Source organism: Dermatophagoides farinae, unplaced genomic scaffold (assembly GCF_024713945.1).
Source record: "Dermatophagoides farinae isolate YC_2012a unplaced genomic scaffold, ASM2471394v1 contig2, whole genome shotgun sequence".
Lineage (NCBI taxonomy): Eukaryota > Metazoa > Arthropoda > Arachnida > Sarcoptiformes > Pyroglyphidae > Dermatophagoides > Dermatophagoides farinae.
Genome location: NW_027461517.1, coordinates 346,554 through 418,642, shown reverse-complemented (window position 1 = coordinate 418,642; position 72,089 = coordinate 346,554). Strand labels below are relative to the sequence as shown.

General features: G+C 33.9%; 3 protein-coding genes and 1 pseudogene across 3 annotated transcripts; 3 read left to right on the top strand and 1 right to left on the bottom strand.

Annotated features, from left to right (window-relative positions):
* Nucleotides 1–9,877: 9,877 nt before the first annotated feature.
* On the top strand, nt 9,878–10,603 carry LOC142597964 (NAD(P)H-hydrate epimerase-like). Its single transcript, XM_075734963.1, has 2 exons — nt 9,878–9,976; nt 10,058–10,603. The coding sequence occupies exons 1-2, from the start codon at nt 9,878–9,880 to the stop codon at nt 10,601–10,603; spliced, it is 645 nt and encodes a 214-aa protein (XP_075591078.1).
* Nucleotides 10,604–41,603: 31,000 nt separating this feature from the next.
* Nucleotides 41,604–42,758, top strand: LOC142597963 (uncharacterized). Its single transcript, XM_075734962.1, has one exon. The coding sequence runs from the start codon at nt 41,604–41,606 to the stop codon at nt 42,756–42,758; it is 1,155 nt and encodes a 384-aa protein (XP_075591077.1).
* A 10,170-nt stretch (nt 42,759–52,928) lies between these two features.
* LOC142597962 (uncharacterized) lies at nt 52,929–54,075 on the top strand (annotated as a pseudogene).
* A 4,464-nt stretch (nt 54,076–58,539) lies between these two features.
* On the bottom strand, nt 58,540–70,930 carry LOC142597961 (V-type proton ATPase catalytic subunit A-like). The gene is made up of 2 exons (XM_075734961.1): nt 70,838–70,930; nt 58,540–60,339 (listed from the first exon to the last, which is right to left on the bottom strand). The coding sequence occupies exons 1-2, from the start codon at nt 70,928–70,930 to the stop codon at nt 58,540–58,542; spliced, it is 1,893 nt and encodes a 630-aa protein (XP_075591076.1).
* Between the last annotated feature and the right edge of the window lie 1,159 nt (nt 70,931–72,089).

Sequence of the window (72,089 nt, the reverse complement as noted above, 5' to 3'; positions counted from 1 at the left end):
AATGTCATTTACATATTGATCAAGCTATACCTAGTTCATATAGTTATTGATTTGTCGTCATACTTCAATGATAATTGTGCTATTCATTTAATAAGCCGTACCAAAGCAGTTTGCTAAAATATTTTAAGCGTTAGCATTAATTTACTTAGAATAATAACTAGAATTCGTGTCCGGTAGCGGAGGTGGAGGGGGCTGCATTGGATTTCGGTCCGCAATATAAGCGTTGGGTGCATCGTAATAGTTCGGCATTTGTTCATCTATAACGTATGGAGACTCCATTCGCATCATATTTCGCGGCATGGCACGAGCAGGGTGACGATCGTTTTTGTAGCTATCACTGTAAGGAGGGTTTACGTCTGGACTGACGTATGGGTTCGAAAACTGGTTGTATGCCTTGAAGCTTCGAGGTTTTGGAGCGTACTGAGGACGCATGATGTTCATGCCTCCTAGCATGTAGTTGCTTGGTGGGTGAGTAATGTCTGGAGGTCCGCGATACGGATACGCTGGAGGAATCATTTCTTTTGGCACTTTATTGTTCCACTTGTTGAAGCGTGGATCGTACTTAACAGAGAGTCTTGCAATTTCGATTGTTTCCTGGTTGTTACTGTGGAGATGAAAATGGAAAAGATCATTTACGTGTGGTAAAAAAGTAAAATCCCATTGAGATATACAAGCCGGGATTTTTAAAAAATTACAATATTCAAAATTAGCTTGTTTAGCTTTAAAGGGCTTATTAGAGAAAACATACAAAGTCAATTCGTTTAAAAAATTGGGTATTTTATCATATGTTTTACCAAATATCATGGGTTTCCATTCTTCGAAAATGTCTGAGTCGTTTATGCTCAGGTCTATATCTTTCTTCTCTCCACGTGTAATCTTGCAAAAAGGAGCGAGCTTTGCAACTTGAACTATGGGAATCTGCTCGAGTTCGTTTTCGTTGTCTGAACCTGATTTGTCGATTGGTGGTTTTATTACTGTTTTCTTCGCTGCGACTCGCTCTTGATTGGTCCACAAAAAATATATGTAAGAAGACGGATTTAATATCGAAAGACTGGATTTTATTACCGAAAACCAAAACAAGTGGATGCGGAGCTGGAACAATTCATCTGTTGTCTTAATAAACTCCGGACATCCTGTGTAGGCGACGCCCGGCAAAACGAAAAAGATGATGTCATAAGGTGGACCCATTGACGAATCGTTAAAAGTGGACTTAGATTCAAAAAAATGCCGTGCTAACGCCGGGTTAAATCCGTAGTGCACAGTTAAACCGTGGTTTTGCAGTGTGTTCGACGTTTCTTTTTGTTCTTCAGTTAACTTGAGGTAAGGCAAGCCACATGCGATTTCGACTGCAAGCTCGTCTTTTACGTTGAGTTTTTCTTTCCAAAAGTCTATTTTTTCTAAAAACGCTTTGGAAAAAGTGAAATTTTCATCGCCTATTAACAGAAGTTTCTAAAACAGCCGTGTCGAGTCTTGCAACTACTTACCATGTTGTTTTCAATACTTCATTGAAGTTTTAATAATTGATAATGTTTTAAATTCTTACATTAAATCTGTGCGAATAACAATTCTCACGTTGAAAAAATTATTTGCCTGTTAAATTTGTTTTGCCGCAATTCAGAAAATTCCGTCGTTTATGTTGAATTTTACAAAGAAAGGTTTATCGCTAGATTAATATTATTAATCCTTTCAAATCCAATATCTTTTTATGTAAATTAATTATTTATTACTATATACGATTATGATATACAAATTTTACAGTAGACATTAAATAATTCGTTTATGTGTCAGAACAGTTGTAAATTTTTACACTATGCAGATGGAAGAGTTGAATTAAAGGAAACGAATTGAATTTGTGCAAGGGGTAAAGCGGATTGAATTAGTAGACGGAGACTTCGGATTCTGGCTCAGATTTTTTTTGTGCTGTGGAGGTAGTGCGGTTGTAATAGCTGGATATGGTAGAAATTCCGCGTTTTGTTATGTTTTCGGTGATTTTCTCTAAGTTTTGGTAAGAGTTAATTTGACATTTTGCCTGGTCTTCATGGCCGAGAGTTTTTGCGAACTTGAGGAAGATGTCTTGCAGTTTGTTTATGATCGTAGCTCCGGTGGAGGTACCAGTCTGAATCAAACTAGATACGGGCTTAAAATTGTCTGGGGTCGATTCGAACGCTGCGTTAGTGACGCCAAGGAAAATATATTTCAAGACAAAAACATAACAGATACAGCGGATGAAATACGAAGGAAGATTTTTCGAAAAGTTCGAGTACTGAGATGAAACTAAAGACTGACGCTTTTCAAACTCGTCGTAGATGTTCTTTAAAGTAGTTCTGAAAAATGGTTGGTGCTGTGGTACTTACTTGTATAAAGTGCTCATATTCCGTTTGTCTTAGTTTTAATTATAATTTTATTTGGGAATAAAAAAACAAAAATTTTTAATTAATTTACATATTTTGGAAAAAGTAGCAATAAAGCTGTGAAGCAGTTGCGTGTATAATTAACGAGTTTTTAAATTATAGAAATATTGATTGTAAGCCAATGTTTACTGGAGATTTTTTTTACAATTTTGTCATTTATATCTTTATTTCGCTGAGGAAATTCTCAGTTTGGGTCGTAACTTTATTTAGGCAGAGAGCTACAGCTCGGCTTACTAAAGCTCAGAAAAAAGCAGTTAAAAAAGAGGCTCGACGCCTAAAAAAGAAAAGCGCAAAAAAAAATGCGAAAACGACTAAAAAAATGTCAGACAGGCAAGTACTGGAATCTTTTAAGCAACTATTGAGCCCCGAAAAAAAATTTGAACATGATCAGCTAATGATCGCCGCTCATAACATCGAGTGTAAAAATCTGCGTAAACGGTTGATTGAAGTCAGAAAAAAGCATGAGTTCGTTTGCATTATTGATAACTCGTTTAGTTTGTCTTCCCCCAAACAAGATCAGCAATCTCTCGCAAAACAAATTCAGTTGATTTCAAATGAAATAATCAAAAACATAAACCATAAAACGTCACTAATCTTGGCATCAGTTCCTATGCCATCGAATCTATACACTATTTTTCAACAAATGGGATTTGCCAAACATAATTTTGTCATCACTGATGAGACGTTAAAAACTACCATACTTAAACTGCAAATTGATAAAGTGATTTATCTTTCTCCGGACGCAAAGAAATGTCTGACCGATAGTGAAATAAAGTCGCAAAAGCTTGTTGTTGTCTTAGGCGGGCTGGTTGACACTCAAGTAAGAAAAAATGCCACGTTGAATAAAGCTAACATTATAAATGTAGAAACCAGAAAACTTCCTCTCCAACAGCTTAAAAATGTATCAAACCCAATCTTAAACATTGATGTCGTTTACAAAATTATAGCGTCGGTTCGGTTCGATAATAAAAGCCTATATAAAGCTATGACACTTCACATCCCAGTTAGAAAACTTAAGGCAGCTAAAACTGCGACAAATAACCAATAAACGGCTAGTATTAAAGTAAAAATCGCAGAGTAAGCTTGAATACACTTCATTGGCCCCGATTTTAAAATGTTTAAATAAGAGTATAATTTTAGTTTGATGGACTTAGTTTTTTGATCATTCCTGCATCCACAAATGTTGGTTTTTTGGGCAAAAAGTTGAGATTAAGCTTGCTACTTGTTTTGGTCCTGAGAGGTGGACTTTGCATAAACTTGTCAACGTTCGAATTGTTCGTACCTGTTAATGGTACGTCATTAAACTTTAAATTTTTGTCAATGCTCTTTTCTACCGTTTGAATGTTTATATTGTCCGAAATTTTTTGTCTTCCTGAAAATTCAGTGGAAATTTCTTTGCGCATCGAATTGTATTTATCTGATTCGCTGGAAAAGTACAATGTGGATGAATGGTTGTTTATCTTTCCTTGTGAAATATTTTCGTCTTTATGACTCGAAAAGTTAAGCGAAGGCGTTGTATCTGCCTGAGACCCATTTACGCCGGTCACTTCAAAAGTGAGATCGTTGAATTTAACTAGCCGTAATTCTTCTATAGGTATAAATTCAGGGGGCGTTATCTCTTCTAGAATTTTTATACCTGCTATGGAAAGCATTTTTATCAATAAATCCTTGTCTTTGTTCGATTCAAAGTCAATCGTAACAGGTCTTTTATTTTTGTCCGAACTTTTATCGTTTTCAAACAGGGTCAAAGCTTTATCGGTTATGTTGGCAACACTATTGTTAGCAGCAAACACCGTTTCGGTGTCTTCTTTTATTACAGAAAACTCAGTGTGGTATTTTGCTACGTATTTTGTCGCCGATTGGTAGTTAGCTTTGGCTATGTGTGTTAGATTTATATTTGTAAAATTTTTAATCAAAGTTTTTGCTGATTCTCCGAGCTTAATAAAAACATACTCGAGCAGTTCATTACTGCTAATAATTTTACACAAAGAAATGGCTCCTGTTGAAGCAAACGTATTATAGTAGTCAAACGAAGAAAATATATATGTTTTGAGAAACAACTTCTTAGCGGATTCGAACAAAATAATACTCTCATCATTGTAAATGTAAGAATATGATTCTTCGAACAAATTTGACATATCTTTCTTAAATGTTGCATTGATCTTTTCGCCGGAAGTGCTAGATTCTAGAACGTTTTTGATTGGCATCGCTTGTTCCCCCGATATATTGCTAGGGGAACTTAGATCAGCACTTGCTTTTTTTTCAATTATTAATGCGTTGGCATCCTCAGGTTTTTTTGTGTCACTGTGGTCACCGTGTAAAAAATTAATTGTCGTAATTGGTTTGTTTATATCATCAATGTTATGTTTTATCCTATTCTCTTGTAAAACTGTTTTGTTAGAAAGATTAAGAAAATCACTCCTTATTGGATAATGCGGGAGATGCTTCATAAAGGCTTTTTGTCCATAAGAAACATTATTTAATAACTTTTGGCTTTCATATTCCACGCTGTTTTGGTTTAGTATGCGCCATTCCGCATAGTATAAAGCTGAAATAAATTTATAAAAAATACCTGCCTTTTCAAAAGAAAGTGCTATCGTGTTAGCACTGCACAACGTGTTTTGGATGTTCAAAATTCGGAAAACTGAAACAAGCTCAAAAGCTGTTTCGTCCGAAACTATGAACGAAATAAGCTTATCATTCTCATTAACTATCACTTGTGAAGTTAGCTTGCTGAGATATATGAACTTGCAAGTAATTTGACCTGGAATACAAATTGACAGTTCTTTAAATTCATGTTTCATGAATAAGTAAATATTCATTTTAATTTTTTTCATTGAGGGATCGTGCAAGATAATGTTACAATTCACTTCTTCAAAGTCATTGAATCCATAGATCTGAGTAATGAAACCAAAGAAAGTTAGCTGCAAAAACACGAAATCAAACTCCAATCCCGATTCAAATTCAAGTACATGAATATTTTTGTCTGCTGTCGAGGTTAATGTTGAATAAAAGTACATTCTCAAATTGTTACGTTCAGGATAAAAAAAAAAATTGTCCTTTATAAAGTTAAGTTCAGTGGACAAATCTTCGGCGGAAAGAATTCGAATGTACTCAGAAATAACTTTGATCACTTTAATACCACCTTTTTTTACATTATCTGTATTCATATCGCGTTTGTTCTTGATAAAAAAAATATAGTCAGCAAATGATGCCAGTTGGTTGATAAATGATTCAACGTCTATGAATAAATATTTAACGCGAACAATAGCGTTTCGAATGTTTGCCTCGTTAATGTTTTTCATGTTAAACAGTTGATTATTTATAATTTCCAATTTTTTATCTATCATTTGCTTTAGTTCATTGTTTAAAATATACTGAGTTTGTTTGAAATTCATTTGAAATTTAATGCTAAAGTTTTCTCTGTCCATTTCGTGTGATTTAAGTAATAATTCATATTGTTGCCGGGCGTTATTGTTTTCGTTATTTGTTGCTTCGGCGTTTTTGTTAGATTGGTAATTCATGATAGCAGTTTTGTCATCCAGTTCGTTGGAAAGGTAGTTTTGTTTCTTTTGCTTACCAATCGCATTTTGGTAAGAAAAATTTTTCCTGTTGTAAAGATTATTGTTTAAACTAGAAGTTGAATTTAGCTCTAGCTTGTCAATCAATATCGTTGGAGGAATAATGTGCTTTTCTTGTTCCAAATGAGCTATAATTTTTTGAAAAGATTCTAGCTGACTTTTCTGATACTTAATTATAGACCTGCTTTGTAAAAGCTCTGTTTCAATGTCTGAAAAGCATTCGAATTGAATTTGATTGGTTGTGCATTTATCTTTGTATGATTCAAGTAAATTTTCATAATTTTGTATTTCTTGCTTTAGAAATCGTAATTTGTATATGTCGTCTTTGTATTCGTTGATAAGTTGATAAGTTTCGTTTATTTCAGGATTTTCCTTATTGACATTTATATTATTTAAAGTATCGTTCAGTTGATTAATTTCGTTTTTTAAAATGTCTTTTTGATGTTCTAACTCTCTGTTAGTTTCGGTCAAAACCTTGATTTTCTGGTTGAAACGACCAATAGTTTTTTTATTTTTAATTTCTGACTGTTGCAAGACAGTAATTTCAGAATTCAATATTTCTTGCTGAATCTTTAACTTAATATTCTCATCTTTCAAGTTTTGGATCGTTTGTTGAAATTTCTTGTTCTCAGATTTTAAATCTTCTTGCAACTTTTTATATTCGTTCTGCAGTTCTTCGATGTGGTTTCTTTGTTCTTGTATAAGAAGTTCTGATTTGACCAAGAGTTCATTTTCAAAAGGTTCGAAGCCTTCATACTTATATCTTGAAAAGTTTATCTCTTCCATATCGGTTTTATTGAAAATCCATACCGAGATTTACAATTCATAATTTGCTTGACGTGAATACGCAGTAAAACGAAATAATAATTATCGCTTTATATAGCTAATAAAATGCTTCTATAGTTCAATCAGTTAAAATTGCTTTTTATATTCATTTTTTATAGTGTGAAACAAGCTAAACTTGCTTTATATAAACTTATATTATCACTGTTTGTGTGTTATAAAAGAAATTTTTTTCGGAACTAAAAAGTACTGTGCCAAATAAATAATTTTCGTATTAATGAGTATGAGATATAATTTATAAATTGTAATTTTACTTCGAGATCCGAACGATTAGTAATTTGTATTTTATGAAGCAGTAAACAAAAAATGGAATCGATTCTAGATAACAATGGTAACGTAAAAACAAAGTTTTTGTAAGTTCGTAAACAAAACACTTTTTAGAATACAAGAAATATTTTACACGCATCATGAAGCACAAAAAGTAATCGAAGATTATCCACAAGAAACAAAAACGTATCTTGATATAATAAATGCTGCAAATTACTTATTGAACACGTTTGAAGTTTATAAAAAAGATATAAAAAATTCAATTAGCAGCGACATATTACACATCATCTCTCACGAAAAAAAAAAAATTATTGAACTTTATCACGCAGAGCTAAACGATCCTTTAGACCATACTTTACCTTGGCCCCCCACTGGTGGCAAAGTTCTACAATGGTGGAAGCAAATATTAACTACTGAAGCGTTACGGTTTAATTTCAACGTGGAACTAGCTGAGTTGGATTTGATATCAAAACTTGCAAAACATATTAGAAGAAGCAAAAGTTATGATATAGATTATTCAAAAATGAATCAAGGCACTGATTTATTTTATCCACTGCCTCTTGGAAGAAAAAATGATATTGCTGCATTTGTATACAGTTCAGTTGTAGGAAAACGTATAATTCAATTTAATCTTGAAAGTGTACAAGGAACGCTTATCAATAATTTTAAAATGATATCTTACAGTCGTTTAAATCAAAAACAACTTTACGATGAATATTACGAGGAAATATCTAGTTTTTTTCATGAAAAAATTGACCTTTGTGATGATGAGGAGTTGGATAAAATCGAAGAAAAAATAAAACAAAACAAATTGTTGCCATGGTATATGCCAAATTATCCAGAACCTTATGATAAATGCGAGTTTGGCTTAAATGACTTGAATAGTTTTTTTCACAACAGTTTAATTAATGTCGAGCTTGATAATTGCGATACTATTTTAAAGAAATTCATAAATTGGTGTAAACTCCTTTTTAAATTTACCCCTAGTTAGCTAAGCAAGTTTGTGTATTCTTCTGACTTCGATGTGGCTTTATAAGTTTTTTTTTCAAACCATTCATAGGTCTTAGTCTTGCATTGATACAAGGAATTTGTAACCATCCACATGCAGCCCTCTTTATTGAGCAGAGCAAACGTGTTTAAAATCTTAGATACAGACTTTTTTGTCATGATATTCACATTAATAGAAAGAAATCTGCATAATTTTAGTTTTCTCGTGTGTGTTTAGCTATAAAGCAAAGTCGAGGAAAACTAAAAATACTAATTCTTATTTAAGTAATTTAACAAATCTTTCAACGCCAGTTTTTACAAGTAAATAAAGAATTTATTGTATTAGTCGTTTTTATTCGATGGCATTTTTGTTTGGTATCTTTAGTTGGAAGAAAACGCAAACGCGTTTAAACAAAAATTGGCTTTTTGCAAAAAGCTTGTTTTTGTCGTTTATATTCACCTACTTCATCATATTACCTCCAGATTAAGAGTACATGGAACGTAAATCCAATTTTATTCCACTACAAATTACTTTTTTAATTACATTGCTACCAAGATTACGGTTCTTCTTAGAATTTAAATTGATTTCGGGTTTAAACCCTATGAGCGAACCAATCAATAAATTGATCCCAAACACATTCAATAAAAGTCGTTTGGCGTCTTTACAAAACAATATTTTTAAAGGTCTTGATGCTTATTGTAAAAATCATGAATGCACTACATTAGCAAACTTTGAACAGAAGGTGGGAAAAAATATTCACAAATTTTTTGATTCAACTGTAGTCGGTAAATTTGAACAAACATCTAAAAATTTATGGAAGAATTTGCGAAATGAAGCATTAAAACCATTAGAAGAAAGAAAAAAAAATTTACTAGCTGCTGAAACAAAAAAAATAATTGAACATAGCGATAAAACAAAAAAAGAATCATCGGAGCAAGCTACAAAATATAAATATGAATGGAGATCTATTGAGCTGATTGAGCCAAATGTGGATTTACGTCTCAACAAGTTTATTGATTATACCACAAATCGAGATAACCTGATATGTTCGATATTTAAGAATAGATTCTGGTTTTGCAAACAGAACGAAGCTATTAAAAATTATAATTTGTCTTTATACGATGGGGAAATCGAAAACCAAGCTGGTATAATAAATACAGCACGAGTATTAAAAAAATCTAACAATCTAATTTCGGACACGTCTGAGTTATCGGCAATAATTATTTCTGGCGTACGTGATTCATGCAAGCTACAACTTGCTTGCGATATTCGTCAAAACATTATTCCTCATGATTTTGATGGAATTTATTTATCTGAAAAAGATGGAAGATATAAGAAATTTGGTAAAATAAATATGATTCTAGAACGCAACATTATTTTAAAGTTTCGTAGTCGCAAAGGTTTGATTCAAAAAAATTTTGAAACTGTAGCCATTGACACAGCAATTTATCCCGAAACGTGTGAAACCTTAGAACTATGCAGAACTAAAAAATATCCTTATATTTTCTTCGAATTCAATTTGAAATACTCTCTGAGCGATATTAATGACTTTGGAAAACCATATGCTGGTTGGAAATATGCAGTTCATTCATCAAACCCAAACGATTGCGTGGGACCTTATAATTTCGACAAGTACTCCTGCGAAACACCGGTTGTGCTCATCGCAGATCAGTTATAAACAAATTTAATTAGTTGCTGTTTAATATTACAGTCCAAAATTTTTATCAAAAATATTAAATTAATTCATTTATTAATAACGCAAATAAAATGATCAGATTTCTAATATTATGAGCAATCAAACAATCAAGTATATAGATTCAATTATAGCTCGTGAAATAGATGATTATTTGATTTCGCCCGACGAAGTTAATTATGATCTTATTCAGGTACGTCCCGAAAATTTGATTTTTTAGTTAGTTGAATCGGCAGGGTTTCAATCGTCTGTTTGTATCTGTGATTATATAAAGGATAAAACTAAGAAAATAATAGTTTTAGTAGGTGGAGGCAGCAACGGAGCAGACGGTTTAGTGATTGCAAGATATTTATCTAACAATGGTTATTTAGTAATGATGTACTGTCCGCAGTTGAATCGTTCCGAAATTCAGATGACGCTTCATCACCAAGCCATATCAGTCGGCGTAATCGAGGTGAAGTCAGTTGAAGAGGTCATTGACGACTGCGATGCAGTGATTGATTGTATAGTTGGTTTTAACATGATTGGAAACCAACTAAAAGAGCCATGGCACTCTATAATAAATATGATTAGAATTAAAAAGCTAACCCTGATCAGCATTGACATACCTTCCGGATACGAAGTTAATGTTGAGCACGAAGCTAGCGTTATTAATGCCAGTTGTGACGTGATAATATCTTTGATCGCTCCGAAGATTTGCACAAAAAACTTTACTAAAACTCATTATTTAACTGGACGCTTTGTTCCAAACTTCATGTTAAACTATAATGGTTGGGATATATCAGACTGGCCTGAAAACCAAGTATTCAAAGTGTTATAATTCTATAAGTTTAATTTTTTTTTACTCTCTTCGATGAAGCGCGCAATTTTTTTCTTTAATTCAGGACGCGCTTGCAGGTCCGTTTTTTTCAGCGGTTTTCGGTTAAAAGGGTCAAATTTTTCCGTTATCAGGTGTCTCTCAATGATGTGGCGATCCATGATTAAGTTTGAAGTGGGCAGGTAAACAGGATCTGAAATCAGCGTTTGCATTAGAGGATCGACGTACTCTTCAGGCACGTCCATTTCGTCCATGATGATTTCCGCGATGTCTCTAGTGTTTGAATTTTTGACTAGGTCGTCGTGTATTTCTTGAATTGTAGAAATCTGATCGTCTAAGCACATATTTTCTCTTTTCGCAATTCGAATAGCTTTAGATAGTAGTGAAGTAGAAAAAAAGCGCGTTTCGGCTTTGAGTTTGAGCAAAAACTGTTCTTGGTATTCTTTACTGGATCTGTAAAGAGAACAATAAATTGAAATAATGTTTTGCAGCAGCTGTCTAGGCTTGAAGTAGTATTTTTCGAAGTTGCTGACTTTCAGTGCGAGCGACTTAGGCCCTATAAGACTGCAAAGACAACTGTTGAGACAAAGTAAAACTTGCGGAAGCAGAACGCTGTTTTTTAAAATGTATTCGTAAATGAAGATTGAAAATTTGGTAAAAACCAGCAAGGTTAAGTTTGTCAAATGCATCATTTGCGTGCAGCGTTCGGAAATAACACTTAATTCTTCGTTTTCGGTTAAACCTACTTCGCGGTCTTGGTTCGCTTCGGATTGCAACTCGTTGGAGCTGATGTTGTTTAAATCAGAGCTTAAATCGGCGTTTAGCTCGATGTTGCCCACTGCGTTTGTACCAACAGTTTCCGACTCTTTTTTTTCTCGAATTTTGATTTCTGTAAGGAGAGAAATTCCTTCATCAAGCGACCAAGATAAAAACTCAGTGTAGAACAAAATGAATTGCTCAAATTTTTCGGGATACATTTTAATTATGTTTAAAAAGCAGTCATCTACTTCTTTACAATCTGATTCAATGAATATGTCCAGCAGGAAAAGCAACGAGACGCGCAAGTCGATCTTGGCAAACTTCTCGAACTCTTGGCTGTTGACAAACGTGATGACTATTGCTTCGATAACAACGCTTTTTTGCCAACTTACAAGACTAATGTTTGAAAAGCGGCGATCTGTGTAAATGAATTTTTCGAGCATTTGAGTGCCGAGCGCAAGCCTGCAGGAGGAGTTGCGGCTGACATTGATATTTATCGACATGAAAAACATGTTGATTTGGAAAAAAAGATCCTCGTATGAAAGAATAGCGAAATTGTTGCAGCGTTTTCCCAGCACAGCTTGATACTTCGCTGACTCGTTTATCAAAACGCAGTCAGTGTATATAGAAGAACATTCGCACAAGTACTCGATTGGATAATTCAGCAGTAGTTTCAAATTGCTCTTTTCAATTGTCATGAAAAACCGCAGAACGTCTATGTTGATGACTGTTGGTGATTTTGCGGTTTTGTTAAACCGCATGTAGGTTTGTAAAACTTCATTCTCGATGTAATTGAAATTTATCAGCAGAAAGTTCTGCATCAGCGGGAGGAATTGGGTGTTGTTGAGGAGATAGGTGAACACGAATATCTCATAGAACAAGCTGTTTTTTTTTTCTTTCGTGATTTCTTCATCGATTGACTCGGGATTTTTGAGAATGAAATGAATGGTAATGTACCGTTTATAGAACGGAAAAAGCAGAAGATGCATTAAAATGAAAGTAATAGCGAAAATGGCCGTTGTGAATTTGAATTTTTTGATTGAGTTTCTCATCGGGGCGGCTTCATCATAGCTGAAAGGAGTAGCGTTGGCGAGCACTGACAGGAGGCAGTCAGTAACAACCCAGTCCTTGAATTTTTGGTGATTGTATTTGGCGAACAGCTCGGAAAACTCAATTTTCTGAAAATTTTTGGGTGTGATGGGGCTGACGAGCGTCAGGCACACATAGGCAATATTGAACTGCACAGCTGGAAAAAAAATTTTGTTCTGCAGACAGTACAAAGTTTGGCTGAATGCAGAGTTGATTACGATTTTCTTCAAGCTGTGCATGTGGCTGATTTTGTTTGTGTTCTTCGAAAAAGCGATTAGGTCTGTTAGCCACTGCAGAATGAAATCTTGGATTTCGTCTGTGTCTTTGAGTAGAAGCTTAAGAAGTTTTGCCACGGTGTTTAGATAGGTGGTATACGAATCCACCACAAGCTCGAAGTTAGCTTGATCTCTAAAATTGGACTTCGATTCGTCGAGCGCTTGCTCGACTATCTCAAAACACGTTGTCTGTTTCTGGTATGTCTCGTTGGAAAGAAAGTTTTTGGCCGTTTGAATACTTATGTTGTCAATTAACGAGGGAATGAACAGCTGCGTGATAAGTTTATTTTGGAATTGCCAGTGAAAGTTTTTGCGGATACTGAATCGCATTCCTAAGTCGCTCAGCATAAAAATGGTTCGGCTAGAGTGGGTTGACAAAACTTGAATCAGAAAGTTGACTGTTTGGGTGAGTTTTCCAAAGTAAAGCTCAAGTTTTTTTTCCGGTGCAATGGTTAGCTGTTTGCTGACAATAGCCAAGAACTGCACGACGATGTCGAAAATAATTTCACTGTAGTCGTCGATCAAGTAGTAAGTGTCCAGTAACATAACAAACAAACTTTTGAACGCTTGGCTGTTCATTTCGTAAATGCTATAAAGAATGCTTGACAAGTCATTGTTTCGTAAAATATACCTGCTGAGCAAGTAGTTGATTATCCCTAAAACAATGTCATTCACAAAGTTGTTTTGGAAATAGCGCTGCTCTGGCGCAGACAAGTACTTGGAGCGCACTTTGATGACGATGTTAGAGATCATGTTTGAATAGAAACTGTTTTTCAGCAGCTGGCAAATTCCTTCGACAAAAAACTCTTTGTTCCTTGCTAACATCGCGAGCTTTTGCTCCGTAAGTTTTGCAACATTTATCTCTCGGTTTAGTTCTTCGTATTTATGGGTTTCTTTGAAAATTTTGAATGAAAACCTCCAAACCAGTGGGTTATAATTGTACAAATTTGACTCATCGTAAATTCTTTTTTTAGCATCAAATTCATCTATGCTCACGCACAATTGTTTATCCGCTTGAGTTGTTCCTTTATAGCCCAGATCCCATTGAATTCCAAAAACTTCTTCGATTATTCGTAGTTTATAATCCATTACGATTATCAGGCGAAATAATTATAAATTTTTTATTATTTAAACAAAGAATATAACTGTCGAAAGCTAACAAAGCACAACATAGTTTCAAAACAAACTTACTATAGCAGAAATAAACTTTGACTGACGATCAAACTGGTATTAATTTAAATTATGTAAAGATAAAAAACCTGTTTATTTAACATTAATAAGTTTCGTCGTTTAAACGTGAAAAAATATTGTCCACTTCCAGGTTAGACAGTGGGTTATCGAAATTTGCGTCGTTGGTTCTATTCGTTACGTCGACATTTTCATTTTTCTTTTTCTTCGTAGACGCGGTGCCAGACTCGTTTCGCTTGCGTTTATTGGGACGTGAGAGTTTATGAACATTTGACGATTGCTGGGCAAGATCAAGTTCTTCAGACAAGTCTTGCAGGTGCTTTTCAAATATTTGTATGGCTTGTTCCAGATCACGTAGATCTGACTGCCAAAGCTGTTTGGTACTTGTGTTCTTGAGAGTGTTGAGTTTGTTCAAAAGTTCTTCTGTTTCTTTGGACAGCTTAAGATAATTTTCTTCAGTCAAACTGTATATAGGCATCGAAAGCAAATAGTTATAATCTTTGCTGGTGTATTTGTTTTCTACAGCTTCTTCAGACTCGCTGTCATCGCTTGAAGATTTTTGATTTTTGTTGTTCATCTTGAATCGAGCTTCGATTTCACTTGCGGTATCGAACTTGAGGGACAGAAGCTCTCGCTCAAGCTGAGCTCGCGGTTTGCGGGACACAACTAGTTTTCCTTCTATGATCAAACTGATAAAACGTAACTTGTTTGCTGTGTACTCAAGTTTGTTGGTGTAAAGCTGTATCATGTATTGTTTTCTCAGTTCGTAGTACTTAAGCCGAACCACACAGAACTCTCTTATTATGTCAAGCTCAGTTTCATATTTTCTAACGTGGCCTTTGACATCGAACGCGGTCAGGTTAGTTAAACTGATAGACTTTTTCAATTTAAACGCTTTTTCCAAACCTATTGAGTAGATTGTCTCGACAGAAGCAGGGTCAACCTCTATTGTAAACGAAATTTTTTCGTGGGTTGAGTTGTCTCGGTAATCGTTAATTAAAAACGCTGGAGCTTTAGTATTGGTTGAAGAAGTCTTAACTTTTGGTTTGTCCGTAGCTTTGGATTTGCTAGCAACAGACTTTCCTTTCGCTTGAGTAACGTTTGCCGTTAGCATGTCTTCAATAAACTCTTTGTATGGTTGGGTCCAAACTTTGACCGGAAGTTCGCTGATGTGGAAAACATTTTCATCGGTTTCGGCTATCAACCCCACTGAGTCAAAGCCGCTTTTATCATTCCGTTCCATTCTTCCTATAAATCCACGATACCAGGGAACCATTTCTTTCAGAGGTTTCTCGTCCAAAAATGCATTTATATTTGCGATGATGTCTTTCGGATTGAAGTTAGGGATAGTAGAGCTCCAACCCGTTCCTATACCTTCTGACCCATTCACCAAAATGTTTGGAATCACTGGTACGTAAAATTTAGGCTCGATTGAAACACCTTCGTCTACACAGTATTCTAGTATAGGAAAGTCTTCTGATCTAAACAAGTAAGTACACACTTCCGTCAGCTTAGTGTAAATATAACGTGTTGCTGAAGAATCTTTTCCTCCTTCTTTTCTACTACCGAATTGACCACAAGGTTCAAGCAGATTTAAGTTGTTCGAACCTACGAATTGCTGAGCCATGTTGACAATAGTCTGTGCGATAGAGTCTTCTCCATGGTGGTAACTACTAACGTCAGCAACATAAGATGCAAATTGGGCAACTTTCATTTCGTTTCTCGTTAAATTTTTCTTAAAAGCACCAAAAAGAACTTTTCGTTGAGCTGGTTTTAATCCATCAATAACATTTGGAATTGATCTTTCTAAATCATATCGGCTAAACAGAACGAGTTCCTTGTTTATAAAATCTTTGTATCGAATGCGTTTAATCTCATGGTTTAAGAAAGTTCCTTCTTCGAAACTTTGAATCCATTTTCTTCGATCTTCTGCTCGTTTGCTGTTGAAAGCCATATCAATACTTTCGAAGTCTTCTGGATCTTCGTAAACAAATTCCAGCTGATGATCTTGTATTTTGCTGAAATAATCCTGGAATTCTTTAGTTGTTGACGTACCCAGCCCTTTATAGTATTTAAATTTATAACGAGCTAGAACTTCTGGGGTTAACGAAGCTCTCCAGTCTTCAAATTGCTGAAGCGTAAAAAAAGAAATCGTATTATTTCTTGTTGTGACTTTAATAATGGGCGTAACAAATTCTTTTAAAAATCCGTTATATTTCAACAAATTGGGCCAAAAGTGTTGCAGAAGATTAATGATAAGTCCTTTGATATGACTCCCATCATGATCTTGATCAGTCATAATCATAATACTACCATAACGAAGCGAAGACGGGTTCGTAATGGACGAACCTATTTCAAGTCCCATAATTTTTAAAATATTCTGAATTTCTTTGTTTTCGGCGAGTTGTTTAAAAGAAGCATCACGTACATTAAGTAATTTTCCGCGTAATGGAAATACTCCATACTTATCTCTGCCTACAACAGATAAACCTGCAATGCAACTGGTTTTTGCAGAATCTCCTTCCGTTAGTATTAATGTACATTCAGCGCTCAACTTAGAACCAGCATCATTTGCATCATCCAATTTTGTTATACCAAGTATTGTGTCTTTTCGTGAAGTTCGATTTCCTGTTTTCATTAATTTTTTAAGTTCAACTTGTTCTTTGGTTATAGCCCAGAGCTTAATAGTTTCTAATATTGACGATTTTAATACTGATAAAATATACTTCTCAGATAAAAACACAGATCCAGACAAATAGCTCATGTTTAAAGTCATATACTCTTTGGTTTGGCTGTCAAAAGTAGGATTTACTATTCTGCAATTCAAAAATAAAAATATATGATTTTTAATATGATGAGACTTAAGTTTAAGACCTTTCTTGTTTTTTGAATTAATCTTGTTTAATAGTGACTGTATCAGAGGTTCTAAAATAAAGTTGACATGAGTTCCACCCTTGCTTGTACAAATATTGTTTACAAAACTGACTTGCTGAAATTGACCTTCACTTAAAGTAATTTCAACTTCCCAGTATGGGTTTATTCTTTCATAAAGTCTAAACGGCGTATCATCTTTGTTTTCTTGAGAAAGATTTACAGATGAAGATTCTGAATCGAGCCGTAATTCACCACTCGGATCGTTAGATTTAGTATTAGATTTATTTTTGGAACCTGAGTATTTCTGAAAATATAATTCAACATACTCATTAAACGAATTTATATTAATCTTGGAACCATTTAAATATACATCCAAATCCAGAGTTCCAGCAAGATCGTAAACTCTTTTTTTCAACAGACTCAAAATGTCACCGTTGAACTTTTCTGGCATGTTAAGCTTTTTAAAATCAGGATGAAATTTTACCGTGACAGAATCAGTTGGTTCAAGACAAGGAGTAATAATCGAATCATCTTTTTTTGTCATGTTGTTTCGCCATTTACAATAAAACTTGCTTTTGCGTTTTGAATCTACAATAGTAACTTCGAACATAGTTGAAAATATATTAGCTAACTTGGCGCCGTACCCATTTCTACCTCCTGTATAGCGATCTTGACTGTCATTATAATTATCAGATGTCAGTAACTGACCGAAAATAAGTTCCGGAACGTAAATATTGTAATCTTGGTGAATTTCCACCGGTATGGCAGCACCATTATTATATACTTCGATGTAGTTTTTCTCAGTATTGATTGTTACGCTTATTTTAGTAATTCTATTAATTCTAGATTTAGTGGTTTTAACCTTATCAAATTTTTCTCGTGCGTACACATCAGCTGCGTTCACAATTATTTCGTCAAATATTTTGAACATACCCGGAACGTAAGTAATGGTTTTATTTACAATGCCTCTTACCGTGTCATCCCATACCCAGGAAGATAGTGATTCTTGGTTTACAGACCCAATGTAAGAATCTGGTCTTGTCAAAACGTGCTCTAACTGGGTTAGTTTCGTGTATCGTTTTTCAATGCTTTCCTCCATAATAGTAATCTTTTTTTTTCCGTTGACTTCAATAATGTAACTTTTAAATTTCTAGCATATTATTGTTTCAAATAAGAAACATCTCAAAGCCAAATTATAAGCGTTGAGTTTATTCAATAATTTCAATGTTGTAAATTAATATATTATTTTTTCAACATTAGCATTAAAATTACTTTGGATAATAAAAACAAACTATTATTAAAAGAAACGCTGCTCAAACGACATGCCAACACTAATATAAAAGAAATATATAAAAAAGAGTTTTTCATTTTTATTGAATCATAATACTAATAATATTTTTTTTTTTTGCATTGATCAAGTAAAAGTTTCAAATCGCCAATTAGATTAAACTTAGAGTAAGATCAGTTCTTTTATTTAGATACTATATATTTCCCATAAGTTAAAAATAATAATGAATAAACTAGTTAGTCAATAAAACGTTGGAGTTGATTGAAATAAAAGATGAACTTTATATGAATCGATTTATTAGTAATAATGAAAAGAAAAACATGTACAAGCTATGTGACTCTGCTACGTCGATAAATCGTAAAAGAATCTTTAAAACATCGGAATTATTTGTAAATCCTGAAAAATTGTCAAATCATTCTTTAAAATCGAATTCCTGTTTTCGAGGCATAAATCTGCTACTTAAATGTGTTTTGCAGCCAAAAACTATAAGCGTTTCTTTTGATCACGGTATTATAAACGATTCTGATGTTGCTGAAACGTTTTTAAGAATGAATTGCAAAGGTTGGAGAAAACTGAAGTTAAAATCACACAAGATTCAAAGGTACTTGCTGAAATCGTACTTAAAAAGATACTCAGAACTTTTAAACTATTCAAATATTCATAGTAATTTGAACTCGATTCCTTCTCATTTGCATTTTAAAATTAAAACATCTGGGGTTCCAAAAAACGATAATATTAGAGGCATCCAAGCGATTTGGTTGGTAGATGATGATATTCTACAAAATGACCACGCTCGATGGCTGTCTGATGGGAATGAAATAAACTATAAAAACGAAATTGACAAGTACTTTTCTTTTACAACTCCTGAATCTGTAGACGACGAATTTTTCAAGCCCTTAAACGAACCTAATGGTTGGTGTATTTCCTTTTCCAAAAATAAACAGTTTTTGGCGGTTGGCACTAACAAAGGCTCAATTTATATTTGGTCTGTTTCGGTGCCCCAAATCGATGAAACAATTGAAGAATATTTGAGTGCCTGCGCGGAAAAAAACAACGACGATTTACATATGGCACTGATGGATCATTATAAGTTTTTAACGCGTTTCACGGTTTTAGATGGACATTACAAAGGAGTTTTGGCTCTTTCCTGGGTAAACTCGGACAGCACTAAGTTACTTTTATCTGTAAGTCAAGACAATACAATACGAATCTGGAGTAATTTACTTGGTTCAGAACTGTGTCAAATATCTTGTTCATCAACCCCAATCAATGTTTTCAGTTTTGAGATTAACAATGAAAGTTTTATTCTATCCAGTTTTATAAATGGAGAAAATTGCTTGTACCAAGTATCTCCCGGATTTAACGAAATTACTAAAAAATGTCAAGAACTGACGGATAGAGTTAGTTTTCAAACAAAGTCCGTAACAGGAAAATCAATTTTCTCTGAGCCAATATCGATCAAGTTGTTATATACTTCCGTTCTTAATTTAGGCATTACCTGCTCGGCTATAAATGTGACAAAAAAGCTTATCGCTGTAGCAACAGCAAGATTCACTTTATTACTATTAGATTTAATGTCTGGCAAAGTCATTAAAGAATTGTTTATTGGGAACGCATGTAAAGGAACCTCGGACCGAATTATTTCGGTAACTTTTTATTCAGACAGTAATTTCATTGCTATCACATCAAGTGATTCGAAAATTAGATTAGTCAATATATACGATCAAAATTGCTTTATCAAGTTTAAAAATAAAAGCAAACCAAAGTTAAGGTCAACCGTTACCAAAGATAACAAGTATCTTTTAAGTGTTTGTGAAGACGGAAAAACATACTTATGGGACGTTGAATTTGCTAATTGCACTTTGATTCAGAAGTCAAATAAAAAATACTCGTTACGACATTTATTTTGGAGAAAACCTTTAGAGCAAAACAATGTTAATATATCTTCAAAAGTGACTTATCATGAACAAAAATGGAAACAACGTGTGAGTAATCAAAACATTGACTTATTAGACGAAGCTAATGATGAAAAATGCAATATTGGAAACATGATTGTGGAAGCTCAAACCAAGGAGACTTATAGAATGAGTTGCAAGCCAATATGTTCATACAGCCTTACAGAAACGTGTATCACAGCTTTTGAAGGAATAAACTACATTGATAAAATAAACCATTCTATTTATTTATTTATTTACACAACTGCAACGAACAAAATATATGTTTGTGCTGCAATAATAGCCTAGAATTTGCAAATAAAAACAATATCCAAAATTCTATATATCAAAAAAAATTAGTTTGGTATGATTAACAAAGTTATCCAAGTCAGATTCTGTGTCGAACAGATTACTACTTAAGGATAATATTGACAAAGACGGCAACACTGAATGAATGTCACTTGGAATAGACCTCAACGAGTTATGATTAAATAAAAGCACTTTTAAATTGATAAAATTACCGTCACCGATGACAAAAGAAGTTATACTATTATAAGTAAAGTTGAACGTTTCAATTTGGGCTTGGAATTGCGATAATGATAAGTTGCAAAAAATTTTAAAAACTGAATCGAGAAAAATATTATCATTAAAAATTTCTTGAAATATTGGGAACATGTATTTTGTGACAACTGTTAAATGAACCTTTTCAAGACGATTATTAGCGAAATCAATCGCTAAGGACTTATAAGCAAAATCAACTTCATTAATTGGCGTTTCTTGAATAATCGAATTTGTGCGAGTAAAAGCAAAAAACGCTTCCTTTATAGATTTTTCGTTCAACTCGACCCATGAAATATCATTAATACCCAGATTATTAAAATGTAAGCATAGTTGGTTCTTGTATCTTGAAAATCTCATTTAATAAATTTTAATTATTATTAACGATCCTCTAAAATTATTTAGTCGTCGTAACAGATTATTCGAGCCGAGCACGTGTTATAGGCCGAAGCACTTAGTTCTACAGCATCAATAAATTGTTGAATTGACATGTTTCCAGTGTCGCTAAGTCCCAGTGCAAATGCCAAACCATCTAAAATTTGTTTGTCCAGCAACAGTGCGAATATTTCTACTGTGACTACTGCGTCACCGACAAAATCACAAACAACAGGTAACATTCCATTGTAAATGTCAACGCCTTGGCTACTTTCGTAAAAATTAAAGTATATATACGGCTTATTGTCGATGACAATTGTTTCTAGAATCTTACTCAGAGGGTTTAAAATTTTACCGTCAACAAACTCGAGTAAATCGTGGAACGGAGCATTTTTGTCTCTGTACATTTCTGCGATACTCACTATTTCGACGATTGTTGACATTAAAAGCTTCATTGTAGATCGTTTTAAAGCTAGCTCAGCGGGGTAAAGTGTTGTTTTGGAGTCTAAATGATAGCGATTAATAACCGAATCGAGCAAATCGGAAGAAACTGTCAATTCGTACGGTTCTGCTACGTATCGAACAAACCCAGAAGGTCCTGAATGGCTAATGTATGGCGATTCTTTTGTTTTAACTAAAGGCCGGTAATTAACGTGAAAGCTTTTGGGAACAGGAAATTTTTGGTTCAGGCCTTTGTCCTGAAAATGAGCTACGCTATCTTTAGTGTACTTGCCGATTTTTGTCACCGGTATGCAACTGATATCCCCTAGATTTTTTAAAATATACCCGCTGTCTCTAATTCTCGGTTCGAAAAGGTTTAAATTTGAAAGCATAGACTTGTTTAGGATCGATCTTTGTTCAGTTATTTCTGGCTCTACATCAATTACCCAATTGTGCGCTTTGCTAGAACCTTCTAGCAACGTGGCTTCTATTTTAACTTGTTTCCTTTCTACTGGATCTTTATTTTTTTTTTCTTTTAAATTACTAGGGTCAGATAACTCAGCTGAATTATTACTAGACGTCAACTCACACTGTCCAATTGGTTCACCACTCAAAATAGCACGAACGATTGCCCAAAGATATTTTTGTACGTATAAGTCGTAATTTTCTATTGTAGGAGACAGATTCAATACTCCTTCTTCCCTCAGCGTATAAATAGTGGGCACAAACTTAGGGTGACGAATCACATTTGGATTGATAATATCATTTTTTGATGTGTTGCAGGTCCAAAAATCTTTTCTGGCTATGGGGCAATCGTCCGAACTGAAGCATGGCAAATAGTCAGCTCTTAATCTAGACTCCTGCACGTAGGGGCTAATGGCTTGAACGGCTGCCAAATAGTAAACGATTTTTAATAACATAGTTAATTAATATACTTTATTAGTTTCGAACTTGTGATCAATAAGATGATTGGTTACAAAAAGCAGTCACCAATAAGGGTCAGTTGCTTTCGAATATTAACTTAAACACTGGAGCTTAAGATTTGGTCGGGTTATACTTAAAAGACTAATTATTTGAAATATCAAGAACAACGAAACTATTTTTCTTAATTAGTGTAAAAATTATTACAAAATAAACTCTAATTCGTCGTCAGAGTAAATTCGATTTAGCGTGTTGTGCACAAGCAACGCATTCTTTACATCCCATATTTCGATGTTCTTTGTTGTAAAATTATTGGATGATAAAGGGTAGAAGTCACTACTCATTTGTGAACTTGAAAAATCTTCAGAAAAATTTTTAGCTCGAGGCTTCACTAGCATGTTATTGTTTTTACAAGCTGGCGAATTTGCTTGGTATTGGTTTTCTTGATCTGAAGTGCTAAGTATAAATTGTTCTTTAGCAGCTTGCTGATCAGCGGAGAAGAAACCATTTTGAAAGAGCCTGTGGTTTTCTTCAAAAATTTTTGAATCGTCAATGCGATTTTTGATATTAAAAAAGTCATTCGCATGAGCTTGTTTAGTATTAGTAGAATTTGTCAAATCCAGCCTTTTGAAAGAGTTAGAAATTATATTTTCTAAAGAGTTTTTTAAGGTGTACGATTTGTTTGTTGCTATTTGCGATACGCTATTAGATTTTTTAGTTTGAATTTCGTTTGAACCTTGCTTGGTACATAACGAATCATGATTGTTTTGGTTTTGGAGAGAAAAGTTCTTGTTCTGGCTATTTTGGAATTGAAACACAGGCGTTGACAATAAAGCGTTTAAATCATTATAGTCAGCCAAACTGTTTACAGCATCGGAAAAAGCAAAGCTAGACATATCTTTAGTCTTTTTTATATCCCGTTTTTCATGGTTGCTTAACCGGTACGCTCGCGGCCGTAACTCTTCAATTCCATGAGCATGCCTGCAAAACGAACCCAACGAACAAGATCGATTATTTTCCCAATATTTACACAATTTGGTTTTGAAATAATCGTTGGTTGCTCTTAACTCTTGAAATCCGTGTGCATAACTGCAATTTGGATTGTTACAATTTCCCTAAAAATTTTCCTTAAACTAAACTTACGAATTTCCAATTATCACACAATTTTGTTTTGTATAAAGAAACAGAGGTTCTTACTTCACTCAAATCGTGCGCGTAAGAACATTGAGAACCTTTTTTGCATTGGTTGTTTATGTAAAAAGGGCAAAATTTGATTCTAATAAGAATTTTTATGGACTGGTAGTATAGCTTACTTGTAGAATTGATCCCGATATGACTTAAAGTTTTGTGACATAAATATAAGAAGTGATTAATTTTAAAAGAAGGGACCTGGGAAATCGTTTACAAACTTTGAGACATATTTAGACAGATAACCGCAGATTCAAACATAAAGCTGCCATCTTGTAAATTCACCGTTCTCGAACTCTCTGAATTCTGGATAAACGGGTACTAAGTCTTCAGTGTTCCCATGCACAATGCAGTTGAACACTCGCCAATAAGGGACTCTCACCTAAAACTTTTTTTTTCGTACGAACTTACTCTTTTTGATGAATGGAACAAACCTTGTAGTGTGTAGTACAGAATCGTTCCTGGGCCTACAGAAAGTCTCAATGCATCTATTGCATCCATTGTAGCGAGACTCAGGTGTGCAGCTGACCGCAACAGATTGGGCCAGATGAAATTGAGCAGACTCAACAGAACGTCGTCAAACCCTCGTCCGTAGCAACCCAACGCCAAGTTTTTGACTGCCCACGACGCTATTTGTTTATGTATTCCGTCTCGATCTATCAAAGTATTTTCTAACAGTGAATATAGCGTATTTATGTATTTTGTTGATTTTTCTCCGATATATTCAAACAAAAAAGTAAGTGCTTTTAAAACTCCGTGTTGGACGTTTGAACACGGTATCCTGCAAACATTTTTATAATTAAACTTACTGGTATTCATTCATTAACGCGGCAAGTACCGAATAAGGCTCACAGCGCCAAGCAACTTCAGCAATGGCGATAGTCGTACAGATTCGAACTTGACGTTCGACGGCACGTAGATTGTTAAGCAGCGTCAAAATTATTTCGTGGGGTCCTATACATTCTGCTATTACTCCGAAAATTCGAATGGCAATGTTTCTGAGCTGCTTATTTTTAACGTAAAATAGCATTAGTAGCTGGTTAGCGATGCGGTCGAGTTCTTTAGGATCTACGCTGTCTCCATCCAGTTCTACTAGAGTGCCTAAGAGTTCAACAACAGCGAACTGAACGTCGACGTTCGTGATTTGCAATACAGGAGTCAGTAAAGGTACCAAATCCGGAATTGACATTGATCCCTCTTCATTGTGGATTTGCTGATAAGCTGCATTAATGGCCTGTAAAATGGCAGCCAACACGACAGGAGAATTAACTGTGATATATTCTATATAGTAGCTTTTGAACGAAGAAATCACTGCACTGTATCCGAGTTGTTTCAATTTTTTTGTAATTCCTGCAAAACACAAAGCGCTCTCTATCTGAAACGTTTCTGAGGAGTGGTTCAACTTCCAGTGCAACAACTCCACAATTTCATTGATAAATTTTTTAAGAAAGTAGTCTTTGATGTTGAGCAAGGCGGTTACAGCAAGAACATTTTCGTTGTTCACGCACATTGTTTCGTTTTGCATACAGTAAAGAAAGTCCTCGAAAACTTTGTCGCAGATTTTGTCGTCGATGTCGACGACTTCATTACTTGTCAACAACGCGTGAGCCACACCTAAAGTCAAACACCTTGTTCCGCTGTCATTATGTTTTAAAAATGGCAACAAGTTTAACAGAATGATCGAAGTGTCACAACATTTCTGCATCGCTAAAAACGTGGAAATAATGGTTTTTTCGAGTCTGACGTTGCCCATTATACCAGGGCACAGAAAGTTTGGAAACAAGTCTGCAAAAACTTCTTTTTCAATGTTATCAGAATTTAAAACTTTGCAGTTACAAGCCTTCGACACAATGAACAGAATGGCAAGTTTGGTGTCAAAGTCCGTAGAGTTACAGTGTTTCATCGCTAATTTTAAGAATTCCTTAGTGCACACAGCGGCTTCATCTTCTAAAAGCAGTTCGACAATACTTAAAATAGCTTTAGCATACGTAGCAAATCTTTTTTCCGCCAAATGTCTAATCTGCACCCACAAGATAGGCAAAATAGGTCTGAAAGCCTCCGCTGCAAAGGGTTTAACAACTTTTGCACAAGAACTTATGGCGTGGCACACCACTAGTCGAACTTTCATCGAGTTTCGTTTTAAACACTTCGTCAGCGAATCTACTAAAACGTGTAAATACGGAATGATGGCTCGCCTGAAAACGTACGCCATGTTATTGATAATATTTATGCCGTTGATTACTCCGTGTTCGTTGTTTTGAAGACGAAGCAATGCACGAATGAAACTTATAATGTCTAAAACGCTGTTGTTTTTTGCATATATAGCACAAAGTGTGGAAGAGGCCATTCGGAACTCGTCCAAAGGATGGTCGATGTCTGGTCTAATCAAAGGGATGAACTCGCCAATAAGAACATAGCGCACTAGTTCGCTCCATATCAGCTTTATCTTCACCTGTAAAGGTGCTTCCTTTGCGGAAAAAGAGTTGTACGAAATTTTATAAAATTCTCCCGCATATCGCTTGAATGCATTTGATTGCGACTTTATCAAACTCAAAACCAAGTCATACAGTTCAAACCGTTCTACGAGGCGATCGTTTGTAGACACTATGAGGCTGAACAACTCCGACACGGCGATGTCGAGAGCTTTTTGTTCGTTTGCAAACGTCAGGAACGCTTTTTTCGATGTTCTCCGCAACAATCCAGAGCCACACTTTATTTTCAGCAGTAATAACTTGAGCTTTATTGAGCGAAGTTTTTTTTTCGACAACTTGCTCGGTTTCAGTTTTTGAAATAGTTCGCTAAAATACTCATAATCATTGGGCGTCAGCTTCAGATCCGACATAAGTACCGATGGAAAAGCAGGTAGCATCGTCAAGTCTTCGTATTCTTGTTTTTTATACTGCTTTTCAAATGCGCCGGAGCTTTTGCAATGCTCCGCTAAGACTTTCAACAATTCTTCATTTCGCACATAATTTTCTGGAGCAATCACTATTTCATATCCTTCGCTTGGTAAAAAATCGTTTAGCTCTTCTTCAGACAAAATTGTGTTTCTGTAATCGTTAGCAGCCTGCAAATAACAAGCTAAATTGTGATTTTTGAGCGCCTCTTGATCTTCTATATCATGATTATTGTCTTCCATCGTACACTTTCGATTTTATTTGTTGTTCTCGGCTGAAGAAAGCTATTTATTACGCTTTCATCGAATTTCACAGAATAGATATTTTTAAAAAGAATTTTTGAAAAAAATATCGCAATTTATCTCGGACTCTCGATGGAGAAAGGCCAATTTCTAAAATTTAGATAAAATAATTAACCATAATTGGCTATATTTCATATACATGAAGTTGGTCATACTGACGCGTGCAAAATAAACTTTACAATTACATTTTCGACGTTAACAACTCTTATATAACAAACTGAAATATTCTTGTTCATTGTTGATTAACAAATTGTTACTACTACTCAAACAATAACAACGTTGTCACTCATAGAAAATTCGAATATATAATGCTACTTACTGTTTAACATACTTAATAAATCTCATTGTGAACAACTACGGATAATTAATCTAAACAAGGGTTGTTGTCATTTAAATACACATTTTTAAGACGTCTGATTGTGACTACACGGTTTATTTTAGCACAAATATATTTCTGCGTTGATAATAGATTTGCAACGTTTATGAGTTTAATTTGACTGATAAAATATTTTAAAAATAATCAAATTTAGGCTATTTTCAATCGTTAGTTTACACGCAATAAAGAATTCTGTACAGACATACGTAGAATAAACTTTGAGAGAAACAGATCTCGATAAGATTATTAAAATTTATAACTTGGTTTGGCTAAGGGGTAAATTTAACTTATCGTTATAAGCAGAATAAAGAATATTCCCGCGTAAATCGATCAAACAAAATTAATAGCACTCGATTCAAATCAAAAAGGACATTACAAAAACTAAATTGAGTTTATTTGAATGTACCTCAAGTGTGCTATGTAAAATTTTTTTTTGAACTACTCATAAAATATAAAACGAGTGGATCTGAGAATTTGAAAAATTTTTGAACAATATAATGTTTTAAAACGAGTCAAATTTACTTAGTGGATATCTTTTAAGCTCAACGAAATTCAATAAGAACAACAATCGAAAATTTTTAAAACCACTTTTTCAAACGGGATGAAGAACTATTGGGTCAGAAAGTGATGGATCTTAGTTACCACTGTGTGGTTTAAAACAACATCTTCACCATTCATAATAAATTTAATTATGTCGATTTTTTCCTGGTCGGTGAACGACGAAAAGAAAGCGAAGTTGTAAATTACCAGATACTTTATTACGGCGAGCATCGGTAAGCTGTAAAATTCAAGCGAAATTTGCTTAGCTTGTTTTAAATACTGAACTAAATCTTTCGTTGATGGTACTAATTCTTCTAGCTGGTCCTTGGCTAGATTATCGTTAAATTGAAGTTTAGATTTGCTATCAAAGTACGTGCTCAGGATAAAAAAAACAATTTCTATCGGTAGGACTAAATGTTTCCAAAACAACTTGTGCAATACTCGTTTAGAAAACTCAATATTCATTAGTAAAGCCCAGTCCGGAATGCTCTTGGAATTAGAAAACGGTCTGATAAAAATGCTGGAGTGCAACCCTGAAGCATGGCTAATAGTAGAAGAGATTTGCACTGGCAAAGCTTTAAACATTTCAAAGTTTTCAAAAGTTAAATCTGCGGTGTATGCAACGTAGTCTCCAGTGAACGGCAAGTTGAAATTTTCTAAGTTGACAGAAAGAAAAGACATTTCTTCGTCGATAGGTGTTCTCTCCTGTTCATATTTGGAAAAAATGGGATCTAGGAACAATGAAACATGTTTTTGGTAGTTCCGATTTATGTAAAGATGTTCTACAGCTAAACAAGACAACTGATCTATTCCAGAATTTGGAAAGTAAGAGTAAAGAATAAATGGGATGTTCTGGAACTCAGCGTCGAGAGATTTTGAATTTATATTGTATTTGGCCACGACACAAACAAAAACGATGGCGGACTTCTCTTTCGCGTAAAATATCGCACGGTTCGGCAAGTCGCTCAAGATCATGATATCATTTGGTTTAATAACAGTTCGTCGTGAATTTAACGCCATCATTATTTCACGCAGTAACAGCTCAGATTTTTCTGTGTAGTCAAATAGCTTATCTCTGTTTGCAAAGTACACTTTAACGTCGTCTGGCGTATCGGACTCAACATTTTCTAACTGTTCTGGTGTCTTTGGAGAATAATTCTTATACGAAAAGAATAGCAACTTTTGCAACCATTTTTCCACTGGATCGCTTGGACCATACCTAATCGGTTTGGTTAAATAATGAAAACGAATATTAGACGCTTTTTTAGAAATAGAGTCTAGATTATTTCTGAGTATCTCACTGCTTGCGCCTTCGTAACCGTCCGTTGTGGAAACCAGTATCAAGTTTGCTTTAGTATTTTTTGTAATTAAATCTACCAAGTTTTTCTCAGGCAAACTGGCCGCTTCATCGACAACGATAGCACAGCATTCGTCATTATCTACGTACTTCATGACATCGACCAATCGTTCGTATTGAAAAGTAATATTTTTCTGGAAAATTTCAATGGCTTTTATGTATTTTCGATGCGATACGGCTTCAGGTTCTAAAACGTGGTCTTCTTCGATAGAAACAATAAAGTCAATAGCATCAATTAAACCAAAAAGTTTTAAAGTTTTCAGTAAAAACTCAAAAATAGTCGACACGTTGGACAAGTGACGAGCACTAATTATTATTCTTTTATTTTCAAACTGAGATATTTTGTAATAATAACCCAAGAAAATTCCTACTCCAGCCGATTTTCCTCTACCTCTAGCTGCAACAACGACGTCTATACTAACTTCGCTGCTTTTCAGCAAGTAATTTAACCCAAAAATAAGCTTAGCCTGATCAAGTGTTTTGCAAGATCGCAAAGTTGCACTCAACTGCTCATGATCCACGAACTTAGAAACATATTCATTAAGTTTTAGAGTATCAGCACTTTCTAGCTGTTTGATCCCCTTCATTTGTTCATATTCTTCAGACAAACGCTCTAGATGTTTGACTGAGAAAGGAACTAGATTAAAATTTTCATCGAACGCAATGCAAGCTTTGCAGTGTAAAAGTGACTTAACAAATCTCATATAGAAACGAGGCACGATCCCGCTTAGATCCGTCATGGTCTCAGAATAAACTTCGAAGTTGGTTTTGAAAATATTTTCAAACGAGCTTATATTTTTAAAATTAAGCACAATCAAACCTCGTCCGTTTACTGTTTCAACCAAACGACATATGTGCAAAGGCGTCAAATATTCAATATCTTGCAGTATTAGCATATCATAAGACAACCCGAGTAAGCTTGCCGAGTCTCTGAATCGGCAATAACGCACTTTAGTACCTTGCTGGAAGATCCAAAATGTATCTTCTTCTTCAGAGTATTCAAGCTTTCTACGTCTTTTCTTTTTTAACTGTCTAAGTCTTTTCATTTTGTTTGTAGTGAAACTCAAAGATTTGTTGTAACACCAACAAACTGATGCTTTTTTCTCGAGTACTCTCGACAATATCATATGAATATTGACTATTTGAGTTTTTACGTCATCACCAATAAGAATAATAACACCTCGATGACGTTTGAGTTTCCCCAGCCCTAAAAGCTGTATTAGACTATCGTCTATTCTTTTTTTGAAACTCATAATAACCACAAAACCATACTATTCTTTTCAATTTGGAAAAAACAAGATAGTTTTGGATATTTCAAAAAAATTTTGAAAGCAAAAATAATTTAAAGTTATCAATATAATAAAATAAGCTGCGATATATACATCAAATTCAAACGGTCAAGCCAAGTTTAATTTTCACTTTCTTCCGCAACGTAATGTAATTTTTTAGCTTCTATAATAAACAACAGCCAATATTCCTGCAATGCTGTTCCGTCAACAGCACATGTTTTTATTCCTGGAATTATTAAATTTGTTAAAGATAGGTCAAACAACTTCTTAGCATCCTCATCTGGATAGATCAGATTACTTGGATCTGGTGTTGTTTTGCCATTTCTAAATGTCGCTCTTTTGCTTCGATGTTTATTATCAGTTATATCAAATAACTCACTGTAAGCTTTGAAAACACATAAGTAGTGAGTAAATATATGGTTTTTTTGTTCTACGCGTTCCAAAGCACTAAGATCTTGCAATTCTGCTGTCCATTTTAAATCTTTTATAAGTTCAGAATAAAGCTTGGTGCAAACTTCAGTACAAAGCCCAGGTTTGACTCTTGGCGTCAACAAAATCCCGACGACACCATTTGAAATGTACTTCTTCATTAATTCCACTTTTTGATGTCCTGTTTCAGTTTTTTCGTCAGAACCCATTGCTGCAAAACTAAGACCTCTAAATAAATCATTGACAATCCACGAATGATGTTTAATGCTAACTATTGTGAAAATGCTCGCTACGATTTGATCTTCATCTTTGTCACCGTTATCAATTAAAACGAGAATTCCTATATTTTTTTGATCCAATACTACTTGTGTTATTTTGTCCGTGTCCAATCCCAAAAATACACATATGCCAGATAATAAATCATAAACACGGTCGTACCATTCTATATCTGGTTCTTGAAACAGATACGTAACAGCGACTTCTTCCGAAGTTTTTTTAATCTAAAAAATTTTAATAAAACACACATACCGTTGACATAGTATTTTGAAATTGTGGGAAAAGTTACATTTAGCTAAATATTTTGTAAAGTTAAAAAATGTAATTAAAATTTTTACCCAATATATATTTTAATGTGTCAAATACTTTAACAAGTCCATTATAAAGCAACATTTTCATTATATATAGTCACATAAACATGCATGCAATAATTATTAAATAATAGCAACATCCATGTCTAATAGACTCGATCCAGTCGACGATGGGTAAGTTAAAATTATCAAACTGAGAGTTTTCCGCAAAGGTTGTTTAAAAACGTTTTTAACCTATTAATATCGTTTCTAACCTGTTAATATCGTTTCTTTAATTTTTGTGGAAAGCTACACGGGTACACACAATGAATTTTTTAGCGAAGTCTATAGAGCTTTAATAATTCAGCAGTCAAGTCTTAAAAGTCCAGTCAATTTATTTCAACTACGGAGAGTTTCTGAATATACAACCATCGCATTAGAAACAAACGTGAAAAAACGGTTTCAGCGAGCAGTTAACAAGTTTAAAGCTAGTGTAGATTTCAAGAATAAAGCTTCTGTATTTGAAACCCACACTCTTTTGAGGAATCCGAAATTATGGCTACGGAGTGATGTTGAAACTGCCACTGAAGAAGACTGGTTATTTTTGGAAAACATGGAGAAAAAGCAACATGAAAGTACCAATCCAGCAAATTTGAACAACAAATTTTACTACAACCAGGCTCAAAATGCTAAGCTCTGCGACAATAAAAATATGAATGAGAAAATAAAACTGAAAGTGTGTGCGTCGTGGGCTTCTCCGTTGCTTAATAATATGAAAGAAATAACTACTAATTATTTCCCTAATAACGCTAAGCAGCACTGATTGACAAGATTGAAGTAGCTCATTAGCTAATTAACATTTATCACATATAATTATCTAAAGTTCTCACAGAAATTTTAACCATTAAAACTATTTATCGCTGATAGCTAGTCTTGTTAAAGCCGTTACAGCCGTTTATTAATCATGAACAAGAAAGACTTGCACAAATTTGTAAATAGCTATACCAATAAACACCGCTCCTAGTGTCCCATCAATAATTCTTTTATTTATGTACATAATCGCAATTCGAAACAACCCTATTGATAACATTGTATCTACTAGATAACCACAAATACTGCCTAAAATTACAGCGAGGTTATTTGTGTTATTTGCTAGTGACATCGTTGAAATCTGGGATTTGTCTCCAATTTCCAACGCGCAAACGGTCCAAAAGCAAATACCAACAGCTCTAGCACGTAAAAACCACTTTGACCTGTTTGTATTAGGTTGCTTTACAAGATTTGACGATGCTAACTTTTCTAAATCTGCTTCTGGTACTTTTGCAGAGTCATTAGAAAAGTCGGTTTTGATATTTAAATCTTCATTCTCAGACGTAAGACTGGAACTATTCTGTTTACTGTTTTTGCATTCCCAGAGCATAACAATACCAAAAATTAAGAAAATTCCACTGAATATTCCTTCAATGACTTTTCTGTTTATATATTTGAAAATCAAATTGCCGCAAAAAACTGCAACCGCAGTCATTAATGAAAACGCCATCATTGCTCCAACAAAAGTGATTCCGTAACCATACCGTCTAGATAAAGCTGCAATAACAAAAAATGTCTAAAATTTACCACGCATCTGCAACTTACTTTATCTAATAATTCGGCTAGTGAAACCAAGAGAAAACTGTTAAAAAAAGTTATAGCAAACGACTTAGAACCCATGTCCTAATATCAAACGTCAAGCGACTAGTAAACCTAAATAAAATATAGTTTGTTTTTTTCATACACACAAGCAAAGTTAACTGCTTAAAACAAAGTGAATTAATACATTTTGGCCATCTTTGCAACGAGAATATTAACCAAAAATGGACTTAAAAACAAATCTATTTTTTAGATTATTTAGAAATCCTTAAAAATAAAAATGCGTGTCAAATACCGTGAATTTTAGCTCAATAAGTACATGGTAAAAGTTTGAAGAGGAGTAACTGATTTAAGAGATTTATTTGAGAAAATTATGCGTAAAACCACAGGTTTAGACAATATACTTGAATCACTGAATGAATTTCTTATTGACAAGGTATTATACTTAGGAACTAACAGAAACGCCTACTCAACACACAACAAAAATATCAAAAAGTTACCAAAACCTGAGAATATCAACAAGTACTTTGCACAACATCTGAATCAATTAGCAGAATTACAAGCGCGTGAGAATGAGGAATTTTACGAAAAAGAGTTTTATTCATACATAATTTTACTACAAAATTTTTACAAGAAGTTTTTTACTATAGATTCATATGGCACGAGTTTAGCAAAACCGTGCAATTTCAACGTTCACTTGGAAAAACTGAAAACTTTACTCGGTGATAAACTTGATATTAAGAAAATGGAATTAGTAGAACCGGTTACTTTATCTTTTTACAAAGCTATTGTGACGATCGTTTACATAGCATTAATAAATTATTTAGAAGAATGTCAATTAGACGGATTTCTCGAACTGATAAAAAACATCTTCGAGACGTACATGCCAAACCCTTACCATAATTCAGAACACGCCAGTTTGGTAGCGTTGCATACTCTGCAAATTATGCAGTTAATTAACTTTGATAAGTTTTTAAAAAAAAATGATGTTTTGTTGATTTCCATAGCGGCTTTTGGTCATGACATATTTCACCCAGGCTTGAGCAACAACTATTACCTGAAAACCAAGCACCCTATTTTTTATATATACAATACGACTTCTTTACTCGAAAATTATCACTGTTTAGGCTTGATAAATCTGATTAAAACGTCGAAATTCAATATGCTGAATGACAAAGGCAATTTGGAATATATTACTAAACTAGTCCTAGCTACAGATATATCACAGAATCACCGGTTTTTGCTTGAAATTGAAAACCGTATAGCACAATGGAAAACAGATTTAGACATTAAAATCGATCGAATCTTAATAACTCAGCTAATTATCAAGGTTGCTGATCTTAGTTACCTCAGCACATCTAACCCTTATCAATTTTTAATAATTTTAAGTAGGTTGTACGACGAAATGATTTTTGAAAATTACATCATCGATGGCGGCAGCGTTTCTTATACTGAATTAGTCCAAAATTTCGATAATACAACGATTAAACTTTCAATTAACTTTATCACACAAAATTATCTCCCACTCATTGAGACTTTATGTAAAATTGAAACCTTCATTACTAGAAACTGTAAATCTCCTCGAAAGAATATACATCTTTTTGACACTGATACTTTGTTTAGCTATTTCATAGGAATGGTTGAGGGATGTCCGCAAAAAATAGAAGAAAGCTTCAATATGTACAGTTTTTGTAAATCAATTAATTTTGACAATATATTGGGTGAGAATTGCAACCAAAACCGCAAATTCAACAAATTAAAGATTTTATTTGACAATTATGAACAGAAGATCGACCGACTCGACCCAGAAATACTAGACAGGTTTAGGCCTTACCGTTATACACAAACGTACCACGCCTTGTTAATCCCGTCTATTCGAAACAAATCTTTGTTGAGCACTTTTTTGTAAATCTCTCGATGCGGCTCGATTTTTTATAAGCTTATGAACTTTATATAAATTTGGTTTAATGCAGTATAAATTTAAGCGTTAAAGTAGATATTTATATATGCTTCAACTGATAAAATTTTGTTTTAGTATTTATGCAATAACACGACGAATAAAGTATGAAAAAATAAGCTATAAATGGTAAAAAGCAAAAATCAGAATAAACAGAACTGCTTTTTTGGGTTACCGAAAATTTGTTTGGGTTCTACGTGCAAGACGTTAAAACAAACAGTTTTAGCGAGAGGTCGGCACTCACCGACAGTTACGATGTCTCCAACCTTAAGCTCGAAAGCTGGTGAACAGTGTACGGCGAGGTTCTTGTGTCTCTTTTCGAATCTCTTATATTTAGGAATGTAGTGGAGGTAGTGTCGACGGATGATAATGGTCTTCTTCATTTTCATGCTTACTACCATACCCTTGAGAATTCGGCCACGAATGCTTACGTCACCGGTGAATGGACATTTATTGTCGATGTAGCGTCCTTCGATGGCGGCGAATGGAGTTTTGAAACCAAAACCGACTTGTTTTACCCATCTTACTTTTCCATGGATGTTTTTGGAATTTATCAGAGCCTTTCTAGAAAGAGTGGTAACGCCTTTTTGCTTTTGATAAGCTCGCTCAACCTAAACGAATTTTAATGCATTTTTTGACTTACTTGATGTTCTTGTGCTTCAATATGAACCATTCTCTAAATTTTTGGGTATAGAAGATATAATAAATTATTCCGTGAGACAAAAACAATTCAAAAAGTATATTAATAGAATTAGGCATTCATACAATATATATACAAACAAACCATTATAAGATGATGTAAAGCTATGTTTAAATTTTTATATACTATTTATTGAGTATTATTCAATTTTATATCGAAAACTGCTTTTTAGACTATTGACTGGGCGGCGGCAGAAATTTTTGGGTAAAGTTCGGCGCATTCCTTAGCGACTGGTCCAGTGATGGCGGACCCCTTCATTTCACCTTTGTTGTTTACAATAACTCCAGCGTTATCTTCGAATTGAACGAATATACCTTCGGCACGTTTCCAGAGACGGCGTTGACGAGTAACCACGGCTTGGTGTACCTTCTTCTTGAGTTCTGGCTTACCTTTTTTAACAGTGCATAATACCATGTCTCCTACTGAGGCAGCTGGTAATTTATTAAGGGAAGCTCCAGTTCCGTGGACTGCAATGATAAATAGGTTCTTTGCTCCACTGTTATCACAACAGTTAATTAAGGCGCCCACATTGAGACCATATGAGACTCTGCACTTTTGTCCAGTTTTACCACCTCGTCCTCTTTTCATCTTTTACACAAAGCAATATGGCCTAGCTTCTAAACGAAAATATTTTAAATGTTTTGTCTAATTATTCCATATTATCTACATAAAAATGCACGGTATAAACTAAAAAAATTGACGCTTTTAAACTAATATAATTGAGGTTTCTACAAATATGATAAATTTAACTTTATTGGAAGATGCGAAATTTGTTTTTCATGATAATTAAAATTTTTTTATAGCTCTAAAATTTTAGTTTTTATAATTTTTTATTATTTCTAACATCTTATTGATCATCAATATCAAATATAAATAGAGCTCCACATATTAAAGCATACCAAAGAATTAAACAATGATATCAGAATCTGCTGTCAAAAAGGTTGCTATGGTGCGAAAGCAACCATCCAAAACGATGAGTGCTCATGTTGAAAGAAAAAAGAAAAGAAAGAGAGGAGAAACTTTTGGTATTTACATTTACAAAGTCCTTAGACAGGTCCAACCTGAAATTGGGCTTAGCAAAAAGTCGATGGCTATCATGAACAGTTTAATTAACGATATTTTCGACCGTATTGCCATGGAAGCCATTAGACTCGCCCAATACAATAAAAAGCGTACACTCAGCGCAGCTGAAATTCAAACCAGTGTTCGTTTACAGTTCCCTGGTGAGTTAGGAAACCACGCTATGAACGAAGGTCGAAAAGCCGTTGAAAAATACAAAGAAGTTATTTGTTAAGTATCAAGCTGAAAAATTTGCTTATATACAGTTACTTCCTATCTATATTTATATTCACAAAATTTAGTGATAGTCAGCTTTAATTATCAGTGGTTTAATAGCATTCCGCTATTACGTAATAAAGGTTACATTTCAAACACATCTTCATCTATTTCTTGGTAAGCCGCTTTAATTGTTGGCTGCTGACCAACCGATGGAGGCTGAATAACATTTGAAGAGGGCTTAACTTGTTTGACTAACTGGTAAATATACTGCTTCCTGTTTAAAAAACCGTGGCTCTTATACCAATGGACTAAAGAACGAAAATCTCCAAAATTCTGGCCAAGGATGCTATATCCGTGCGGAAACGTTAATATTATATCCTTTGATATAATTATCTTTTTGGTTTTCTGGTCTAATCCTGCGACGCAAATTAAAAACCTTTCCATCAAAGAGTTCAGAGAATTAAAGGAATAATCAAATATTATATTCCAAGTGTTAATTTTATCCGCTTCGCTTCTTGAATTAATCATTTTTGTATAATCTTCATAATTTTTATCGTTTATAAACTTTGGATGACGTACAACCTGATCACAATATTGTAAAAATGGATATGCAAGAGTCGACATTAATTCAGGAATAGAGTTGCACGTTGTGCTTCCAATAGACAACTTATTTCCGAGTTCGTTGTCATATTTAGTTACGTCCTCATGTATCTTTAAAGCTTTGTATCTAAAAGGTTTAGGATATATTAAAAGATACATTCCAAGTACACCTGCTTGCTCCGCTACAGCAATGTATGAACGGGAAGAAACACTTTCCAGCGGTTTCTGCGCGTGAAATTCTTGAAGTATAATTTTTGGCGTCTTCGCCGTTATATACTTAGAAATAATAACTCTTTTTTTAACTCGTTTTTCTTTTTGGGAATTTGCATTTCCACTAATGTCAGGGAACAAAAACGCATTTATCTCTTCCTCAGCAGAAGGCAGCCATTTGTCAAAATTGAAAGTGCTACGAATAGTGTAAAAACTAAATAATTCTTTGAGATATCTTGGATCCGCAGAAACAATGAGCTTACAAGCATTATAAGCAAAATCAAGTAAAAAAGGTGTAACTACGTCTGCGTCCTGTTGAGATGAAAAACCGCTTGGCGTATCTCCTTTATAATCAACTTTTAATTCCGTATTGAGTATAGTAAATAAATTTCGATTTAGCTGCACAAAAAACTGACTACCTGGAAATAGCGTGTAACTGTTTCCGACAAGTGACAAATACGCCCGCCCCATGGAATAACCAGGGGCATAATAATTCTGCGAATTATAGAAATATATCAATTCGTTTTTTAACCGTTGAAGTAATGGCAAGGCTGCGTAAGCACCAGATTCCATCATTAAGTAAGCATATTGTTCGAGATCTAGTTCATCGAGATTATTAGCCAACTCAACTACTGCTTCCGCAATTTTTGTTGGCGTCGAAATTTTGTCAGCAAACTCACAAACTTCAAGCATCTCGTAAACTTTGGAATATTCGTTGACAGGCTCGATACATAAGCAATCTAAATAATTATTAACAGTGTAGAATTTATCGAAAAGGCAAAACCTAATAAATGAAGATGTTAAATTATAAACATTTTCAGAAAAAATAGTGCCAAGAAGTTCTTTTCTTGAGCATATCGGTTCTTTTAAAATACTAAATAAGTAATTCGCAGATTCTTCGTTGAAACCACAGACAAATTTTAAGGCAGGCCGGTAATGAGCAAAATTAACACCTCTATTTAAATAATACCCATTTAAGCTAATATATCTAGTTAATTTTTCATCTAACAATTTGTAACGCCGACTTTCGGATATATAATCTTGAAATATATGTAATTGGTGTTTAATTATTTGATTTCTTAAACAAGCCAATTCAACACCTGGATCAATAACGTATCTAATCGCGCTTAAACACGACAAGACATAAAGCGGGTAGTCAGAACTAGAGTTTAAAAATAATGTTTCTTTAGTAGCACATTCAAATAGTCTACTGTCTAACAAAATATTTTGCCAGTTAATAACAGCCGAATTTACCGTTCTCGAATATTGCTTAATGGCTTCATACAGTAAAATAGAAGTGTTTGACGTTAACAAAACAATAACTATGTTAGCTCTGTATTTATGTCCAGTCAATATTTTCAACAGTTCGATCCAAGTTCGACTTTCGCTTCTCGAACTATGGGAAGAGTTTTTTTCTAAATCAGCAACGACATCATCTACGGTAAAATACGATGTTAGCTGACCGAATTCTCTCGAGTAAACGATTTCAACTGACTTTCTGTTACCCGCAATTTTTAAACATGTCACACACGGTGTGGACTTGGTCGGAATATCTAGCAAAAGCCTATTATCTAATTCCGTTTCTTTATTTGTGTCAGTTTCAGTTGCTAATTTAGCAAACTGTTCAATAACATTATCTAGCCATTTGTTACTTATTTGACTGAAATCAGGAAATCGAAACATTGTAAGAGCTGGATTTAAACGCGTAGGCATGGACGAAATAAATAACCTAGTTGATGGCGACACAGAAAACAATATATTTAACTGCTTGTTATAAGCTACTTCTAATGAACTCTGCGCACAAGCTGTGTAGTATGACAAAACGTCTTGCTTAATTCGAGAAAGAAGAAAATCGGTAACAGCTGTTGAAACGATTTTTCTTATGAAATGGCTCCATAGCGTATCAGATTCGTTTGTACATATATTAAATTGAAACATGAGCAAATCAATCATAACATTTATTAACTCTTTGTCTATGGAGTCACTAGAAAGAATTGATTCTAAATCGTTAATATACTTTGCTTGATTTTGATGCTTATTCGATTTCAATAAAGTCAAATTCTTAGATACTTGGTTCTCTTCAAAAGTCGTAAACGGATGTATTACAACCGCTATGTTTTTTTGTTCTGCTTGATCTTTGAGATACAACAAAAACGAACGATTGAAATTTAGATATTCCTCAATGATTACCTCCATGGTATTGATGCAATATTTTGTATCGGCAATTTCCATATAATGGCCAAAAATTCTGTGTAAATCACGTATTGACGCTCTTTCTGTAAATGTTTTTAAGGGCATTCTGTAAAATTTAGACTTTAGCCAGTCAATGGAATTCACTCGTGAGCTAGGATACGCTTTATCGTAAGAAGGAAACGTACTGATAAAAGAGTTGTCAATTAGAAATAGGAAAATGAAAGTTTTTATTACAGGATTCAAGGCCATCTTTTCAGCTTCGTATCTTACAATGATATTATAAATATTCGGTACTTTATTGTCGTTGCGTAACAAAGAAGAAAAATAATTTTGCAGTTGAGCTGGCGCTTCTTCTTCAGTACTGTATATGTCCAGCTTTTCAGGTATATTATTTGCAAAGTTGTCAAAGTTATATTCACTCATTAAATTTAATAACTGATCTCTAGTCGTAATTTTTTCTTTGACGATCAAGTCTATAAAATACTGAATCTTAACGTTATAGTTATGGTTTAGAGCGAGATATTTATTTGAAAACTCAAAATACTCAGAAACATTAAGTATTTTTGCGACACTATGTAGTTTGTGATAGTAAATTTCTTTTTTCGTACACGTAGACTGTTTCTTGTCATTTTCATCGCAAGATTGCAAAGATTCAAACGTTGAGAAATATTTGCTTATAATCAAAAGCTGATTATTGTTAAGCGTATCACTGATTAACGAACTGAGTTCATTAGTATCTAGATGGTGCTCAATTAATGTCCTAGTTATATTTTGAATCGTCGTACATCTCTGGAAGTATTCGTAATGCCAGTCATTAAATAAGTATAAAACATCCAAAGTTAGCGGAGGAAATAAATAATTTCCTTTATGGACAATTATGTAAGGTAGTTCTAAATCTTCAACTAGTAAAAAATTCAAGAATCGAGTTGTAGCTAACATTATGTCTTGATATATTGTCCTATTCTTGGGGAAAAATATAAATTCTTCTCCGTCAAACTCTTTTTTATGAGGGATACCAGAATTTTTATGAACTTTATCGTACCTTTCCCTTTGTTTAGCTTCGTCGAATAGCTGGTGCATGGGGAATTCAGTAAAATAGCTTAGGTTGGCAGTTTCTGAAACAAATTCTTTATAATTATAGGAGCCTTCATGGATGAAAGACTTTAATTTGTTTACTAGGTACGCAGTAAGTTTTTCAATATCATCTTTTGAAATTTTAATCTTCGGTTCTTTAAGTTTAATCTCGTTTTTCATATAGATCGAGTGTTTCGGTTCATCAGATGACAAATTCACTTTATCGATTACTAATAAATTCGAAATCTCGTTGCCTACCCCTTCATTATTAAGGCATCGCTTCAGCGCTTCTAAATTCGAACCAAAATATTTTTCACATAATGATTTAATCGATAATTCTTCATTATCATCATCGAATGTGATTCCATCAGTGTAATCTTTTTGCTCCGTTGATTCGTTTTTTTCAAACAAGAACTTTTGGTCTTCATCTGAATTAAATCCTAGCGAGTCAGACACATATTGTTCGATGTCAACATCATCATTCTCAATTTCAACATCATCTATAGCATAAAGCTTATTTATATCGAATGGATTTTGTGAATAGTCCATTAACTAAAGAACGATAACTGCAGAAAATTCTATCTAGATATATAAAATTGTAAAATTTCTAACTCTTCGGGAATAACGATTAACTTAACAAAAGTATAATTATATGCAATTACAGCATTAGAATTTTTTTTTAACAAATATTGAAAATTGCAAAATCTGTGAATATCATGTCTATTGCTAAAAAAGAAAAAGCAGCTTCAACAATTTTGTTAGGTAGGCCGAAAGGGACTCTAAAAATGGGGCTAGTCGGGTTGCCTAACGTTGGAAAATCAACAACGTTTAATTTCTTATCAAAGCTTTCAGTACCAGCAGAGAACTATCCATTTTGTACTCTCGAACCGAATCTTGCTCGAATAAGTGTTCCGGACGAACATTTTGATAATCTCTGTAGGATCTATCAGCCTAAAAGTCAAGTCAGCGCAACTTTATCTATTATGGATATCGCCGGATTAGTAAAAGGAGCGCATAAAGGTGAAGGACTTGGTAATTCTTTTTTATCGCACATTCAGCAAGTAGACGGTATTTTTCACGTAGTTCGAGCTTTTGATGAAGACAATATTGTTCATTCAGAAGGTGCTGTAAATCCAGTTAACGATCTCCAAATTATATATGATGAGTTACGTTTGAAAGATCTTGATAGATGTCAGAAGCTTTACGACGATATGAAAAAGCTTGTCGATCGTGGCCAAAATAAAAATCTTGCGGGTCCATTTGAAATGTTACAGACTTTTCTCAACCACTTGAAAAGCGGAAATTGGATTTCCAACAGGACGAACTGGTCCCTAAAAGAAGTCGAAGCTTTGAATGATTATTGTTTTTTAACAGCAAAACCAGTCATCTACCTAGTCAACATGAATATTAAAGATTATCTTCGAAAAAAGAACAAGTATTTGGTAAAAATACATGAATGGGTAGAAAAAAATATGAGAGGACCAATTATTCCATACAGTGCTGACTATGAAAAAACATTGATTGAAGATCCTGCCAGTTTGCAGGAACATGTTTCTGCAGTTCAAAAAATTATTTTAACTGGTTACTCAACTCTTCAGTTGATTCATTTTTACACTACTGGTAAGGACGAAGTAAAGTGCTGGACTATCAGGGAAGGTACAAAAGCACCACAAGCTGCTGGAGTTATTCATACAGATATGGAAAAAGGATTTATTTGCGCAGAAGTAACAAAATACGATGATTTAATTGAACTTGGCTCGGAACAAGCAGTCAAAAATGCTGGAAAAGTTGCAACCAAAGGTCGCGACTATATTGTGCAAAACCGAGATATTATGTTTTTTAAATTTAATCCGGCTAAAAATAAAAAATAGATATAAAAATTTTTTTTGCTTTATAACTTAACAAAATCAAGTTATTGTTTATGAATTTAAATTAATGAACAACATAAACAAACTCGTAGACGACGGAAGATTGCAGCAGGACACTTCTATGTCGGTCATCATTGAAAATGAAAACTATACATTAGGAAATTTTCTAAGATACATGCTAAATAGGAAAAACTACGTAGAATTAGCCGGATGTACTATCCCACACCCGAGTGTGTCAGAACTCAATTTTAGACTCCAAGTTTGTGATGGTTACGTAGCTTCAGAAGTGTTCAGCGAAGCTATTGATGAAAGTATCACTTATATATCGGCTCTTATAGACAAGTTCAACAGTGAACTTGGACTCAACGTGTCAAAATATTGATCGAAACCGTTATTTTAAATTAATCTTAATATAAATTATATATTAAATAGAATAGATTATTGAATCTGATTAGCAATTTAATAAATTTATAATTTTATTACTAATGTTTTTTGTTAACTATCTATAGTTTATAGTTTTATTAGTTAGACTCTTTCCGTTTTTGCTAAAATGCTCAAAAATGTAGCATTAATAGTGTTTATTATTGTCGCTCTTTATCATCAAAAACCTTGGGAAGGCAAACATAACTTCTTTACTCGAATTTTACGTTATTTTACAAATTCAAACAGTGATCATGACATTTTATTAAAGATTGGGCCATTTAAACATGATAAGTTTGTTTATTCATGTTTAATTTCGCTACCTTATATTATTGATCGACAAATAATTTTTAATAGACTAAAGATAAATCTTCTATATTCTTTCGAAACAACCATACAAAGTTCGTCTCCCAAAGCTAAACACAAAATTAAGTGTTTTTCATACTTAAAGAAACTTTTTCAAGAATTTTTGGTGAAAATTTTATTATTTTTGGCTGGCTGGATAAAAGTTAATGAATTATTGATTTTACTCGATTTTTCGTTATCTGCTAATTTTATTAAGCGACATTCTATCACCAAGGATGACAAAATTTTAAATACGCAACCCATTGAAGTTTCATTGCATGATATTTATAACATAAATACGGATAAACTCAGTTTTTCCATTAAACAAGTAAGAATAAAAATTCACGAATCGATCAGCACAATCGATCAGATTAACTGCAAAGTGATTTCCACTGATAATAAAACTTGTGTTTTAGGCTGTATCATAGACAATACAAGTTTTAATATTTCGTATAATTCACTAGAGTACCTTTGCTTATTATTTGGATCATGGAACTTTGAAAAAAATTCACGTAAGAAAATTACTAATCAGAACTTAAATGAATCGGCTGATTTCAACGATACTTTGCTTTTTGACGAAAATAATTCTCTAGATAAACCTCAGGATAATGAGAACTCACTTAATGCACTAGTTCAGGCAATTATCAAAGCGGTAAATTCATTAAATAACAAGAAAAACACCTCTTTTTCCAAGGTAAAATGCATATTTAAATTGATGAAATTGAACAAAATCCATTTAGAATGCAATAATGATGAAGGTTATAAAACTAATACTCCAATCAGAACGACTTTGACCGCTGGTTTTCATCTTAAACGTTTTATAATTGATATCGAAAAAGATAATACTTGCCAGGACTGTAACGTATGGACCATAGGTCAAAATATTTTTTTAACTAACGTGCTGATGACAAACTTGGTTGTTTTAATTGACCATGACGAAAATAAATTTCCGTATCAATACTTGTCATTGAAGGAATGTGAAATAAAACTGCAACTAATTAAACGTAATATTTATGTCACAGTGAGAAACACAAAAAATATTACTGTCCTAGTAGATCCAAACTCGGACTGTGATTTACTAACGTGGTCAGTTATAATGCAACAAGTTTATAAATTTTATAAATATTACTTGAACAGTAGCATATCTCATTATGAAAAATCCATCAACGACGCAGCTTTGTATACTTACGAGAAATTGCGAAAAAAATCTGATGAAATCCATAAAAATCCTGTTACCAAGTACCCTTGTATATATGAAGAGTTATTGCACATTCACGAATGTTGGTCAAGTTACTTAGCAAGCAACCGATTCGTTTTTGACGCTGAACTTTGCCATGTAGATTTACTACTTAAAACAGATTTTCCAAATATTAAGCTCGACACTAGCAAAAAAGGTTTTAGTTTTACAGCGATTTATGATCTGATAAATTTTTGCATCTCAGCAAATAAATTAATTCCCGAAGCCTTAATAAATGACAAGTACGTGCATATTCATATGGATAAGACGCTACTTCATTATAGTTCTTCCATTAAAAAATACATCCTTATTGTTAATGAAGCGATATTCCTTCACACAGTTAACTCGATTTATCAAGCACAAGCTTACTATCGCAATGAAAATTATAATTTTAGCACTCAAAACTCAAATTTGTTAAATAGTGATTACAAACATGATCCAATACTTGAAAACGATAGATCAAAGTGTAAATTAAACTGGGGAGAACTAAATATTAGCGACATGAAAGAACTAAATTATACACTAGTGAATTTTAATGAAATCTGCATGAGTTATTCTACCTACTCAGATTTAACAGAAATAGTCATAGAAAATATTATACTACAAGACATGAACTATAAAGAGTTAAACATATTTCAGAATCCGTTCAATGGCATAACATCTGACGGAGCAACCTCCTATAATATCTTTTATTACCTTCTATCGAGAAGTTATTATTTTAAATACTTACTTAGTCAGCAAAGTTCTGCAAAAACAATTATTACTAACATTTCTCCTAACTTTTTATTTCACGTCAACTATATGCAGCTTGCTCTTGATAAAGATTCGTTTAACGTATTGAATCTACGTATTTTTAAGGATGTCTATTACAATTCAGTCCTAACGTACTTAGAATCTGCTTATTTAGTAGATGCAAATATGAATATGTTGGCTTTGAAAATACAAAATCTAAATCTTCTTTCATACTCAGCTTTTGTTAACGACAAGCCTGAAACGAAATATTCTTCTGATGAGTTCCAACGACTTAAAACTCAGGATATAAAATTTTTGACGAATGCTAACCATTTGAATTTGTTACAAAATATAAAATATAGTATCAACACACCAAAATCCTGGATCAAAGAAACTCAGTACCGACGAACTATTTTTAATGTTGATTTAATTGAAGTATCTTTGGTATCAGTAACAAAAAATTTGAATAAATCATTTGCTACATTAACAACTACGACTGAGTTTATTTACAGCATAATCATGATACCGGAAAAATATATTACTTATTCCACTTTACTTAAGCAAAAGTTTAAATTGACAACGTATGTGTTTTCTCAACTGGCAATTCGAATTAAAAACTTTAACACTTGTTTCGAATCTCAGCAGAAGAAGTATTTAGAACGTTTATACCAGCAGAGTCCTCGAAGTGTTTCGCCAGAATCTATGTTTTTTAAAAGTATGCTCGGCACGAACAATTCTTTTTCAAATTACATCTATATTGATGATTATGAAACAAGTGATTCATCTGAAGAGTCAAAAAATCTCGCAGAAAACAAACAACTTCAAAATGAAAATTTATCGGTTTATATTTGCGATGATAACGCTACCGATAAGGTTTACAATCATGAAACAATATATTCTAGCATTAGGACCATATTAAATATTACGCCGTTATATTCTAAAACGACAAATCAATACTTACAACACCGGTCGCAGGAGGGAAAAGCAAATAGTAAGATAAACGAACTGATATCAAAGACGCTAAATGAGATAATTTTGATTGAAAATACTTTTAAGGGTTATTTAATCGATTCGCTCAATAAATCCTTTGATAGAATTTTGAAAAAAATTACTGCAGATCAAAACATATCCTGGATAGATGCTTTGTACGTTAAAAAAATAACTTTCAAGAAATACTTTTTACTGAAAAACGAATTTATCGTCAAGGAATATTTCAACTTTAAAAGTAGTAGCGATAAACCACATGATAGCAAATCAAGTTTACCCTTGATCTACGACAACTTTTGCATATCTGCAACTAAATTGACGTGTAACGTTGATCCAGATCCGGAGGCTGTTAATTTTGAAACTATCGAGAAGATAAATGTAAAACTAGCAAATCTAGAATCTTCATACAAACCTAATTTATTTTATTTTGCTTTAAGTCAATTAACCTTGCAATACCATAGAAACCGAGAATTATCAGCAAAAATAAAGCAATTTAAATTAAACATCACGAAATTACCGAATTTGTTATTGATAACTGATTATCTGCATTCTGCAACAGTGATTGCTAATCACTTAAAAGATTTTAATCAGAAATTCAATATTTCACAAATTCCAGCTAATAGGTCGGATCTAGTTAACGCTGAAATCAATGCAGTTTTCACTATTAACGTTGCCAATATTCAATTGTCTAACTTTTCTTTAGAACTAAAAGAAAACATTATTTTCAATTTCAAGAAAGATAAAAATAAATTTAATTATTACGCTTTAAAAACCAGCAAGGCTTCGACTTTATTTTTGAAAATTGATTTTTATTCGTTAGTGCAATTTTTCGGAATAGTAAATTTGGAATATAAATCTGGCTACGTTTTAAATTTAAATACCCACCCCACAAGTAAAGTTTTAATTGACTCGACGCCAATTATAATTCATAGACTTTTACTGTTTATAGTAAACTACGTGAAAGAATTTTCAAGCAAAATTAATCAATATAGACAACTTGGAGGAATTTTAAACATATTTGCAAACGAAAAACAGAAACAGAGTTTTAGTGAGTGTATTTATAAAGAAGCAAAATCACAAGAATGCTTGATAGATGGAAGTGACAATATGGTTGTTTTGGACATGTTGATTCCAAAAGTAAATCAAGGTTCAGACGAAATTGGTATGCCATCTGATAATTACTCTAAGATAAGTTCTGATCACGATAATAATAATAATTTAAACATGTTAAACAAGAATACTTTTAACCTGGTTTTACACGTTAATTCAATTAACGTTAAATTATTCAACGGCATTTATCTAAACATTTCTTCTTTATGTTTCAATAAAACTAATTTTAACGTTAAAGATTTCAAACTTTGTTGCTTCAATGAAGAAAACGTACAAATATGTCTATTTTGTCACTTCAAGAATGTTAAATACAATTTTGTTACTGATCATGAGGCAATCAATAACCCAGAAATTATAATAGAATATGTATTTACGTCGGTAATTTTAGATGAAGTATTTGAGCTAGTTTATAACTTATTATTAAGTTATTATTTCTTGAATAATGTGTTTTCGTTCAGTGACTTATTTAATAGTTTGCAACCCATTACAAAATTATCAGATCAAACAACAAAATCAGCGCTCACAACCTATTTCAATAGTATAACAATAATGTACGTAACCATTAATTTAATAAATAAAGGAAGTAAGTTGTATGAATTACTGGAAAAATCCATCTATAACTGTAGTCCATTTGATGAGTCATTCCAAAAAGAATATATAAATCTTTACAAGAAAAACGATAAAGTTTTAAAAATTTCATCAAATCAATATTTAATAACAGTTAGCGATGGCCGTACAATGAAAAGTTCAAAACTGTATGAGTATTTCAATTACGTTAGTGACATTTTTTTAAATTTGGAAAGCATAATTGATTACGATGCAGATAATTTATTGTTGTATTTCTTGGCTATTCGAAAACCAGCAACGTATGATTCAGATTCACATGAAAGTTGCAATGTTATCATAAATATTCCTAAACTTACATGTTCACATGAGCCAGATGGGAATATCGACTTGAAAACATACGATAAAATTCCTTTAGACAATCTCAATGTTATAATCGGGTTTTCCGTAATTATTAACAAAACTGCTATAACTGATGTGCGGGCAACTGTTAAAACTAAATTTGTCGACCATACAACTCATATCTATACATCAATAAAACGAATCATTTTCCAAATGCATCAAACTGACGCAATCATTTTAATGACAATTCAGAATAGTTTGTCTCAGCTGTATAAAAATATTTCTTTACTGCCTTTGTGGAATCTAAGAGACATTACATCTGAATGTGTGGCTATCAGCCAACCATCGTCACACAAGTCCAACTACCCTATGCGTCATCAATGTTTGTTGAAAAATATAAACGAAACAATCACGCTAGAAAAAGCTTTTATTAGACTGCTACTTCACGATGGTACAATATTGTTTTCGTGTTGTTTAGAAAATCTCGGATATAAACGCAAAGTAATTAGTCCAACGAAGGGAATAATAAAGTTCATTATCAGAAATATCATAATAGAAGCGCCGGAGAAATACATTTCAAAAAACTCGCAAAACAATAATCGCTTAAAAAGCATTTTTCATAAATTACCAGTACAAATAGAAAATGCGAAATCCGTTCGACCGACGAACTCAGCTAGTGTTGAAGCTATATCGTTGCTGTTCTTGGAGCTGTTGTTTGAAAATCAAATTATCGAAAAACACGTCAAGCGGTCTCAAGAACGCCGTTTTATCAACAAGATTTTAGGCTCAAAGCATTCGATTCGCATATGCAAACAGTCTACGTATTTGTTTAAACCGGAACTGCAGTTTCAAAAAATAACAATTTATAACTCTACAAAACTAAGTTTGACGCCTATTCAAATAAATATCAACCAAAAATTTTTGCTCCATTTGAATCAATACTTTAGTTCGTCTAGAAAAGATCAAGTCGAGTTTTTGCGTGAAGTTATAAATTCAAAAAAATACTATACTTCTGATCGAGATTCTGAAGCAATATCTCAGAACACTCCAGCTTATTTTTTTGAAGATTCAGCCCAAAAAAACGTTGATGACGGTAAAGACTTGGAAAATGACATTACTGAATGCAATCTGTCGGCAGACACAAATAAAATTGGCGCCGATTCTAAATATCACGCTCTAGTTATGAAAAACAAGAGGAAAAACGCAAAAAATAATTTTCCAAAAGATTTAGAAAATTCCAAAAACAAATTGTTAGACTATAGTTATCAGCTAGCACATTCGCTTTCAAATATTTTTTCAGCCGAAAAAGCTCAAGAAAAAACAGGAGAGGGAGCTTCACAAAATAGTGAGAATAAAATAGATCCCTATGACGAATTGATAAAATTACAAACCGCATTTCCTTTTTACATTCCTTACAATGTTATGGAATGGAATTTCATCAGCGAGGCGTACTTTACAATTGGTGAAAACGAGTTGGGAAACAGCACTGATACAGTCAGGCAAAATATGCAAAAGCACCGTTTAATTTTCTTCCACACTCAAAACTTGACTAAGTCTGTGATCATTGAAACAATTACGATATTGCCGTTTGCAATAGATTTAACGTATTCTGGAATAATTAACATAAAAAAAAATTATGTAGAGTTTGGTACAACAACGTTCAAAAACTTAAGCGGTTTTAGTGTAATAGAGCTGTTTAATAACGTTGTTTGGAATTTAATCACGATGACTATTAGCAAAACGATTAGAAAAAGATTGATGAAAATTGTGCCAAAGCGGGGATTATCTCGAAAAAAGGCGATTAGAAATGTAATATCAAGAAACACACGAATTTCTCTATTGTCTGACAAATACGAAACACCTGAAACTGTTATAGCGAAAATGGTGTATAAACAAAACAATAATTATATGAAAAATTAAATCGTCCATCTGCCCGCCAGAGACGGAAAAAATTAAAAAATAATAAATAAGTATAACTAAATATATTAATTTTTGCTTCTAGCCTTAGTGCTATGATCTGTTTGATTTAAAAAGTTCTAAGTCATTTAACCATGACTTATTACCTACAAGGTAATCATCGGTTATTTGGATCTTTTATCAACATTATAGAAAAAAGCCTGGCTTTTCTTCCGAATGTCACTTATTTACACTAGTTATGTTGACATTCAAGATCTTCGGATCGCTAATATTTTTTTAAAAGTTGTCTACGTATTTATATTAAGTCACTGTATTCATTTATTTTAATAACACTTATAGGCAAAAATTGGTACATCGAGTTTTTGGTCTGATATTTTAGTGTATTTTCTTTAGTTTTAAATTTTCTGTTGTGTAGTTCGTTGATAAGTTGGTACAAATGGCTAGTCATCAATTTAAAATTTTTATTGCTAGATAGCTTAGATTTGTTATTGTAACTAGATCTAGATTCACCTTTGACAGATATTTCTTTATATATGTTTTCTGAGTTCAGTATTATTGATTTTATTATGGATATTAAATCGTTAGCAGATAATAAGTTGTGCGATTTAGTAGTAAATTTACTGTACAAGTGGAGTATACGTTCCTTTAAGTATGTTTTGACAATAAGCAGGTCGAGGAACTCTTCACTGTTGCTTGGAACGACAACTGTTTTATCTGATGAGTTTATTTTTTTGTAGAGCTTGCTAGAAAATAGTAAATGATCAAAATGCCAAAAGTAGGACAGAAAAGATAAAAATAACTCGGATAAATGCTTTATTATTTCATTTTGTTCGTCGCTATTAATATTTATCAACATTAAATGAATATTACGTACACCATTTTGAACATCTGTTTGAAGCTTTGTATTGTTAATAGTTTGTTCTTCCAGAGCTAAATGTGACGCACATTGTTTATTAGAATCTTGCGCTGAATTATTCATAGCAAGCACGTCTTATATTAGAAAATTTTCTTAAAATGAAAAATGCTTTGTTGAAAATATTAATATTATTTTATATTTGTAAGAAACAAAAGCTTTGTGTTTATATATATAAGAGTCAGTGATTGAGTTCTTATATTTGGTAACTTATTTTCTATTATTGTTTATACATTTTAGTTATTGTTAATGTTTGGAGTATGTCTTAATTAGTTCTAAATTTTTATTTAGAAATCCCTTAGATTAACTTGTTTCCGATCTGCGAAAATTTAGTTGGTTTAAACACTAATTTTATTTAAATCAATGTTCGTGTTTAATTGATATTGATTGAGTTCAATGTATGTCGGTTTAATTTGGTTCGATTTGACAGTAGGAACTACATTATCATTAACCTCGTCTTCTACGTTTCTATTGTTGATTTGCAATGTGACGTTAGTCAAACTTTTTGCACAGTTAGAAAGAGCATTCAAGTTAACTATCAACGGTATGTCGCTAGACTTAATTTTTCTCATGGTTAGAAAAATTTGATCGTTTAAGTTATCATTTTTTTTAACGTTCGAAGCTTCTGAGTTTTCTAGAATATTGGTATTTGGTTTCGCTACGAATATATACTTTTTACAAGTAGATGACAAATGATTTAAATAATTAGAAACTTTCTCCACAATCATTTCATTGTTTTGTATTTTTCTTGGTGTAGATGGACAATATTTTTCGTAGAGCTGATCTTTAATATTGTCAATTTCAGTCATGATTTGAAATAATTTTTTACGTTGCCAATGCTGTTTTTCAATGTTTGTCAAAAAATTCGGGCATTTGTATTTGCCGGTTACATCGGGTAAAACATTTAAATGTAGCATTTGATGACGAATAGTAGAGTTGATCATGCTAATTGCGTTTGTAATAGGATCAAATCTGTTAATGTAAGAAGCTAAACATAAAATGCATTCAGGAAGGGTTTGAAGTTTTTCCGTAACAACATTGGTCGGACTATTTTTGAGGAAGGCAAATTCACTGTCATCGATGTTGTGATATAAGATATAGGTGGGTAACCAAAATCTTTTGGTCCAATGTTTCAATCCTTTTTCAACATTTGCTAGTGGATAAGCATTGGTATATAAATTGTTAGCATCGATTATTACAAGTGTGTCACAATGCAATATAGACAATCTACAGACAAATAAAATTGAAGCTGGTTCAAATTTCTCGTCAAACTCTTCAAAGCGTGATTTAGATAACATAGTCAAAAATAAAATAAATAATTATACATAGTTCGTGTGTTACGCAGCTAATACACAAAGCAGTTTTCCTGCCGACTAATATATTACAATTATGGAAATTTTTTTTTTGAAATTCAGAAATAATGTAAAAGAAAAGAGTCTATATATGTATAATGTGTATTAAACTTATATAAATTAACACTTAGATGCATTGTAGAAATTCATAATTTAATTCATGCAATTACGTTTTAGAAGCAAACTTGTAAGAGACAAAAACGATAGCAATATTTCATAATTCAGTATTTTTGTCTGGGTAATTTTGTTTTATTATGAGTGCGCCACTTTTATATAAAGGAATACTGAAAGGCCATTCTAAATGGATTACAAATATTAATGTACCATTCGAGTTAGATTCTCAAAATGGAAAATACGAAATAGCGTCTTCTTCGAGAGATGGAAGCGCTATTGTTTGGCAAGTCGACCCTGAAGCTTCCGACACTAACAACGGTTCCGCTGGTGTTGCTCTCAAATCGTTCAAAAAACACTGTGGCGAAATCAACCATTGTTTCTTGTCTAAGGAAGGAAGATTTCTTTTGACTGCTGCTGCTGACAAAACCATGAATTTATGGGATATTGAATCAGGTGTATGCTTCAGACGTTTCAAAGGACACACCGCCGAAGTTACCTGCGCTGTTATTTCTAACTGCAGTCGATACATTGTCTCAGCTTCAAGAGATAAGACTCTTCGATTATGGAACACCCTAGGAGAAGAAAAATTCTGCTTCGCACGAGGTGGCCACACTGATGTTGTTACTTGTGTATGCTTCTCTCCAGATCAATCAGCTAATATCATTGTATCTGGAAGCGTAGATGGAACAATTAGAATATGGAACCTTGACACATGTTCTTTGTTGTACAGTTTCAGTGGTCATACTGGCCCAATCAACAGTATTGCTATGTCTCCAGATGGTTCACTCGTCGCCAGCGGAGGTTCTGATGGCAAGATCCATCTATGGGATGTAAGCGACTACTCTCACGTTTACACCCTCGATGTTTCTTCTCCAGTATACAGCCTTTGCTTTACTCCTTGCAACTACTGGATCAGTGCTGCCACTGACACTGGTATCAAGATTATCCATTTAGAACGTAAGGTTATTATTAGCGACATTCGAATGGTCAGTGACAAAAAACCAGATTCTAATGAAAACGAAATCCAAGAATTTCGCCGAAAGAAGAACGTAGAACCAACTGTTATTGCTACTATTGAATCTAAGCAAAAGCCAGCCAAGCACTTACCCTGGTGTACAAGTTTAGCCTGGTCCAGAGACGGATACTATTTGTTTGCCGGTTCCAACACTGGTGACATTTACATTCTCGGACTTAAGGACAGATGCTAACTTTTAAACTAAACCGACTAATTGTCACTTTCGCTCTATTGATTATTCCCCGCAATGAAACATTTCTAGATTCTATTTATTATCCGCTATTGTTCTTATTATAGTACTAAATATACAAGTAATAATTTAGAAAACAATGGATCTGCATGGTTTTTATATAAATAAGTTATTTTTCTGCCTGATTGCTTCTAAGTAATGTATACGATTTATCATATATACAATTGTTATAGAATTGGTGCTGTGGATAGTTATTGTTTTGTTGAATGTATGAAGTCTGATGGTTGCCATAAATAGCTTCCCATAAATGTCGCTGTAATGTATATGCGTCTAGCCGTTTATTAGTAGTGAACAACGTTTTATACTTCTCCCCTATTGGATAAACAGACATCACAGGTATGGACGGTTTCGGGAAGTAAGTGTTGAAATTTTCAACTTTATTGGCACAATCATTGCAATTACACAAATTTGGTGGTCTTATTGGATTAGGATTTGACTCGCAACAATTTCTTTTAGACGTTTGTTCGTAGTCGTTTCCACATTCGTGTTCTTTTGTTGGCTTACAGGTAACGTCAGCATTGTGAACAGTTCTCGGTGAAGATTTGACTAAGTTATAATGTTCTTTATCTATAGTTTGATTCGATAAAATGCTCGGAGTTCTACATGGAACATTATCATTTTTTTGAGTATGCAAAAAATTAATAGATCTAATCGAACTACAACGATTACAAGCACAAGAATTTGGTGTGTTCGGTGGATGCATACTGCGAATATATACAAGACTTGGATTAAGATCTTTGTATGGATCTTCTTTTGCTTGCTTGAACTGGTTCTTCAAATTCTGCAGTCTAGCGTTGGATAAGTGATTCATGTTTACTGAATCTGTCTTTTTGGCGTGTGGAATTAATTCACTAGATTTCGGGTGCTTCGCATGTAAATCCTCCTTTTCAATGTTTTTGGAAATATTACATGTATTATTATTAGGTATTTGATTTTGTACGCGTTTTGTAGTTATTATGGATTCTTCAGATGCAGTACATGATTGTTTCACACTATCGTCATTTTCAATTGTTTTGTAAAAATTAACTTCCGAATCTGCACGTTTTCTCGCTGAATACGAACTGAGTTCAGCTTTATCATTTAACGACTTGTTGTCGTTAGATTTAGATTTTTTTTGACTAGATTTTTTTTTTGGAAGTGGTTGAGGTTCACCGATTTCAATTTCTACATCTGAGAGATTTAATTTAAAATCTTTCTTGAGCGTTGAAGCTAGCTGTTGTATTTCTTTTAGTTGATGTAGTTGGTTTAAGCATTCGGTCGTTTCATTAATTAGTTCCGAAACAACTGCTCCGGCCTGGTGTTCACTCTCAGATGTAACCTCATCAAGTTCGAGTGGTTTTATAGGAGAACATTTAATTCGATTTTTAGTTTGATTAGCTAGTTCTTTGACGTAAATTTTGGTTTCATTAACAGCTTCTTTAAATGCATGAGTTATGTTTTTAGACCGTTCTTTAACTTTGCTTGAAAGATAGTCTATTTTTTCTTCAACTTCACCAGGAAGTTCGCGTAAACAACTTGTGATTCCTTTGTGCGTACTATTAAACAAATTAGCTGAAGTTTCTTTAAGAGCTAAAAAACTTTGCTTTCTGTTAGGATCACGGTCGATGTAAGGTAATAATGGCAGCGGTTTTGGTTTTAATCTGTTAATTTTAGGTTCCAATCTGCATTTGGGCAAGATTGGCTGACCGATAGGCGTGCAATCATAGGCTACGCGAAGATGATTAATATCTTGATTGAGGTGCATAGTTGTCTAGAATACATGCTTTCCAAGTACGTAGCTAATAAGCCAATTTCGGTAGAGACATTATAACAGTTCAGTCAATTGTTTAATTACCATCTGGAAATAAGAATACTTTTTATGCATTGTTTTAAAAATAAAAGGATACGAAGCGACTAAGATTTCTGAGTAGCAGGGTTGTGAATCAATGGAGTTTGAAATGTCTACTAAACAAGCGACTATCTCGTCGAATATGTTGCAGTCTAAGTCATCAAAGTTCTGATGATACCACGAAGTAACAAGTTTGTTTATTAGTTCTGTTTTATTTAAGTATTTTTTTTCACAGCGATTTTTTTTGGAGTTGTTCTCTTCTTCAAGTATGAAACAATCAAGTTTGTTCATGAAAGCGACATTCGAATTGTTACCTGAAGTGTTGTTCCAAATATTACTCATGTGGTGTTCGAGTTTTGCGGAGTCTTTCATTTTTTTTAAAAACAAATTTGTGTAGTATAACAAGATTTCATATGTTAGTTTTTCTTTATTGACCTTGACAATGTTGGTATTAAATTGTTTCCGCAGTTCTAATGTGTATTCGTAAACCTCTTGAATGACTTGAAGCGGTATATTTTGATTTTCGTCTTCGACTGAAAACAAAATCGAGTACCCAGTTACATTTTCAAAATTTGATAAATTGAATTGATGAATTATTAGATCACCTTTAAGGGATTTATGTTTAGTCGAAATAACATTATCAATGCCTGAGTCACAGTCAATACCACAAAACTTTGTGTTGTCGAATTTTATAAAAGGCACGACATTGTTTTCAATACTCACAAACAAGTAGTACGTCTCTGGAAACAAACTGTATTTGTAAATTATTGTGTCGTAAATCGTATTGTATTTGCAATTGTTGTTTTCGGGCATATTGAAAAATTCAAGGTCCAGGATGTTGAAGGTAGGAATGTATCCTTTGTCGAACGAGTGAATTCCAACGTCACAACGTTCTTCTGGATACAATTGATTGTTTAAAACCTGGTCTACAATAATTCCGTCGAAAAGATCCTGACTGGTTTTAGAATCGACTGTGACCAACTTTGACGAGTCATTTTCTATTAAAAGCGAGTGGGTATATTTAGTAATGTTCAGAGCGTTGGCACAAATTTCTTGTAAACCGAGTTTGTAGTTTAGTTTGTTGGCATTTCTAAGTTTATTGACGATTTTAGATTTTTCTTGTGGAATTGCGTAAACCGCCGACAAATTTATCAACAATTCGTTATTGGTTTCAAAAATGCGCAAAATGGCACTCAGTGACTTCGTGATTTCCATGGTTGCGTGAAATTTATTATTGGTGTAGACTTCGTTGATGTGCTGTATGACGTACACGCATGGTTGCAACGAACTAGATAACTTGTCTATGACATAGACAATGGCTATTTCATCAATTTCCAGCTTCTTAGACAGACGTTTTATGATGGGAATTTGAGGAAGAGAAGTTATTTTATTAGAATAAATATCTTCGACCGAAATCTTGAGATTGCTGTTAACTATATATTTACTTGTGTATGCATCGGAAGAATACACACAGTAAAAACAGATCTTTGAACTTTTGCTTTGCAAATGCCACTCTCCGCAGTTATACGCCGCAATTTCGGCAGGAACGTACTTTGTTATTTCACAATCTAAAATCGGGATTTCCTGATAGTAAGAGCTGCATAGTCTCAGCTTGGCGTTGGTGAAATTGATAATCCGCAAGTTCAACAAACGGGAATTGGTGTTTTGCTTTTTCAATAGGGTATCCCTCTGTTTGGTAAACGAAATAGAATGTTTTAACGTGGGCAGAACCAGGCGGATTATTCGGAAGTAGTAGTCAGATATTATTTTAGCAAAAAAAATCGTAAATTCTTTGTTGTGCTTTCGCTTGATTTGTTTCTGCAAATCGTTATACTGCTTTGAGCGTGAAATTAAGACTTCTTCCAAGTAGTCAGTTTCTTCTTCGTCATAGAACAAAAGTGCGTTGGAGGGCGACGTTTTGAACTGGGTGTTGTACTCTAGCTCTTGGAGTAAATCGTGCTTTCGCAGTATTTTGACAAAAGACTGAGCAATGGAACGCCAAAATTCACGTTGCGTTTTAATACTCAATTTTCCTTCTATATTTTCACCGAAAAAAACGTTTATGTGTTGGTTATCTTCCACCACGATGTCAACGTCGAAAAGCTCGTTTTTGGAAACTATGTGGAATGAAGGTTTGATCACATTTTTTTCGACGCGCGTAGATATTTTTATCGTAGATTGAACGATTCTCCCGCAAAAGGTAATACAGTATCCAAACGTCATGCTCGAGATCTCGTGCTTGTTTGACTGCGAGTTATACAACAAAAATGAATAGCTCATACCTGGAGGTAAAATTTCTGGAACTGCCGACAGCCCGTACGAATTTTGTTGGTACATGTAGTTACACACAAGAAACGTGGAACAAGTGTTGATCAAATCAACCTTTACAAGATACAGTTTAGGCTTCATTTTATATATTAAACTAAAAGTATATCACAGCTAATATAACAAATAGCTCGAACTTTTGGGCGTTCGTTGCATTTGGAGCCACAAATTTTGTTCTTGTGTCCAAAATTGCAGACTAAAATCAATAGTTAAAAAATTCAAATATTAAGTATAATTTTACGCCTCAATCAATAATGGACTGAAAATAGCCGGTTATAAGGATAAATCCAATCAATAGCCGATAATATGAAGAATAATTTAGCTATATACGTATTATAATGATTTTAATTTTTTTAATTCCTCGTTAATTCTACTTTTTAGCTTATCGAAATAGTTTTTGAATTCTGTTGGCGATTGTGCGGGGTCTTGAAATTTCATTGCCGATATGTTGTTAAGTAAACCTTTCATATTTCCTTTTATCACGGCTAACGATAGTTGCTGGTCGTTTTTGGATGTGTCTTGAAGCAAATTGTTAATCGATTCGTAATACATAACGATGATGTGCATCATTCCAGCTGTTTTTTCCAACGGGCAGTTGTAATCGTAGTCTGAAAAGGCGTTCTGCTGCAAAAAATCTTCTCTAATGATTTTGGCTACGTCAAGCACTAATTTTGACGTTTCGCTCAGCGAGTCTTTGCCTATGAGCTGCACGATTTCTTGTAATTCCATGTCTTTGTGAAGGATTTCCGCAATTTTGCGCCTATTGTCTAAGAAGTGCGGGTCAAAATTGGTGAAAAACTGCTTGAGCTGGTCCAAGTAGTTGGAATAACTTTTGTTCCAGTTTACTGAAGGGAAATGTTTGCGTTGAGCTAATTTTTTGTCGAGCCCCCAGAAAACCTGCGTGATGTTCATTGTCGAAACTGTTACAGGATCGCTAAAATCTCCTCCAGGGGGCGAGACAGCTCCGATTATTGATATTGAACCTTTTCGTTTTGGGTTGCCAACGCAAACTGCTTTGCCCGCTCTTTCGTAAAAACTAGCGAGCCGGCCTCCTAAGTATGCCGGATACCCGTTATCTGCCGGCATTTCAGATAATCTTCCGCTGATTTCTCTGAGAGCTTCTGCCCACCGCGATGTCGAATCTGCAAGCATGACGACATTGTATCCCATGTCACGATAATATTCACTAATACAAATTCCGGTGTATATACTCGCTTCACGCGCTGCCACAGGCATGTTACTGGTGTTGGCGATGAGGATCGTTCTGAGCATAACGTTTACGTTTTTCCCGTTGACTCGAGTCGTTAAAGAAGGAAACTCCGATAAAACTTCTGCCATTTCATTTCCACGTTCTCCACATCCAACGTACGTAACGACGTCACAGTTTGAATATTTGCTCACAGCCTGCGAAACACAAGTCTTTCCACATCCAAACGCTCCTGGAATGCTACATGTGCCCCCTCTGATCGAAGGAAATAAAGCGTCAAGCACTCGTTGCCCTGTGTACAACAAAGAGTCTCCCTCCAGTTTTTCCACTGTCGGACGCGGTTCTCGCACAGGCCAATAATGGTAAGCTTTAATTTCCGTGACTCCGTGCGGAGTTTTGAGTTCTGCTAACACTTCTTCAATGTTGAACGTTCCTGCAGGTTTCAACATGACCAGCTTTCCTGAGATTTTAGGAGGAATCATTATCATGTGTTTTTTAAACAAAGAATTTTCTTCCATGAACCCTATAATGTCTCCGCCTGATAAAGTGTCTCCCAGCTTGATTGACTCTGACGGGAACCAGGGATAAAGCTTCGTCGTGTTGAGCGACACCAAGTGAATTCCTTTTGGAATAAAAATATTTTGGCTTGCTTCGTGAATTGCTGTTAGTGGTCGCTGAACTCCGTCAAAAATATTTTCTAAAATTCCAGGACCCAACATGACGGACAAAGGCTGTTTAGTTCGAATAACAGGATCTCCTAAACGCAGTCCAGCCGTGTTTTCGTAACACTGTATGAAAGCTTTCGAATTTTTCAATCTAATAATTTCACCGATTAATTTTTGTCTTCCGACATGCACAATTTCGAACATTTTACATCCGGCCAAATTGTTCGCGACAACCACTAAAAAATATTTTATTGAATAAACCTACATGGTCCTGTTACTTGGCAGATCGATCCAAGATCATCGTTTTCACTGTCCATGGTTTAATATTCGTCTTAATAATAGTTCGTGATAATGAACTATTTGATTAATTTGAGTATATTTCTATAATTATAATAATTTAATTGGTTTTTTGAACACATAATTTTCTCTCAAATTTTTACAATTTCTTTATCAGAACACCGAGAAAATATTTTTCTTGGAAGGAAAAAGAAAAAACATGATTAGGATCTAAGCTATTACGCTTATTTATAAGTTAAAAGCATGAGCTTGAATTTTAATTTAATAGAAGACGTTGAGATAGCTGTTGATAACGTTTTGCACACTAATGCTAATTTGTGTCTTTTCACTAAGGTGTCTTCTTATTTGGAGTTTCTGGAAAACAGCAACAACGATTTGGTTGAGCAGGATTCACTGGAGATTCAAAATGCCGTTTTACCTGTAATCACAAAGACGAAATTGATAATTTTAGTGCCTTCTATTTTTCTGGTTGGAGAGCAGCAGCAGGTGTGCAAAAACACTATCATAGTGAAAAATAAAGAGACAACGGAGCTTTTGGTTGACGAATCAGTAGCAACTTTGTTTTTGGATTGGGTTCCAACAGACTGGTCGCTACAAGACGTCGTTTGGCGTTTGCGGCTTGAATACCGAAATTCATATAAACGTTTTTTGTATAGTTGCTTTTCTGAAATAATTAACCTGGAAAGCGAAACTTATTTAATTAGTCGCAAAGCGCCTGTGTGGTATTATCTAGCCCATTGGCTTAAACAAGAAAACGACGTTATCAAAATCGTGAATTTAGACAAAAATTGCGATCGCGTAGACTACTTGTCAGGCCTTCATCAAAACGCGTCGACATTGACAAAATTGTTTTCCGACTTGATTTGTAGTGGCCAGGAAGGCATGAATTGTGTATTGACACTTAGCTTTGAAAATCTTCTTTACGCTTCTGTTTATTTGTTTGGCGATAGCGCTTTAGCATTTCAAAAAGTGGTAGTTTATTCAGAAAAACCGGTGGTGGAGTACTTGTCGAATATTCAGTGTTATACAGACCACTTGACAGTGGATGCAGGCTATGATTGCATGAACATACCGATACATCCGTTTATCCGGTTTCTAGAGTTATTCAACAGCGGAGCATGCATTGTTACGACTAACACCAGTGAAATAGCAAAAATACTAAGTGAGTTTCACAGTTTATTGATCATAGTCGACGATAAATCCGAGTTTCCGTCGACATATGCACAATGGGAACGTGAAAACGAAAATAGTTCGGCTTTAACAAACAGTGTTGGAGATGCAATTCAAACCAAAAACAAAAACGAGCTGTTCGCGGTATCTAATTTATTTTACCCTGTAAAGACACAAGTTGATTTTAACGAACTGATCGACGCTATCATGCCGATCAGACGTGCTAGTTTATTTGTCATTCGATCCATAGACCAATGTTACAGTTACCGAAGATTCATTAATTTCTACGAACTGTTGTACTATTCTATCTACTTGGACTTAAACTGGCCAGAGTTCGTTTCGAATAAGATTGTTTTTAGTGTGGTGTCGCCTACGCCGAACGCTGTTTTGTCTAGCTTGGTGTTTCCTCCGTGGGTCAATTTCGAAACACTCGTTGATGTTACTTTAAATGACAATTGTGACAATATAATGTCTTATAATTTAGATTTTATTTGCGTTAAAAACTCAGAAAATGATTATTGCATCAATTTGTCCAAAACAAACAATCTAACGCTCGCGAAAAAACAAAGCCCAAGCGCGATTACTTATTTATAATAAATACATACGCAAAGAGACCATAGTTTTTCTGTTTGGCGGTTTTTTTATCACAAATATCTGATAATATTTTTATAATTTAATGAATGATTTTAGAGAATGAGAACATCGAGTTTCCTGAGCGGGATGTAGAATTGGTTAATGAGATTTTCAAAAAGTACATTAGTGGGATTGAATTCGACTACCCTGAACTCGAACTTTCTTTCCCTCCTATATATCTAAATGAAAAAATAACAGCCAAAGTTCCGAACAGTTTAAAAAGCGTTGTGAGTTACTGTCAAGCCATTGCAGAAAAAGTAAGTTTATTTTTAACAAATGTGTAGCTAGCAGGTCAGTACAACGAGATCACTTGTAATAATTTTTTATACAATATTTCTTCGCTGAAAAATGAATTGTCCTTCATATCGCAGCAAGTAGATGTTGGCGTTTACAAAGATAATAATTTAAGTCGTCTAGAATATATTACAGGCATCAGCCAGGGCTTGCTGTTCGTGTTTGCTCTAGTTTACTACTTGGAAGGCTGGAATAAAAAACCGATCTTCGCTTTATATTGGCATTTCTTGTGTTACGCCGTCAGCATTGCAGACGAAGTCTGCATAAACATTATAACAAGCAGTTACTTTTTTTGTGGGTTTCTGGCAAACGAAGCTCCCATTGAGAGTGATGAAATGTGCATAGATCTATTTGTCAAGATATTTAGCAGACCTTCCGCACTACACAAACTGTTATCTAAATTTTACGGGCTAAACATCGTGTTCAATGTTTTTTTCAATTCGATTAAAAAACTAGAAAGCAATTTGACTGCCAATTTTATACACCATTACAAATCATTCTTACAAAACATTTCTGCCTTAAAAGAAGTAACCATTCGCAGCGATGACAGCGATTTAACCATCAAATTGACGTTGCATGTGTACAAGTATTTTACTAGTAATTCAGTTCAGATACTTAAAGAAAAGATGAATGGAAATCTCGCTTTAGCTAGCGTGCAGAAAAAATTCAAGTTCGTGTCAAAAACGCTATTCGACATGTTGAGTTTTTACCTTGAAATTGTGTCTGATACAGGGGATATTCATGCCATTTTGAACTCTATTGCTGATCTTAACGACGTGGAAGACGAATTACTCAAACTAGCAATAACTACTTTGACAGATCAGAACTGTATCTTGTCAGAGTTGAGAAAAACAAACAAACAAATGTATAACGTCGTGGAAAGTTTACTGAACGAAACTTTGACGACATTTTCGTTTTTAATGGAAACAATGAATATTTGTGCAGAGCGCAAAGACATACGATTGATTTTTGCTTCGATCATAGTAAAGTTTCTTATAACCATAAAGTCGTGCAATGCAAAACAAGAAAATTTTCTATTGTTTTTTTTGAAAAAGCAATGCACAAATCCGGAACAAATCAACCTCCGGTTATTAGCGTTAGAGTGCTATTTCGAATATTGCATGGAAATCAAAGTTTACGGATTCATGAAGGAGAAACTTTTAGTGTTGTTGTTGAACGGCTGTATTTATACAGCCGCTAGCATCCGTTGTCGAAGCATCGAGCTGGTCGTAGAACTGCTTAAGACTTGTGACAGTGCTTTTTTCAACGAAAAAAAACACCGACAGTTCGATTTAGTCCAGCATTTGGAAAAAATAATTACTTTGCTCGCAAAAGACGAAAAGTCTTACGTGCGAAAAGCTTTGCTGAAGTTGATTTTTTACTTACTTGATACTTTTGATCGAAGACAACTGACACTAAACTACATTTCTGTTCTGAAAGACTTTGTTTTCGACCCTACAAGTATTGTGCGAATAAGGTTTGGAGATTATCTTAATTCATTCGTAGGTGTTCGTAAAAGACACTTGGTGTTTTTCGACGAACAAGATCAAATAGCGCTGTTTGCAAGCATTTTATTTAACTTAGCTCTTGATGTCGAAGTCGGCGTAAGCAAAGCTGTGGGAGAGCTAGTGGTAAATTTGTTTTACGCAGGGGATGTGGTCCTTTTGAAGACACTTGTCAACAGGTTTTACTGTGAAAACTTGTTTTTGCCTATCGTGTCCAGAGTCAATCCTGACTATCTCCAGACAAAGGTCAATAATCATATAAGTTTACAAATGATCCCTACCAATTTTACTATTTTAGAACTTTATAGTAGCAAGTTTATCCACATGCTGTATATTACAATTAAAATTCCCTCTTTGGTGCTACCTATTCCACAAGACGAGTATAGCAATTTGTGGATGAAATTGATTGAGCTTATCTTCCTCGACAACACGTTGCTAAATCCTTTTAAAGAAGTTAATAACGAACCATTGACAGAGAGACCTGGCGAATTTTATTCCTGCACTCAAATGATTCTATACATATTAATCTACGTTTTAACAAACAAAATAAGTAACGTCAAAAATTTAGAGTTGTACCTCAAAACTCTTTTAAAAATTATTCAAAAAGTTCTTGTGTATTTACCTTATATGGACAACCTAACGTTACTCTTCCTAACGGTGCTGGAACAGGCTAGCGTTGTTAATTGGCCTCTGGCCAGTGTTTATTTTGAAAAAATAGAAAACTACCTGACAGACATAGGTAACTATTCTTTCGTGAACATTGAAAACAACGCCGTCAGTTCGCGGGTAATTCAAGATTTAGCATTTTTTAAAATGGTTGACTACTTCAGCCAAACTTGTAAATCTAACCAACCAAAAAACTTTGACTTGAGTCGCGTTAATTTCTCTAGCGAACTGATTGAGAAATTAAAATCGCTTACGATGAACAAGAAAAACTTCGTGAACATATTGAAAAATCCGCATAGTTCAAACATGCCGCCGATATTCATGGATGTGTTGACTCAGTGTTACCTCAGTGACGAACAATTCATCAAAGATCATCTGTTCGAGCTGATCGTAGTAGGATCGAAAATCTCGCTCGTAAACTTGATATTCCGCATGTATGACTTGGTTGTGAAATATTCGAGCGTCGCAGAAGCTTACTTTCCACTGTTGCTGGGTTTAGTTCGCAGAGAGTACTTTTGCGAAAAGCTTTGCGGGGAAGACCTGTACCAAATATTTTTTGTTTTTTCGCAACTGATCGTACAAGATTTTTTAAAACTCAAAGGAGTGATTCTGTATCAACTTCTGTATTTTCTGCAATTTAAAGACACGGCATTCAAAGACGTGCTAATGTATTTCATTAAGATAAAGTGGAAAGATATTTTCATCAACAACTTTCAAGAACTCATTCTATTTTACAACGGTTGGTATGACCACCAAAAGTTCAAAACGTATAGTTTGACTAGTTTTCAGTATCGAAGCCAAGTACAAGCGCGATTTGGGACTGATGTAGACTCACTGTGTATAAAAGACTTCATTATTCCGGATCAGGGCTGTCGTAAGGCTATATACAAGTTGTTAATGCAAAACTTAAATGAATCTACAAAACACAACCTGATGAATAAATTTATAAACGAGTTTTTAAAATCCTTTATAGAGGAGATAAACAACATCAATTGGACGACTGAAGTCGAAAAAACAATTTCGGACATTCTCCAACTGGTAAAATCAGACGAGCTACGACTGTCGTTTGTCAATGAAAATTCTAAAGCAAAAAAACTTGAGATTTCTTTGTTTCAAAATTACCTCGTGAGCACAATTTTCCCAGTTTTAGAAGCGTTGAAAAGTGTTTTACCAGCGTCCAGCAGTTTGAAGTTTGAGATTGTTGACGTTGTGGTGAATTTGTATCAAGGATCTGCAAGCAATCTTGAAAAAATTTTTAAGGATGAAGAACTACGCCTACTCATTTGCCAAGACTTGAAAATTAATAAAAACGAATTGTCAAACGAATTTATAACGACAGACTCTCCTGGAGCTTTGGTAGATCTTGCAGCTCAGGCGTGATAAGTTTAGACGTATTGATAAGTGATTCGTAATATATTTTGTTGCTGGGGGTACAGCAAGAGTGTTTAAGTATGAGAAACAAAGTAATGATGTCGTTTATGTGCTTAGGCTTGACATTGAAATATCTCGTGATAATCTTTAAAGTTTTGAAGTCAAATGTAAAGTTCACATTGTCGAATATCTCAAACGGCTGGGTTATATAAAGCTGAAGTGGTGGATAATTAGATCTGTAAAATGTACACATCACTAAGCCAATTCCGGCCCATATCGTGCGATTCAAAATTTTGGAAATAGTGTCGTCGTCTAACACCATCGCTGTTGTTATTATTGTTTGAATCATTTTTAATTTATTAGAAAACTTTTGTCTTTCTGTGTTTTCTTTTTTTTGTACGCCCATAACACTGCGTTTAGGTTTTTCTAAGTCACATAAATATCTGTGCTTAAGTCGATAAAGTTCTCGAATAACAAGCTCTTGAAATAAAAATAGACAAATATCAAAACTCTGTGACTTATCAGACTCAGCTAAAAACTTAGAGGCAATTAAAAAGTCTATGATTTTGAATTTTAAAAAGATTTCGATGACCTGTCTTCTAATATAAACCGATTCAGTGTCTTCATGTATGTGAGGTATAAGATCGCCAATCAATTCTGTAGGTAAATAGCAATCAAACTCCTCGCATTCTTTTGATAACAATAAGCTGTGATTTGTTGACAGCAAAGCCGAGCGCGTGAGAATGATCAATAAAATGTGTATGATGTTTAAAAGCCAATATTTCGTATTTTTTTTTGCGTGTTTGTCTTCGGATAATAAAAAATCTGTAATAGCTATTTCTAACTCGCTACAAATATTTTCAATATTGGCCAAGTTTAGTATAAAGGAGTTGTTTTCCGTTATGCTACTATAGCAAAAATAACAAAGTACCTTTAGCAAGTTTGGAAAACTGATGTGTAGTTTGGATCCAAACATACTCTGGTAGTTGATTGCCAGGTAAACAAACAAGTTCAAACTGTAGTTAACGTCGTCACGTAGAATGATTCGCTGAATGTTTTTACTAATCATGTTTTGAACGTCAAGAATTGTTATCTTGCTGGTTAATTTGCTCAATATGTGATATAGTTCATCTTGAACGGCAAGTTGATCCAAGTTACTTCGGTATTTCTGCAACCATTGATTGAGGAAATCTTCATCAATAACCCTTGTCTGCTGTTCATTGGAGAAATCATTGTTTATAATGGGTTTTTGATCAATGTTAGATTGTTTTTCTTCATATAACGTTTTTTGTTTTTTTTTTGATTTCGAATTTGCAGATTCAAACAAAGACGGAGGTGGTGAAAAGTGACGCTTCTTCTTTATATAACCATCTTTGTTAAAGAAATCAACTATCTCAATTTTCAATTTCTTTAATTTTATTTTTAATTCATTTGATTCAGTGGTAAACGCCAAGCGCAATGTTTTATTGTCAATAAATTCCAAGAAAGCCGTTTTTTCATCTGCAGTTAAATCTAGTTTACAAAAGATACCGTTGAAAAATTTTATTATTAGATTAACGCTGATTTTAGATTTGTCTGAGTCTTTTCGTAGAAATGCTGATGTTTTCGTAAAGTGGGTATATGAAGATTTCGAAAATAAGTGATAAGCTAAGCTCGCTAAAATTAAATTGTTTGTTGGGAAATCAAAAGCGGAAATGTTCTTGTAAGTATTTATCAGAACGTCGAACAAAGCAGAAACTAATAGAAGATCATTCTGGTTTTTAACAATGTAGTTTGAAAAAATAACGCAATATGATTGTTCAGCAAGTTTAAGTTTGGTGAAAACTTCGTAAAAGAAAGACTGAAGAAGTTCGTCACCAGATTCGAGTGTGACTATAATAGTAATGATCTGGTCAAAGAAAGAACATATATTGGTAATGGCTTCACTTTTATATTTTGAAGTGAGGAGCTCGTCCAAAATATTGCAGCTATTATAAACGAAGCATAGCAGTAAGTTTTTAACAACAGGAATATCTCGCACTTGAGTAGATTCTTGTAGTAAGTTTAATAAACTGCTTGAGTCAATCAAGGACTCGGCTGAGTAGAAAGACAGTATAGATACTAGGTCTCTGTAAAAACAGATTAGATCAGAGATCATTTCTTTTTCGTGATTTTGAATATTGTCAGACATATCCGAAATCGAAGTTTGTATGTCTAAAGTACTTCTAATATATTGGCAAGAAATGGTTTTAAATATGCTTTTAGAGTAGTTGAGATTAAACCAGCTTTGAGTTTGTAAAAGAGCTATTGGTAAGAATTTGTTTAGTCGAGTCAGATAAATGTGGTACAAGTGCAGATTATTGATTTTGCCCAGATTGAATTCTTTTTGTATTACAGTGATAAATTTAAGAGGCACACCATTGTAATCTAACTGCATGTCAGACAGTAGAATGTACTTATTGATAAAAGCATAATCAGAAAAATAGTTGTTTTTTAAACACATTTGCCAAGTTACTATTGACGTTTTACTAAATTCCAGTTCGATCAAAGTCTTGTTAAACTCATCGTAAGCTAAGATAGGCAAGAGTTTGTCTGCTGGTAATTCAAATAAAGTGTTGACAATGTTTCGCATTTTACAAAGCATTTTGCAAAATAAGCTACTCACCTCAGAGTCAAGCAAATGTAAAATTATTTTTGTAAAAAACCCAAATTCTTCCAGCTTAGTAATCTTAACTTTTTGTACAAAAAAATCTAAAACATCGTTAATTTCAATTCTAGTTATGATTGATAGACATAAATCCAGTGGAAGTTTTAGTAGAATTTTCAGTCGATCTGTTTTTTTGAGAGAATACAAGTAAGAAATGTAGTTGTCTACGTTTTCTGGAAACGATATCACTGCTTTAAACAAAGGATAGCTATAATGTTTGAGCGCGAGTTGGACTAGCAGTTGACTTGTGAGGCGCGTTCTGGAAATTTGAAAATAAATTCTGTCGTTTGAAGATTTATGGTTGATGAAAATTTCATCGCTGTCAACGTAAAGCAAACTACTGAAATGTTTTATCAAGTCCGGCAAAGCTGATTTCCAAACATCGTTGTTTTTGAAATTTGCTTCATCGAAACTGAAAATTGCGCAATAAAGTAACGATACACCGGTTGGATACTCAACACTGTGTCGCCCAGATGAGCGTACCTTGTTTAGTACTTTTACTATTTTGTCTAAATATGGTTCAATATTTAAGTATAAAAAAGGACTTCCTAACTTCAAAGCTGTACGTTTGATATGGGTGTAAATGAGCAGAACTAATTCTGAAAAAAGAATCGCGTTATTCGGGATGCTGTGCTTTATACCAAAAAATTTTAGAAAACAACTCTCAAACGTTTCTTTATAGTGATTTACTAAGTCTGTAGTTTTGTCTTTAAGATCTTTTAGAGCTTTTTCAAGTTCGTTTTTACTGTATTCTTCATTGTACGTCAGTAGATTTCGAAGCTTAAGTTCAATATCTGCCAGAGAAGAAAGAACATCATTGTCTACAGAATTCACGGCTAATAAGGTGTCATTAACCAAGCTGTCCATAAAAATTTATAAACCAAATATAGTTGAAAGTTCTTTCGTTCTTTTTATGAATCGCGGGCTAAATTTTTTTTTAACATCAGGCCAAATAAAAAGTTACTAAAATTTATTTGTTATTATATATTAGTTTATAAATATTGACAAAACTTGTGATAGGCTTGTTGATACGGTTCTACCGTATGAAATTTGGCGATTTGATAAACTGGTTTTTTTGAGTTTTACAGGTGCACAAGCACAATTAAAATATATACTTTAAGTACATTTGAATTGTTTGGACTACCCACTTAAATTAATAAGTAGAAATAGGATCTTTAATGACTCGAACTGTCCCAGCTTCAGCTTCAGATGTGAAACTTGGACCGAAGTTCAAGTTTAAGGTTTCACAGTCTTCTACAGTCATTTTATCCAATATAGGAATACGATTAGATTTACCTGACAAAATGCTTTTCTTGCCTTTGCGCCAGTTGTCTTCGGCCTTTTTGTCAATGTCGTTAGTTTGTTTAAGATACATATTCATGAGTGTCTTGTTAGAGAAAGCATCTATAGGAACGGGTTTTTCTATGACACGCGTGTAATGTACAGTAATAACACGTTCCTCCCATACGGGGATCAATGTTGGGCATAGGTATTCTTGTTTGACTTCGAGTTCGACAGGAACAGGAACACATCTGTCTACAATACGTTCGACTGGATTTGCTTTGTAATGAATCATTGGAATTTCCAAAGGCTTGGGCGAATGTCTGAAAGTCGGGCTAGTGTGTTGTACGGCGTAAGGATCGTTCATTAATTCCATAAGAGATTTGAGTTTGGGTTCTGAAGTGTTCTTAAACAGTTGCTCGTCGAATTTCTCTTCTGTGTGCAATTGGTAAGAAGATACGATTTGATTATATTCAGATCTGGGTAATTTTTTAGTTACATGCTTTACTTCACGCTTGGGAATTGGAATTAACCGTTCTTGAATAATGACGTCTTCGACTTCAACTAATTTTTCCTTCTCTATGTCGTTGAAAGTTTCGTGGATTCTGTCGACAATATGTGTTTGTGGTACTTCAATTGTATCGATGTTGTATACTGGTTTTTCGACGGCCAGTTTTCTGTGCAACGTGCTGACAATTGGAACAGTTTTGACAACATCTTTGGGAACTTCTACCTCTTTGCTTATAAATTGATGTTCTATTTGTTTATGCGGAATAGATTGCTTGATTGAATGTTCTATGTATTCTTTTTGTTCAGTTCTTTCTGACTAAAGGAGTTTTGACTGTTTGGCACTTACAGATTGCCGTGGTGGTGCTTTAATATCTGAGACAAACGGAAGACCATTAATTGCTTTAGGTTCTTCATGGTCAGAATTCTGATGATCACTCATGGTTTATCTCGTTGTGCTATCTTAACGAATAGATGAAAAAACTTGCATTCTTCTTGCCGGCGCATGCAACATGTGCTCCACATAAATTTAACAATGAACAATCAAAAACATAATAATGTCCATAAATCTGTAAAAATCCACGAAACAGAACATCCAGAACAAAAATATCTTGACAGTAGTCGCTCCAGCAAAAAATCTGTAAGTTCACAAATAATGTTAAGGATATTCCCTTAGGAGTATGTTGCAGTCAAGAGAGACATAGAAATTACAGAGGATGTTGTTAAAATCCCTACTGATGTGTATTTACTTGATATGGAGCCTGAAACAACTAAAATTACTTATCATTATGAAGTACCGAAATTGATTTCAAAAGAGCGAGTTAATGAAATCCCAATAAACTCAATGCAAATAATAGATGAATATGTGCCGGTATATAAAGAAGTTGGAAAAGTCAATAAATACGTTCCTAAATTCAATGTTGAAGAACGCATTTTAGATGTTACAAAACCACGTTTGCAGTGGAATACAAAAGAAGTCAAAGTTCCAGCCGTTAAAGAAGTTATTCGCTACGTTGAATCTGACTCTCTATTGGAAATAATCACGCGATATATGCCTGATGATGTCAGCTTTGAAGATTTGGATAAAGCTTCACCTGAGATGCAAGGTCAGTTACAAAATGAAGATCAATCGAAAAATGAAAAAAAGCCTACGGACGATGTGAGCAACACAAATGAAAAACCCGACTTAATTGGTTTTATTTCTAGTAGCGATGAACCAATTACCATCGACGTTCCAGTTCCTTTCACAGTGCCAAAGGCCGTATGCATTCCGATAGAAGTTCCTGTTCTCAAATTTGTCGATAGCTTCGTGCCGATCGCAGTTCGTAGACAAGTTACTCCCAAACTTTCTTTTACTACAGACGTATATGGTGTTAAATGCACTCGAGAAAAACCAGTTTTAGTAGTTGAAGACAAGCTAGTTCCAGTTCCAGTGGATATTTCTTTACAGGTTATTGAAAAAGATATCAATGTTAACCTTATCAACCCTAGCACCTTTAGTAAAGCTGATATGCAAGCCTTATGGATGCGAGCGGCTGCTGATCAACTTGAAGTATATAAAGAAGAACACGGTGGTAAACTGCCCCCAGAAATGCGAGTTG

Coding starts and splice junctions, on each gene's coding strand:
- LOC142597964 (XM_075734963.1), top strand. CDS start 9,878: ATGAGCAATCAAACAATCAAGTATATAGATTCAATTATAGCTCGTGAA. Junction 9,977..10,057: donor TTAATTATGATCTTATTCAG/GTACGTCCCGAA, acceptor GATTATATAAAG/GATAAAACTAAGAAAATAAT.
- LOC142597963 (XM_075734962.1), top strand. CDS start 41,604: ATGTCTATTGCTAAAAAAGAAAAAGCAGCTTCAACAATTTTGTTAGGT.
- LOC142597961 (XM_075734961.1), bottom strand. CDS start 70,930: ATGAGTGATCATCAGAATTCTGACCATGAAGAACCTAAAGCAATTAAT. Junction 60,340..70,837: donor AAGCACCACCACGGCAATCT/GTAAGTGCCAAA, acceptor AGGACCATGTAG/GTTTATTCAATAAAATATTT.